The sequence below is a fragment of the Castor canadensis genome, chromosome 1, assembly GCF_047511655.1.
Source record: "Castor canadensis chromosome 1, mCasCan1.hap1v2, whole genome shotgun sequence".
NCBI classification, from domain to species: Eukaryota; Metazoa; Chordata; class Mammalia; order Rodentia; family Castoridae; genus Castor; species Castor canadensis.
Genome location: NC_133386.1, coordinates 22,892,329 through 22,964,417, shown reverse-complemented (window position 1 = coordinate 22,964,417; position 72,089 = coordinate 22,892,329). Strand labels below are relative to the sequence as shown.

The 72,089-nt window shown below is 35.0% G+C and overlaps 1 protein-coding gene and 1 pseudogene across 1 annotated transcript; one reads left to right on the top strand and one right to left on the bottom strand.

The window, feature by feature from the left end:
* Positions 1-47,735: 47,735 nt before the first annotated feature.
* Nmbr (neuromedin B receptor) lies at positions 47,736-62,647 on the bottom strand. Its single transcript, XM_074064973.1, has 3 exons — positions 61,789-62,647; positions 54,429-54,777; positions 47,736-52,257 (listed from the first exon to the last, which is right to left on the bottom strand). The coding sequence occupies exons 1-3, from the start codon at positions 62,232-62,234 to the stop codon at positions 51,856-51,858; spliced, it is 1,197 nt and encodes a 398-aa protein (XP_073921074.1). The 5' UTR covers positions 62,235-62,647; the 3' UTR covers positions 47,736-51,855.
* LOC109679612 (uncharacterized) lies at positions 62,273-70,287 on the top strand (annotated as a pseudogene).
* Positions 70,288-72,089: the final 1,802 nt, after the last annotated feature.

Below are 72,089 nucleotides of genomic sequence, written 5' to 3'. Positions count from 1 at the left end.
TACATATATATCCTAACAGAGCATTTCTGTACACTTTGTTTTGCATTTCACATAATTTCTCCTTTATTATAGACAGCTTCACATGTAGATGCTCATAGCTTTTATATCTTCATAGTAAATCGTAAGCTTTGGTATTGTTAGTGTCTTATCTACCTATTTTTCTAGTCATATTATTCTCCTTGGTACTCCTTTAACTCTATGTCCCTACCATATCAAATATCTTGCAGTTTCACTAAGGTGTCATACTTTGCATCTTCTTTGGTCTCCATGGAACACTCCTTCCCCTTATTTCATATGGCACTTCAACTTGTCCAGCAAGACTTTCTTCAGGGTCACTTCCATATCCTTTTCCTCTCAGTAGACCATATAACATCCATGTTTTAATATAAAAAGTATAGGGCCAACTAGTGCTTACCATTTTTTGTCCCTGTATTAGTCCATTTTCTGTTTCTATAGGAAATACTTAAGTCTGGACACTTTATAAAGAGGTTTATTTAACTTTAGTTCTGGAGGTTAAAGGTCATGCTGCTGATATTGGCTCATCTCCAATGAGGATCCCATAGCAGGTGGCATAGCAGGAACACATGCATGAGGAAAAGGACACATGGCCAAACAGAATGCCAGAGATTGCAGAGGGGCCAAGATCACTCTTCTTTTGGACCTATCCAGAGTCCCATAAGAACTACTTAATTCCTACAGTGGGAAGCACCCCTAATGACCCTACTACCTCTCACTAAGCCCTACCTCTTAAAGATTCCACACCACTTCCCACTTCCCAATACTGCCACATTAAGGACCAAGCTTCCAACACATGAAGTACTAAGGGATACATTCAAAGCATATCCATAGTCCTCCTCTGGACTGTGAGCATCTTAAAGATAATGACTCTATATGTTATGTATCTCTGTGTCCACAAGGTGCAAAGACTCAGTGAAGGTTCATGATTTTCATGGTGTGATGAGGTTATAGCTACAGGCAATAGTGAAAGCATAAGAAATTGCTTTAGTTACTATGAGGAGCAGAGTTCAAAATAAAGATCTGAGAAAAAAGTCATAACCACTGATCTTAAGGACACAGAATCAAAGCATATTACCTAATATAACGCATGAATTTCTTCATTAAGAAGAAAGGTAGCATCAATAAATCTGGTTTACAGTCAATCTCAGAACTGGAATCTAACTGGGTATAATAGGCAGAATTCTAGAATCCCAAGAACCCTACCAATAGCAAATACACTTTATTTTTTATTCATTCGATTTAAAAAATCTGAGTCGAATACAACCTCTTCTGTTAAGGGATTTTATAGATATAATTAGGTCCTACATCATTTAACTTTTTAAAAAGTTAATTTGTTGAACCTGACTTAATTATGTGAGCCCTTAAAAGGAACTAGGCTTTTCTGACAAAAGAGGTTAAAAGTGTAAGAGGAATTAAACATTAAGAGAAATTTTCCACTGCTGACTCTAAAAGTAAAGTGAAATATGTGACAAGAGACTGAGAATGGCCTTTTCCAACTGAAATAAACTTTGGTTGATAACCATCAAGTGAACGCTTCACAGTTTTACAACCATAAGGCACTGAATTCTCCAACACTTGAATAGGAGCATGGCCTCCAGATGTAAACAATCCTACAGAAACCTTGATCTCAGCCTTGTGACATCCTAAAAGGAGGGTCCAGTTACACCACATCCCATGCTTCTGACTTCAGAACTGTGAGATAATAAATAGGTATTGTTTTAAGTAGTACACTTAAGGCACATTAAACTTAAGGAATTGTTTCTAAGTTTTTGACAATACAGTGTGCAATGATGGAAAATCAAAACAACAAGTAATTAATTTGATACCCCATTCCTTCCTAGCCTAGTTAGGCAGGAATGTTGCCTAACAACAGCCTTTAGCTTAAAGATCTTTACAATCTACATATGGACTGTATGTAGACATATAGGACTAACTGTAGCAAACCCTTCAGAGACTAAGTCCTTCTTTTGAAACTTAGCTCCCATTACTGTAATCTAACTTCCTACTGTAGGAGATGGCTACCACCTCCTCTTGCCTGCAACTGGACCATCTATTGAGTTTTGAAACTACTCAAATTGCTTTTAAATCCCACCCTACCTTTCAGTTGCTGAATGATATTGAACAAGACATGTAGCCTAACTATGTTTTTATTTCTTCATCTGTAAAAAGGGGATTGGAATAATTGTTTCATAAAGTTATTATGAGGATTAAATGAGATGAAGCCTTTAAGCTTTTAGTGCATTTCTTAGAGTATAATATACACTCATAAGTATTAGCTAGTATTAATTCATTATTCCGTAGACATTTCTTTCCTTTTCTAATGTTCTTTCCTGGCTTAAAAACCACAAATGTGTGTAAAACAGCCAAGAGTAAATATCCATGTGTCCGGGATATAACACACAAAATTTTACAAATAATGTTGGTCTGTAAACGTTAGAATATAAATGCAAATAATTACTTATCTGGCTTCAACAGCAGATGGATTTACATAAGAAGAGCACAGTTAAATAGCTGGGACTGTGTCCATTCTACCAATACATTTTGTAATATGCTATCTATATTTTAATTGCAACACCTGCTCCTGATTTCTGAAAAGAATATTTTTGTTTATTTATGCTTTAATTTGGTTAGGCAAATAAATATTTCCATGTTGCTACCCATCATATATTTCACAGCTACTTAGTATGTAGAAAAATATTTTAAGTCCAATATCAAAAAATTAACTTGAAAATTCTATTGAGTACCCTATGTGAACATATTAAATTGAGAAGTAGAAATACTATAAGTCTATTTGAAATATAAAAATGAAAAGTCATGGTCCTACCCTGAAACTCAGGAGATATTACTGTAAGGGAGACTAATTATAAAACTATTACAATAATTACTAAAAAAATTATTGCTAAAGAAGTAAACTAAGGACACAAGATGGAAAAGAAAGGGAGATACTGGTAAGCAAATATTGCTAAATCACAGGAATTGGACACTGACTAGGTATGGAGGATGAGGAAGAACAAGGATGGCAATGTCTCTCTTTTATTTCCTGGCCCATGAACATTGAGTTAGCACACCTTCCATCTACTCCACAACTCCGAAATAAAGCATAAAAAAACATAATACCATGTATAAAAAATATATATAATGCTTTTAAGTTAGACAAACTTGAATTTTAGTCTCAGTTCTACCATTTATGGTCAGCATGACTGTGGCAAACCCTCTTTATTTCCTTATGATTTGATTTTGTTGACAGCAAAATGATTGTGTTTGTGTACCCCTACTCTTAATTCACTTGAAGCTCCAGTGAAAGTTTGCAAAAGAGTCACCTTTTTAAAAGTTGATGATGTCATTGACTGCAGCAGTTTTCAGAAGTGAGGAAGCAGATACTGGTCAGGCTGTGAGGAAGGAAGGGAGCTCAAAGCATTTTATAAAAGAACAGAATGATGTGCAGGTATAAATTTTTTCTTTAAATTCATTTTGAGATAACTCTGGAACTCAGGAATCCAATGATGGCTAATCAAAGAAACAAACAAAACTAGAAATCAAACAAACAAACAAAAAAAGACTTAAGTATCATCTACATAGCATGAATAGATGAAAATGTGGATCAGATGATCAAAGAAGTTTAAAGATTTTGCCATAAGTAGAAAGGGAAGAATAAAAAATTATTCTCCTTTTCCTCATTGAGTCTCTCATTCATTTATTAATTTAAAAAAAATATTGAATAGTTACTGTTCTGTCAAGTACAGAGTTGAGTCCTGCCTACACACAGATAACTAGGTCACAGGCTTTTCCTTTAGGAAGCTTGTGTTTTAAAGGCAGAACCACACTTGAAACAAATAATTTCAATTCAGTAGTGATAAAACATGAGAAGCTCTACTCCTAAAATTTCCTTAGAGTAAAGGCAGTCATCAGGGAAGTTTCACAGAGTTAAATTTATGCTTGGAAAAATTGAGAAATAATTCCATAGATAAGAAATAGAAGGCATTGATAATATATGATGTTCCTTTATACACACACTCACACAAAGACATTAAAGTTGTCTATCAAACAGCAAATCATGCACATGTTTAAAGACCAGGAGAAAAGATGCCAAGGGAGAAAACCAGAGAGATAAAGAGAGGGAAGATCATGGATGGTAGATTCTAAAGGAATTCAACTTCATGCTTTTGGTAGATGATGAGTGTCCATGAAAGAACAGAGATGGGAAAGATGCATATGGTTAAATTACCATCTATATTTTTCAACAAATAATTCATTTTACCAGAATTTACTATGATGAATACGCCATATCATCAAAGAGAAAATAAGGTGGTTGAAATGATTTTAGCAACTAATGTAAAATTTTTTAAAAATAAAAATCTTATTAGTCTGTGGGAGATTGCAAAAACGGCAACAGTGGCTCCCATCAAAAAGTCAAGTATAATCTCCACCTCTTGAATCTGTAATTACCTTGTTCCTTTTTCGTTAGCCAATGGGTTGTGTAGAAAATAATTTTGTGTGTATCCCAAGCCCGGTACTGAAGAATCTTTGCACATTCCATTGTCTCTTGGATTCCTGCCATTTTCAGTGAGCAAGACCAAGCTGTTGTGCTGGAGGACAAGATAGTTGGGGCAGACATGAACTAAAGCCATCTGAGGCCAACCAGCCTGCGGGTGACCTAGCAGCTGATTACAGTCATATAAAGAAGCCCAACCAAAACCAGACTCCCTTGCTGCACCTAGACCAAACTGCTGATCTATAAAATAATGGGCAAAATAAATGATGTTTTAAGCCACTAAATTTTGGAAAATTTTGTTATATAGCACTGTGGTTTTGATATGGTTTCAGCAAGACTCCAAAGGTTCATGTGGTGAAAGTTTGGTCCTTAATGTAACAATATTAAAATGTAAAGGATGTTTAAGAGGTAGGCCTAGTGGGAAGTGATTGGGTCATTCCTTCATCAAGGAATTAATACTGGCTTCTCCAAGTGGTTAGGTTTCACAGAAGTGGATGAGTTCTCATAAGAACAGATTATTATAAAAGAGAGAACATGACCTCTCTCTAGTCTCTTGCCTCCTCTTTCACCATGTGATCATTTTTGCCTATGTTCCCATTATATGTTGCCATCCACTGTGTTCCATGTTGTGACATAGCCAAGGTCTGAACAATCTTGGAGTTTCAGCCTCTAAAATTATAAGCTAAATAAACCTCCTTTCTTTAATACTTAGCCTGAAGTATTTTGTTGTAGCACAAAATGGACTAAAACAAAAAGCAAAGATGACTGAGACAGAGTCTGCCAATTACCCATCAGCAAATACAACAAAATTCCTCATTGATCGGTCTTTCTAAAATAAATGTGAATGCCACCATTTGGTGATCAATTATAAATGCTCCATTCAATATACACAGTGTAATAAAGTCATTCTTACATGCCAGTTATTTGAAATGGTACTGCATGGACTGTGAAATTTTGCCTTAGACAAAAAAGGCATTGTTACATTCAACAAAAATTATAAATAGGACTCAAAAAGAAGGATATACCCTACTTACTAAAATAGTTTTCAAGTACTTAGAACTTACATTAATATACAAATAACAGAAAAACTAATGAACAAAAATCAAATCATTCTTACCTTCACCCAAGTTCAATAGCTTAAAATTTTACAATTTGTATTATAAAACAGTAGAATTGCAGTTGAAAAGAAAATCCTGTTTCACACTTCATTGACTCAAATGGATTTTCCTTTTATTTGATATTAAATTAGTGAAATGTTTCTGATCCTTGCCAACTAATAATTCTCCCACTGAAGTACAACTAAGTACATTATGAATTATCTCTCTACATCCAAAAATTTTTAAGTCTGGGTCCTGATTTATGTCTTACCTTCTTTCATTTTTTAAACTAAATATTCCAATGATTATTCCCCAACATTGAGCTCATGATTTGTGCTCACCATTCTGTGACTACATTCTTTCATGTAATCTATTAGAAAGGAGAGCATTGTAGCTTATGGACTGTGAAATCCAGATAAAGAGGAAAAAATGATGGAGGAAAGATTTTTGTAATACTTGACTTCCTAACACAGCACTTTATAATACAGAGAGTGGTAGTTACTTCTTTAAAATTCATTCATATCCTCTTGTAGAATGCACTCCACCAGCAATAATACCCAAGAACTCTTATTTTGCTACACCCTCAACTATATCGCGAATCAGCATTGTAACACATTTGTACATGAAAGCAATGCTAGGAATCTCTCTGTATAGCTATCCTTAACTCATCCAGCAAAAACGCTTTGTCTTCCTTATTATGCTGTCTTTTCTTTAACAAAATTAGAGATAAGGGCAGAACAGGTTCTGCCTGGAAGTGAGGGGGGGAGGGGGGCAAGAGGTAGAAATGACCCAAAGCACATGTAAATAAATGAATTTAAAAAAAAAAAAAAAACTCAGACATTAAGGCTTTTATTATTCTCAAAAACAAAACAAAACAAAATGATGCCAAGGGCTGTGGGTATGGATCAAGGGTGTAGAGAACTTGCCTAGCAAGCAAGAGGCCCTGAATTTAATCCAGTACCACAAAAAATGATGCCAAATTCCTTAAGCAAAACCTGACGTTTACAATTCTTTAATTGCGTCTATTTTGCCAGTGAGGTTGAACAAATTATCATACATTTATTTGAATTTTCTCTTTTGTTATTTCCTAGTTGCATCTTTTGATTCTACTCCAAATAATTGGGTATTATTTTATCTATCATTATTTTACCTATAATCCTCCATTCTCTCAGTTTTTGTTCTCCCTCTCTCCCTCCTCCATCTTTCTTTCGGCATTTTTTTAAAATATTGGTTTGATAATAATAGAACCAATAATAAGCAAAAAAGCATATGCACAGAGAAGGTGGTAATAAGAGAAAACACAAACACAAACAGAAACATTTGAAACTTTCTTCAAACTAACTCTTCAGAAGACAAACGTAGTTTTGAGAAGCCCCCAAAATAAATCTCCTTGCTAAGGATGACTGAATTGAAGAATCTTCATTCTAGCAGAAAACAATGAGCAATGGCTCAAAACCAAAATTTTATTGGCATTAATTAGCTTATTTAAATGTTGTTATATTCTTGATGAATATATGATCTCTCAAACTGCAGCAGTCCTTTTCCAGGAACCATAGTTCTGAAGTGCATAAAAGTGCAGGGGAGATAGTTACTCAGTTTTCTAATAAAAATGCACAGAACACAGCATGGTAAAGCAACTGTTCTCAAAGTGGAGATACCTGAACCACCAGCAGCAGTGGCATCCTACAGATGATTCTGAAGCATGTTCAAGTGCTGTTAGTCTGAAGGACTGTGTGACACCTGCCTACCCCCACCATATTATTTCCAATTTGCTCCAGTTTTGTCTGCTTACCCTTAGTATGCAGTTACTTCATGCTCATCACCACCACTATGAAAGTTAATCTAAGGCTTAAAAGAGTGGAAGTAAAATAAAACAGGACTTTAAAGGCAGAAACGCTTATCTTCCTTGGGAGCACAATTAATTTTTAGATTTGACTTTCTGAGGGTGACCAGATCCTTCAATTTTAAAAGGGGAAGATTATTGTTTCCCACTAGATTATTATCTTGCATCCCTTCCAGAATGATTCTGAGGACCATTCATTCATTCATATATTTATTGATGCTTGTGCTTTGTGGCAAGCACACGATAGCTACTGAGTTATAAAAGTCAGTCAGAAGATCTCACAAAAATAATTGTGTATTATACTCTAGTCTCTTGAGAAAAATATTATGAATTTGAGAGTGGTGACAGTTCCGTTACACTGAGGGACAAATTTCTAGCACATGAATGTTTGTGGGTCAAACAATATTGAAACCATGGCACACTTCATTGCATCACATCAGAAGATAGTAGTTGATAACTAGTACCATATTAGAGAACATTTGGATTGTTTCCAATCCTTTTCTATTTTCAATCACAAGAAATTCTCCAATTAATAGTTTTGTCTATAAATTGCAAGTTTGGTATATATCACAGCAATAAACTCCATAAACCAAATTTCTATTTATCGTTGAGTCAGTTTCTATTTATCTTTGTTATTTTCAAAAACATTAGCAAATTGCAATTCATAGATTGTGCCAGCTTCTATCACCCAGAAATGCATGCCAAGGATCATGGTCCCAGAGCTTAGTCCAAGAATATATCAAACTTTTCAGTTTTTCTCACTTGATAGCTGAAAAGTGGACATACAACAAATTATTTGCTTACTTATTTACCTATTTTCTTTCTTAATTATTTGTGACAGAGTGTCACTATATAGTCCAGGCTGGCCTTAAACTCAACAGAGAATATTGTCATGTTAAATAGCCATCTGCATTATTTTTTGTGAACTGTCTGTCCATATTATTTTTCCTTTCCTCTGTTAAACTATTGGAAAGTTTGATATTCAAAATTTTTAACAATCAATTTGGCATAATCACCACCTAGTAGCAAAGAATGCCAGAACATTACAGTGGCTACTGCTAGATGTAAACACCTGGCACGTCATGACCTCATGCTCCTGTGGAAGATTAGGCTAAATTGTTTGCAATATACAAAAAGAGTTACAAGCACATCTCCAAATTTATTCTTTATATTTTGATTTTGTTTATACTATTTTGTAAGGAAATTCAAATATTTTTAATTTTAGATCATTATTACATCTACATTTTCAATTAGGGTTTTTCACTTGAAGAACTTTTAGCAAATTCTTTTATTTTTTGAATATATGTAATTTCAAATCTTCACATTTGAATTCTCAAGATATTTGAATGTCAACCTAATGTATATTGTGAAATATAAACATAAATCCATCACTATCTTTCTACATAGTTACTTAGGGGTCCAACTTCATTTAGTGACTATTCTATTTTCCCCATTGCCTTGAAAGTATTTCCCTTACGCAAAATCCCCAAATGAACTGATACTTATTTCTGTAATTCCTTTCCTGTTTCATTGATCTGTATCACACAAATTTAATTAGTAAGTCTTTATGTTTTAAATATTACAAATTTATGCTCAATGCTCTTCTTTTCCAATGTTTTCCTATTAATTCTTGCTTAGTTTCCTGCATTGCATTTAAAATCAGTTTGCATAGGCCTTCTCTCTTTCAAAAAAGACAAAGGTGTCATTTTTATATCTTACCAGTGGAAGAAAAAAAATCCAGAGGGAAAAAATAGATAATATCTAGCAAAATTGTATGCGTATTTACCTTGTAAACAAGTAATTTTAATTCCAAGTCTCTGCTCCAGAGATAAACAGCAAAATTGTTTCTAAAAATATACAAGATAATTTACAGCAACACTATTTGCAGTATCAAAAATCTGGAACAACCTAAACTGTTATCAATAGAAGGATGGTTGAATAAAATGTATAGACGTACTCCATGTGTAGTTGTAAAGGGATTAAGGTTATCTTTAAATGCTGTTATGGAATAACCTGAGTAAAACAGTATCTATTCAGGTTTTTTTACATCTTTTTTTTTTTTCTCTTTGGGTTTTTAAGCTCTTGTCATTTGTTTTTGATGTATTTCCTTTCTTTTTCTTTCTTCAATCGTGATTTGTTTAATTTTTTCTTAAAAACCAGCTTTCATATTTATTAATTCTACAGTTTTTTCTATTTTCAAATTCATTTTGTATTTATTCTATAACTTCTAGATTTATAATTATTTACTTTTAATTTTCTCTTGTTATATAAATGTTTAAACCTACGAATTTCTTTTTTTTTTTTTATTTTTCTTTTATTATTCAAATGTGCATACAAGGCTTGGTTCATTTCTCCCCCCTGCCCCTACCCCCTCCCTTACCACCCACTCCGCCCCCTCCTTCTCCCCCCCCCTCAATACCCAGCAGAAACTATTTTGCCCTTATTTCTAATTTTGTTGTAGAGAGAGTATAAGCAATAATAGGAAGGAACAAGGGTTTTTGCTGGTTGAGATAAGGATAGCTATACAGGGCATTGACTCACATTGATTTCCTGTGCATGGGTGTTACCTTCTAGGTTAATTCTTTTTGATCTAACCTTTTCTCTAGTTCCTGGTCCCCTTTTCCTATTGGCCTCAGTTGCTTTTAAGGTATCTGCTTTAGTTTCTCCGCGTTAAGGGCAACAAATGCTAGCTAGTTTTTTAGGTGTCTTACCTATCCTCACCCCTCCCTTGTGTGCTCTCGCTTTTATCATGTGCTCATAGTCCAATCCCCTTGTTGTGTTTGCCCTTGATCTAATGTCCACATATGAGGGAGAACATATGATTTTTGGTTTTTTGGGCCAGGCTAACCTCACTCAGAATGATGTTCTCCAATTCCATCCATTTACCAGCGAATGATAACATTTCATTCTTCTTCATGGCTGCATAAAATTCCATTGTGTATAGATACCACATTTTCTTAATCCATTTGTCAGTGCTGGGGCATCCTGGCTGTTTCCATAACTTGGCTATTGTGAATAGTGCCACAATAAACATGGATGTGCAGGTGCCTCTGGAGTAACAGTCTTTTGGGTATATCCCCAAGAGTGGTATTGCTGGATCAAATGGTAGATCGATGTCTAGCTTTTTAAGTAGCCTCCAAATTTTTTTCCAGAGTGGTTGTACTAGTCTACATTCCCACCAACAGTGTAAGAGGGTTCCTTTTTCCCTGCATCCTCACCAACACCTGTTGTTGGTGGTGTTGCTGATGATGGCTATTCTAACAGGGGTGAGGTGGAATCTTAGTGTGGTTTTAATTTGCATTTCCTTTATTGCTAGAGATGGTGAGCATTTTTTCATGTGTTTTCTGGCCATTTGAATTTCTTCTTTTGAGAAAGTTCTGTTTAGTTCACTTGCCCATTTCTTTATTGGTTCATTAGTTTTGGGAGAATTTAGTTTTTTAAGTTCCCTATATATTCTGGTTATCAGTCCTTTGTCTGATGTATAGTTGGCAAATATTTTCTCCCACTCTGTGGGTGTTCTCTTCAGTTTAGACACCATTTCTTTTGATGAACAGAAGCTTTTTAGTTTTATGAGGTCCCATTTATCTATGCTATCTCTTAGTTGCTGTGCTGCTGGGGTTTCATTGAGAAAGTTCTTACCTATACCTACTAACTCCAGAGTATTTCCTACTCTTTATTGTATCAACTTAAGAGTTTGGGGTCTGATAGTAAGATCCTTGATCCATTTTGAGTTAATCTTGGTATAGGGTGATATACATGGATCTAGTTTCAGTTTTTTGCAGACTGCTAACCAGTTTTCCCAGCAGTTTTTGTTGAAGAGGCTGCTATTTCTCCATCGTATATTTTTAGCTCCTTTGTCAAAGATAAGTTGCTTATAGTTGTGTGGCTTCATATCTGGATCCTCTATTCTGTTCCACTGGTCTTCATGTCTGTTTTTGTGCCAGTACCATGCTGTTTTTATTGTTATTGCTTTGTAATATAGTTTGAAGTCAGGTATTGTGATACCTCCTCCATTGTTCTTTTGACTGAGTATTGCCTTGGCTATTCGTGGCCTCTTGTGTTTCCATATGAATTTAATAGTAGATTTTTCAATCTCTTTAATGAATGTCATTGGAATTTTGATGGGAATTGCATTAAACATGTAGATTACTTTAGGGAGTATCGACATTTTTACTATGTTGATTCTACCAATCCATGAGCATGGGAGATCTCTCCACTTTCTATAGTCTTCCTCAATCTCTTTCTTCAGAAGTGCATAGTTTTCCTTGTAGAGGTCTTTCACATCTTTTGTTAGGTTTACACCTAGGTATTTGATTTTGTTTGAGGCTATTGTAAAGGGAATTGTTTTCATACATTCTTTTTCCGTTTGCTCATTGTTAGTGTATAGAAATGCTAATGATTTTTCTATGTTGATTTTATATCCTGCTACCTTGCTATAGCTATTGATGATGTCTAGAAGCTTCTGAGTAGAGTTTTTTGGGTCTTTAAGGTATAGGATCATGTCGTCTGCAAATAGGGATATTTTGACAGTTTCTTTACCTATTTGTATTCCTTTTATTCCTTCTTCTTGCCTAATTGCTCGGGCTAGGAATTCCAGTACTATGTTGAATAGGAGTGGAGATAGTGGGCATCCTTGTCTGGTTCCTGATTTTAGAGGGAACGGTTTTAATTTTTCTCCGTTAAGTATAATGCTGGCTGTAGGTTTGTCATATATAGCTTTTATAATGTTGAGGAACTTTCCTTCTATTCCTAGTTTTCTTAGAGCTTTTATCATGAAATGATGTTGGATCTTATCAAAGGCTTTTTCTGCATCTATTGAGATGATCAAGTGGTTTTTGTCTTTGCTTCTGTTAATGTGGTTTATTACGTTTATTGATTTTTGTATGTTGAACCACCCCTGCATCCCTGGGATGAAGCCTACTTGGTCATGATGAATAATCTTTTTGATGTGTTGCTTCGCAGCCTGTGAATTTTATCTTTCCAGTGAATCCCATAGTTATTATAAATGCTTTCTTTTTTTGTAACTTATTTATATAAATGTTTTCATTATTATTATTTTCTAGAAACTCTGTAATTTCACTTTATATTCTATTTTGATTCTTAAGATACTTAAGTTATTGTTTTTTGTGTGTGTGTTTTAGTTTACAAGTGGAAGCATTTTTTTTATTTTTAGATTTTGTTACTATTCTCTTTTTTTATATTTCAATTAGAGAAATTGTTTAACTTATTTACATTTTTGGAACTTATTGAAGTTGCTTAATGAAATTTTAAGTGGTCAAGTTGCACTTTTTAAATTATATTATTTAGATCACTGGTACTCTCACATTTTGTCCAGTTTGATGTGTCACAGCCTGGAGAGGTATATTAAATTCATTTATCTCTAATAAGTGGTATCTTTTTCCTTTGATCGTCTAACATTTTAAGCTTTTTAAAGTTGCTTTTATTTCAGGCTACTCATACTGTTTTTCCCTATTTTTTCTCATGTTAGCATTACAAAGATTTCTCTTTATCTTTGAATAGCTGTTAGCTTAATTTGCATTTCATTAATGTCTTAAGATCAAGATCTCAAGTTATTTTTATTTGCAATGACCTGAGCATACATTTCCCCATATTTTCCCCAAAATTTTCTGGATTATTTTACTCATTGATCTTTTTTCAATATAGAGTTAGGTTTTTTTTTTTATAATCCAGTCTGAAAATTAATTTCTTTTAATGAGTAGATCAAGTCCATTAATATTTATTGTCTTACAGATGTTAATAAACACTGCCTTACCAGAAACACCTTTCTGTTGTACCACCTGGATGCGCTCTTAAAGAGTATTCCTCTTAGGTTTGATGTTATCTGATCACCATCTCTTTTCTGAGTACCTCTGAGCCACTCTCTTCATAGTGCTCCATTACAGATCACATCCACTTTTCACAATAGCTCTATTTGAATATTTTTCAAGTCTATGTAAGCTTCATCAGTCAGTAACAGTGAATTTTTGTGTGACTTATGAAGTCATGCTCAATGCTACATGGGCCTTTTACTTCTCTTATTCTGGCCTCAATGATTCAGTCTTGGAGATACATTGAATATTCTCTTTTCCAACATAGACAATTTTGTAAAGTTTCTACAAAATCATTGTTCTTCAATCCAAACTTTCTATTATTCTCAAAAATCTACCCAACATATTGACAGATTTTTGCTCCTTTTCTTATTTCATTTTCTTGCTTAAAATGTTATCATGTATGGAGAGCTTATTCATCATTTAAGATCCATCTTCAATTTGAAACTTTTTCTTTTACTCTCCATAGATTCTCATCCTCTCCAGAGTAAAAACTATCTAGAATTTACCACTAAATTTTGCATTTATAAAATTCTTCCCTGTATTTTGAATTACTTCCCATGGTTAAATTGAAATTATCTTAGGAAAATAAATGGTTTATAGAATTTATAATTCTATAAACGTTGACAACATAGTTGTCAATACCATGAAACTGCAAAAAGTAGACTTCATTGAAAGTTTGTTTATAGTTATAAGTACTTTAGTGTAAATTGTTCAGTTTACTGGCTTAAAAGCAGTAAGAACATAAAAAAATTGGAGGAATGATAATTATGAAAGAAACCCTAATGAAGAAAATTAAGGATGAACAAAAAGCTTGGGTGCACCTGGAAGCAAAGTGAAGGTAGAAAGAAGAGAGTGAGGTAAATAAAAAAATAAATGATAGCAGAAAGACATATACTTTGTTTCACATTTGTATTAGGGCATTCCTCTTTCCGAAGGTCAAAACTGTAAATTAGAACACATTCGATCTGTGAATTTACATATTATCTTTCTAGAATTTTAAGCTTTTAAAAATGTAGCTCAGTCAAAAACTTTAAATACCAGTATATTCATTTCTAGACTCTACTATCAACTTTCTACCTATTTTTAACCCCATATCTACTCATCAATAAGTTCCTCTAATTTTTTATGCATTTTGAATAAATTACAGAATCTGTGCACTTCCACTTAAGTACTTAAGAATGCATATTATATAACAAAAAATTTCCCAAATCTCAAGAAAGTTTTCCCTATTCAGGTCCAGGAAGCCTCCAGGACACCAAACAGACTTGATCAAAATAGAACCTCCTCACTGCATATTATTAAAACAGTAAACACAGAGAACAGAGAAAGAATATTGAAGGCTATAAGAGAAAAAAAGCAAATGACATATAAAGGTAAACCCATAGAAATAACAGCAGATTTCTCAATGGAAACCTTAAAAGCAAGAAGGGCATGGAGTGAGGTATTTTGGGCACTAAATGAAAATAATTTCAGCCCTAGGATACTCTACCCAGCAAAACTGCCATTCAAAATTGACAAAGCAATAACAATCTTCCACAATAAACAGAAACTAAAACAATATATGACCACCAAGCCAACCCTACAGAAGATACTACAAGGAGTTGTCCACACAGAAGATGAAAGCAAATAAAACCAGAAGAGGACAGAAAGTATCAAACCATAGGAGATGAAAAGATAAGAAATCAGAGAGTAGCATTGATTCAGCTGCACACAATCAAATCCTTAAACAACAAAAACAACTAAATGACAGGAATCACCACATACCTATCAATATTAACACTGAATGTCATGGACTTAACTCCCCATCAGAAGACACAAACTAGATTGAAAAGGAAGCTCTGACAATCTGTTCTTTATAAGACATCCAGAGTATTGACAGAAATCCAGTGTTTACTGAATTATGGTGAAAGGCTGGAAAAAGATTTACCAAGTCAATGGGCCCCCAAAACAAGCAGGAGTAGCAATACTTATATCAGAGAAAGTTGACTTCAAACTTACATTGTCAAACCAGATAAAGAAGGATAATTCATACTAATAAAAGGGGAAATACATCAAAAGGAAATAACAATTATTAACATATATGTACCCTGTGTCAGTGTACCCAACTTAAACATACACTAGAGGACTTAAAAGCACATATAGATTCCAACACAGTGGTAGTGGGAGATCTTAATACCCCTCTATCACCAATAGATAGGTCATACAAACAAAAAAATCAACAAACAAATCCTAGAACTAAATGACACCATACATCAAATGGACCTAACTGATGTTTAGAGAATATTTCATCTGACAACAGCACAATATACATTCTCCTCAGCAGCCCATGGAACTTTCTTCATAATAGATCATATCTTAGGGCACAAAGCAAGCCTCAGCAAATTCAAGAAAACAAAAATAACCCCCTGCATTCTATCTGATCACAATGCAATAAAACTAGAACTCAACAGCAAAAACAACAGCAGAAAATACACAAATAATTGGAGTCTGAATAACACATTCCTCAACGATCAGTGCATCATAGAAGAAATAAGAAAGGAAATCAAAAGTTTGTTGGAAGTTAATGGAAATGAAAATGCCACCTACCAGAATGTATGGGACACAGAAAAGGCAGTCTGAAAAGGAAAACTTATAGCCATGAGTACATATATTAAAAGGACAGCAAGATCTCAAACAAAACACCTATACTCAAATGCCTAGAAAAACAAGAAAAGGCAAAACCCAAAGCGGGAAAAAGGGGAGAAATAATAAAAATAACTGCTGAAATTAGTGAAATAGAGATTTTAAAAAATACAAAGAATCAACAAAACACAAAGCTGTTTCTTTGAAAAAATAAATAAGATTAGCAAGCCTCTGGAAAAAATAAGGAGGGAAAAGACCCAAATCAGTAAAATCACAAAAAAAGAAAAGGGGAACATAACAACAAACACCAAGAAAATCCAGGGAATCATCAGATACTACTTTGAGAACCTATATTCCAATAAATTGGAAAATCTTGAAGAAATGGACAAATTTCTAAATACTCATGACCATCCAAGAGGATATTAACCACCTAAACAGATCTATAACATGTAATGAAATTGAAGCAGCAATAAAGAGTCTCCCAAAAAAGAAAAGTCTGAGACCTGATTGGTTCTCCACTGAATTCTACTAGACCTTAAAGAAGAACTAATATCAACACTCCTTAAACTTTTCCACAAAATAAGAAGGGAAGGTGCCCTGCCTAACTCATTCTGTGAAGCCAATATTACCTCATCCCCAAACAAGATAAGGACACATTCAAAAAGGAGAACTACAGGCCAATCTCCTTAATGAACATTGGTGAAGAAATCCTCAACAAAATAATGGCAAAGCAAATCCAACAATATATCAGAAAGATCATTAACCATGACCAAGTTGGCTTCATCTCAGGGATGCAGTTGTCTCTGGGGTATGGTAGGGATTCACTTGGGAACAGCTTGTAAGGAAATATTGTGGGGCATGTAATATTCTAGATCATGACAGGAATTTGGGTTATATACGTCTATCCATTTGTCAAAACTCAACAAATATATTTTAAACTTTATGTCTTTCATTGTATATAAATGTACCAATTTTACAGAACTGGATAATGGGATTGAATTTACAATACCTTTAGAGTATGCTCACATAAGGCTTTTATGGAGGAACAATGCTGGAGGTATTACAATACCCAACTTCAAACTATACTACAGACCCATATCAATAAAAACAGCATGGTATTGGCACAAAAACAGATATGAAGATTAGTGGAACAGAATAGGGGACAGAGCTATTCCCACCAAATTTTTGACAAAGTCTCCAGAAACATACAATGGAGAAAAGACAGCCCCTTCAACAAATATTGCTGAGAAAAGAGCTTATCTACCTGCAGAAAACTGAAACTAGATCCATGCCTATCACCCTGTACTAGTATCAACTCAAAGTGGATTAAGGACCTTAATATCAGTCCAGAAACCTTGCAGTTAGTACGGGAAAGAGCAGGGAATACTCTGGAAGCAATAGGCATAGGCAAGGACTTCCTCAATAGAACCCCAGCAGCCCAGCAACTAAGGAAAAGAGAATGGCACAGTCAGAGAGAGTGCAGGCAACCTGAGGGCCTGAGAGACTCCCAGGCACAGCTCCCCAGAATTTGTCTCAGTGTTACAGAACACACTTGGTCTATGTACTATGAGTCACCAATATGTGAACGAGCAATCTTGTTTTCAAAAGACAATGAGAAAAAATTTCCAGCAGTCTTTCATGACATATGATAGTTACATAGCTAACCCAAGGCAACCAATTATACCAAGGGTAGTGATCAATGAATAAATTAGTTCTAAGTGTAAAGTTTAACACTTAAAATGTTAATAAGCACATAATTAATATTCACTTTGCACACGTGGTATCCAGACAGAAGTACAGAACTGTCCTAGCATGTCAAGCAGATTCAAGATGACTAGTTGTGTTGCTTATTATTAACAGCACTTTAAATGTAGCCCTTCCTCTCCTGACTGCTTTTTCACTTTGGGAATGAAGCATTGGTAGAACCATTCCACAAGCAAGATGGCTATCACCCATGTTTTCTGATTATGTTGCCAGACTACGGGAAGATAATTTTTGGTGTCATCTTTGTAAGCACCTGGGTTCTTTGCTCTTTCCATTATGCCTAGTTTAATTGCATGCTCCCGAGCACGGCCACATGGGGCTTTCGTGATTTTGTCCTTCTATGTTGATGCACTGGTGTCATGTTCTGAACATATTTTACGAACATAGGTTCTATTGGGCATTTTCTTCAGAGGAGTCTGATTTTGTCTCAATTGAAGACTTGCTTCGGGTAGTATTCTTTCTCCTTAATCGACTTCAACTATACCAGAAAGGTAGCGGCAATTCCTTCATGCAATTCAAAATTCATCATTTTTTTATTTCTGGAATTTTCTACTTAGTATTTTTGGAACATGGCTGACCACAGACAACTAAAATACAGAAAACAGAACTATACAAAGTAAAATCATGACAAGGGGGTTCGCTACTGTCAGTTATATTTGCCTACTGCAGGACTTCAAAACATGCAGAATCATACAGCATGTAGTTTTATGAATAGTTTATTACACTTTGCATAATGTTTTAGAGATTCATTAATTTTTTTTAGTTTGGATTTTTGGGACAGGCTCTTGCTAAGTAGCCTAAAAAGTCCTTGAACTCACAATTATCCTGACCCAGCCTCCCAAGTGCTGGTATTACAGGTGTATGCCACTAGGTCTGGCTAGAGATTCATTCTTCTTGTATATATCAGTATATTGTTTCTTTTTATTGCTAAGTAATATTGTAAGTATATTGTTAATATAGCACAGATTGTTTATCCATTCTTCTATTGATTTATACCATGTTTATTTTCAGTTTAAAGCAATTCAGAAAAGATCTGAATAAACATAATTGTAAAAAACTTTTTGTTTTCATTTCTTTGTGTAAATACCAAACATGGAAAACGCTGGATCAGAAGCTAAGTATATGTTTGATATTATAAAAAAAACTACCAACACTTTCCATAGTGACTGCTGCATTTTAAATTCCCAGTAGTAACATTTGAAAGTTTTAGCTACTTTATATCCTTGACAAGATTTGATGTGTTTTAATTTTAGTCACTTGAAGATATATAATTTTTTTATAGTTTCCTTTTGTATTTTTCAATTACTAATAACACTGAGAAGTGTTATGTATGCTTAAAGGACATTTGTATACTTTTTTGTGAAGTATCATTTAAAACATTTTGCCTGTTTTCAATTGCAATATTTTTCATTTCATTATATACTTGTAGAACATCATTACATATTCTGGGTACCAGTCTTCTTTCAGTTATCTCTTTTGCAAATATTATTACCCAGTCTCAGCTTATCTACATTTCTCTTAATAATGATGCTTTTGGATGAATATAAATGTTCAAATATAAAAATCAATTTAACCTGCAGAAACCAGAAGAATAATAAATCAATGTTACTTTAAACCACAATATTTTAAGGTAGTTTTATATTCAATAATACATAATAATTATTTTCCTATCTACAAAGGGTAAAAATTTTTTTAATGAAGTTTAAGGGAGAAAAGACTTGAACGCTCTCTCTTAAGAAGACAGGACTAGTCAGTGAGCCTCTACTGTAAAGAGGAAGAATACTCAAATAGGCAAATAGATGGTGCACTAGAAGAACCAGGTACCATGGGACATAAAGGAAAGAGGATCACTTCTACCCAAGACTGTTAGCTGGGCAAGGTTTATTAGTACAGTGTATTGAATAATATCCCCCCAAATTCTTGTATACCTGGAATCTCAGGGTGTGAACTTATTTGGCAAAAGCAATTTTGCAAATGTAATTAGTTAAGATGAGGTTGTACTGAATTAGGGTAGACCGTAAATCCAATGACTGGAGATGTTTTATGAGAAAAAAAAAGCAAAATTGGACAGAAACACAAAGCAGAAAAGACTGTGCAGTGATAAGGACAGAGATTGCAGTGATGCGTGTACAAACCAAGGAATGCCAGGAATCACTGAAAGGCAAGAAAAGATTCTTCCTGAAAACCCAACAGTTTGTTATCAGACTTCTAGCCTCTGGAACTGTGAGGGAATGATTGCTTAAGCTACCCACTTATGGTCATTTTTTACAGCAGTCAGCTGTAGGAAGTGAATATCAGTTCACAGAGTAGAGAGCAGAGCTGAAGAACAAAGACTTGAGATGCACAGAAACTAGGCAGCTCTAAGGATTTCAGCAGCAGTATTTGTGGAGTCTCCTTTTAACCAATGCCCCTGTAACCTATGTCCCTTGCTTAAGAGCCTAACTCAGGAGAGAGACTCTGACCCAGCTTATCCTTTCCTTCATCAGTAGCCTAACTGAAACATGTGGAGTAGCGAATGGATGATTTCACAAAAGAAAAACTACTAGCCTTGTCTTTTGGGGAAAGAATTTATCTTGGGCTGGCCATCTGTACAATAATCACCATCTGTCTAGGATGTCAAAATTCTTTTGGAAGAACAAAACAAAAGAGTACTAGATCAGTATAAACAAACATTTTTAGAAAAATGTAAAACATTACTAAAAATGTAAAACATGACTTCCTTATACATTCCCCTATGTATGCATAAATACAAAATAACCCAAATCCTTCATGAATTATGCAAAGATTGACACAGAAACTCTTACACCTCTTCAATGTGGAAAAACAGTTTACTGAAATTATGTGAACCACAAAAATATTGAGACTAGAGTTATGTAGTTATGGTTGTTCTGGTTGTAATATAAAACAATTGAAAAAATGTAAGTGTCTTTTCTCATTCACACCAGGGGATAATACTTAATGATATGATATGCTCTTACTGAGGGTATTAACTAATGTCAACAAGGGTTGTGATTTTTTTTCCCCTGAGAAGACAATTACAAACTATAAAGCTGTGTACGACTCACTCATATTTTAATACAAAGAGATTAACATAATAAAAACATTTTTTAAAATTATATTATTTTGTGTTTTAAGGCTCCTTGCTTTTTAGAAAGAGAAGTAAAAAAACAAATGTAAGATTAGAATAACAATCTGAATCAGGGGGGAGAATTAAAAAGCATATTGTCTAGAATAATTTTTTTGCTTTCAACTTGCAATCACAAAAATACAGTCCACTAATAAAATTATTATATTATGATGAGAATAAGTTATTAAAATATTTCTTTATTCAGGCTAGATTGGATCTTTTAGGATTTGTTTTTTGAATCCTTAAAAATGTATCCTAGGATCTATGTCCATAAGTATTGATTAGATACAGACTCCATGCCAGGCATTGTTAAAAGCTCTACAAATACAAAAGTCAGCAAGAATAAACAGTTTCCTACTTTCAAACAAGACACATTGAAACACACTGAAAACTGTTGGACAATACAGGGTAGGGAAGGAAAGGGTAAGGAAGTGTAACAGAGGGGGTTAGACTGATTAAAGTACAATATATTTACAGGTAAAATTAGCAAGGCAAAACCCCACTGAACAAAGAACAGACAAACAATGAAGGACAGGAATGCAAAACAGCTCATGTTGGAAGGAGTAAAAACAGGAGGGGGAGGGTAAGTGAAAATGGTAAACAAGGGTGAATATGGTTGAGGTATTTTCTATAAATGTGTGAATATGGAACATTGAAACCTGCCAAGAGGGGAAGAGGGAGAATAATGAAGGGAATGAACCAAACCAAGATACAGTATATGCATCTATGGAAATGTTACAATGAAATCCCCTGTGTAGCTATCATATATATCATACATTATATAAAAACACTTTTTAAAAAGTAAACAAATAGTTCTCTACTTTCATGAAGTTCACTCTTTAATGGAAAAAGATAATTAACAACTAAATGTTATGTTTAGGACTGATAAATATATTTATAAAAATTGCTCTGGCAAGAAATAAATCAGGGTGAAAGGTAGCAAGTAGGAAAGGAAGAGCGTTTCTTGCTAGTGGTGGCCTGGGAAAGACCCATCTGTGAGAGGTGGTATAATACAGCAAGTCATTTAGCTTGCTGATGGAAAAAGCTACAATAAGAGGGGTAAAGACCTTGAGGCAGGATTATATATCTACCATCCAGAAATCCAATGAGGCTAGCGCAGAGATAGGCCATCATTAGAAATGCAGACTCATAATCCCCTTTTCCTAGATTGCATTTCTCCAGTAAAAGGTGATAATCCCAGTGAAGAGTCCACACTCAACTTCTGTCCATTTACCATCTATTCCACCTCTCAATTCTTTACCTGTCTCTCTCATTTATTTTTTAAAAAAGAACAGTATATCTGAGTATAAAAGGAGTAGCATGAAAAGAGAAATTTAAAAATATAGGGAGAAAATCCAGAAAGAAAATTACCCAAACTTCTGTCATTCAACATTTTGGATTCTTTTCTGTTATTATATAAATTGTTTTACAGATAAGAAACCATTTATAAAATTTCACTTAAAATTATATAACCACTGTTAGAAATAAATTAAGTGGTAGTTCACTTTCAAGGCATTTAACCCTAGCCACTTATTTGCATGTCAGCTTGTGGATGTTGGGGGAGGGGCAACTGGTACAGAAATTTAAACTGGGTGGGGTAAATCACCATAAAGTAAGGGAATGGGTTACTATGCTACAAAGTATATGACATGGAGACCTTCCCGCCACAAAGGCAGATAATCACCTAACGCCTGCCTCTAAGATTTGACCAATTCCAAGAGGTATATATCAAATAACTCAATAGGAATTAGGGGACATCCATGAAAAAAAGTACACCCCATAGTACTCAGCCAATGAGGAACTGGAGGAGGGACTTGCACACTAAAAGTGTTTTAGTATTTTAGTGTTTAGTGGAAATACAAATGCTTTAATGGTTTTATAGGTTTATATTGTTTCACTGTGTAGACACACCAGTTAAATTTTAAACATTTAGATAGTTATTGATTTTTGTCACTATAAAGAACACACAGTGAATTATTTTCTATAAACATTTATCTGTTCTTAGAAGTGTTTCTTGGGGCATAAATCCAGAAATAGAATTTCTAGGTCAAAGCTTGAACATAATTAGGCTCTGGATTGGTCATAGTAACAGTTTCCCTCTTGTTTTTCAATTCATACTTCCACCAGCACATTGTATGGGTAGTTGTTCATGGTTAATATCTTTGGTAATTGCTTAAAATATTTAAGGAATATTTTATTTACCTACTCATTGTTATTAAGATAATCTCTTTCAAATGTTAATCAGCCATTTGCCTTTGTGTTTTTTGTGAATAGTTTGTTTGCCTTGTCCAATTATCTGTGGCTTACTTCAGGGCATTTTTCTCTCTATGAATATAGATTAATGTCTTCAAAAATTAAGAAAACTAACAATCTGCCACATTTTATTTGAAGTACATTTCCATGGTGGTTTTTTAATTCAGGGTTTTTTTTGGCAGGGGTAAGGGAGTGGTTAATGAAAATGTTTATATATTATAAGCTGTATAGGACATTTTTAGGTATTTGGTTTTATTCAGATTTGAATAAATATAGCTTGTCTTCATTCACAAGTTAGATAAATGCCCACTTATATTTCTTGCTGTTTTTCAGTTTCATTTTCTATGTTTTACTCTTTCATTCTTTAATAATATATTTTGATGAAGTGTAAAGGTGAGGCAGGCTAGAAGTAGGAAACTTTGGGGCTCATGTAGGTTGCCTGGGGAATGGACCAGACCTCCCTCATCTGCCTGGGAACCAGCCATGCCCCTCTCCACTCCTTCATTACTGGGTGCGAACATCGTGGGCCTACCCTCCCCATGGGGTAGTGTAGGTTTTAAAGGCACCTGAAAAAGAAAAGCATGCTCTCTAGGTTTGCACTCCACCTGTACCGGCAATGGCCTCTGTTTCTTCTTCCCTTTCTTCACCTGGCAGAACAGGTGATTCCTCTTTTCTCAATAAAGCTAACCTACCTTACCCCATCCATGTGTTCCGCTTGAATTTTTCTTTTTGGAGCACAAAAACCAGGATCTTCTCATTACAGACTGCACCAGCACGGTAACATTTGTGCTGAAGCCAGCCAGGAGAAACTGAATGGTGAGATCCCAATATGATATCTCTGCCAATCTTTTTCTAATCCAACTTTCTCTGTCTTCTGGTACCACACCTGATGCTTCAGAACCAAACACTACTTACACTTGGGTGGTAGGAGACCCTCACACTGGGTCATTCACCAATACTCGGGCTCATTTGGACCCCCGTGTAGACAGACCACACCATGACTGGCAGGATGCAACATTTGCCAGCCCTACTCATGAGTTCCCGCAAGCGCCCCAAGTCACAGGGTTCATGTCTGGATCCCCTGGTCCTGCCCCAGGGGATGGACCACATTAAAAGATAGTTGCCCCTGACCCAACTCTACCTTCTCTAACCCTTAATTCCACCCTCCCTTTCCTTCCCTGCACTGTGGGAGACCCTACTCCAAGGTCTCTAACCTGCCATGTGGCTGGGGACAATTAAAAACCCCACTCACCATTTGGGCTGGGCCGAGCTTCTTTGCCCCCTCCCCCATCTTTCTATTCGCCTGTTCTTTTCTTTCTCCCCTAACTGGTGGTTTTAAAATGACAAATGGGAGCCACACTTCAGTCAGCCCATCCGGTGACAGATTTTTTTTTTTAAGACAAAAAAAGAAGCCTGCCCTGGGAAAGCAAAGCTGCTCAGACAGGAAACAAACTGCTACCTGTGAGGGCTTGCCTTCCCCTTGCAGTCACCCTCCTCCCCCCAGAGGACACAAACCTATAGGTTTTACACCTGTCAGGAAATGCAATAGTGGTAAAGGGAACACAGCCTGCTGCCCCATCCCAAGCGTAGCATCCCAGCTCCACTGGTGCTGAGGGAAGGGCATGCACACATGACTCCCTAGGACACCCCTTGGAGCAGGTACACACAGTGTGGCACAGTCGTATGGCTTCCCAGCTGGTCACTAGTGAAATCCACATCCACGGTTCACTACAATGCCCACACATGATTACTCAGTTGGTCACTGGAGGTAATGACTCCCAGGGTTCATGATGTCTGTGCATGGCTTCCCAGATGCCCTGTCCAGATATCTTGCACATTTTTCGCCATCTGTCCCTTGGGGCGAACAGAAGTCCCGCTCCGGGAGGCCATGCCTCTGGAGGGCTGGAGCAGCCTCAGCTGTCTCAGGCCCCAAAATACCTATAGCCGCTGGCGTAGAGCCCCTCCTCCTCCCTCGGACATGCAGCACCATTCCGCAGGTCCTCCAATCCCTCCCCTCAGGCCTACCCATGACACAGGCCCCACGCAGCTCCTCAGCGTGGGCTGGAAGCCCTCCCTAGCCAGCTATGGAGCACAACAGTGAAGCAAGCGACGTGCACGTATATGCTGGGCACTGCAGGGCCGGCAGCCTCTGTTCAGCAGCCTCCAGCTGAAAGGCTCTCAGTGCCTAAGCTGGTCGAGAAAGGAAAAGGAGAAGCAGGCAGCTCCACCGCCAGTGGGGAAGCCATGCCTGTCAACTCTAGCCACTTTATCTAAATTCTAACCTGTGCTCACTTTACCCCCATAGCCTACAGGGATCACAGAAACGCTCACACCAAGGTCACACTCCCTTGTCCCAGGGCTAACAAGAACTTGTCTGCCTATCTTAGTGAGATTCTAAATTCCGCTCAAAGATAAAATCTAAACTACCGTATGGGTTACATCTGTGTAGCTGTGGTGTTAATTATTGCTGTCCTTAAATGTTAAATGCATTTAAATTCTTTAAAGCATGTTTTCTAAAATTAGAAGTAGTGCCACTTAAGGATTTAACATTGGTCACCCATGAAGTATAACTATAATAAGAAAAAAGCATTGCAACTTATTTAAAATTCATTTACTATACAGGCAAAATAAGAAAAAAATTAATACAATGTCATCTTATTACAACAAACAATAGTGCTAATGCTGTCCATCATAATTATTATTCTAAAATGTGGTATACAATAAACTTTAAAAACATTCTAACATTAACTGTTCTCTGCTGATAAAATTAGGCTTATAGCCAAGAGGCTAAAGAAAATGGGTTTTTATATGTGGGCATTTTGAATAGATAATTTCTTTAGAGGTTTTATTCTTAATTAATTATTTTTGTTTTAAAATTAATAAAATTTTGTTCTGCATAGCTCAAAGTAGTATGTCAAATTCTAAACTTGTTTAAGGTCCTTTCCAAATTGTAGATCTATAAATGACTGTGCTCTATAGGGTTTAGATTCTTGGCTTTCTAGGTAACAACAAAGCCCATTTATAAGAAAATCCAGGATCTAATTATAAGCACGTAGAGTAAACTGGACAATAGCAAAACTTTTAAATCCTACCTTGGCTTGCTTCAATTTATTTGGTCTTTTCATTAGCATGCCTAACTCACGGACACTTGTCTTTCAGGGGGAAATGTCTTTTATTCCTATAACAGACCGCTATTTGAGCCTGCATGTTGCCTGTAACATGTTTTTGTGTTCCATTTGAGAGACCGTTTGGAGAGACCATGTGGTCTCAGGAAAAGCCACCATAAAGGAACCGCCAAGTGTCCAGCACCATCTTGCCACTACCTAGGAAGAGGAAACTCATGGGTGATGCCATCTTACCTTACTCAAGGAAAATTATAACTAACTTGTGGTTATAATTCTCTAGATTAACGTAATTTCTATACATATTGTTTTTACTGCATTAATCTGTTAAGGAATGGGCCAAAAAGAGAATATTTATGTTAAAGAGCTGTTAAAACTACTCAGGAATCTAGCTGACTAATCTAAAAATAATGACAAATAAATTGTTTAAGAGTGCACTTTAAATTAATGTGATTATTTTGTGTGTCATTGTGTGTGTTTTCTGTATGTCTTTATCTCCTACCAATTATGGCCACTTAATTTTTACTCTTTTGAGCTCATTATGTGCGCCTATATTTTTTGGCATGCCTAGGTCATAACATCTATGTGTCTGTGTGGGTTTAGATGTCTGTAGGATGGTTCTTAAGCTTCTTTTATAAAGTTAAGTTGCACAACTGTCTCAAAGGTTATCGAAAGTTCTAATCTGAGTCAGGCCTAATTATTCTCTGTCTTAGGACTAAAGAAAATTTATAAACAATAATCTCAACCTGCTCTATTCTACTAGGAGTGTAATTTATATTTAACTCTTTTATAATTAGGTTTATTGACCCATGTGTCCTCATAGAACGTGATTATTAAAACATGGTTTCATTTAATTTTCTTCCTAAGTTATTTAAGTTATATAAGGTTACTAAGATCTTTGTTTAGAACACTGTTATCTAAATTTGGGTTTTTTTCAAAGAGTATTTCAATATACAAATTAAGGTCTTAAAATTTATAAGTTTATCATTTAAAATTTGCCTAAAAGTTTTCTAAGGTTAAAATTTAAGTACCAATATGTATTTTAAAATGGGCTTCTGTGTTACCAAAATAATTATCCAGATCTCTTGGCACATTAGGCTAATACAAAATTTTATTATAGTAATATAGTAATATGCTTAACCCCTTATCTCTCTTTCTGTATGTAGTTATTTGAGACATTAATCTTAATTGGCTTATTTTAAAAAATTATACATGTTCTCCCATTTTTCTCATTTACAAGCTGACTACAACCATATGGCCTGATATAAAAACTAACCACAAGCAATGGGCTTATATCAACCAAGCTTACTTTGGTACAATTTGAATTCTGTACTGGTCAAAATAGCTCCGATGTTTTAATAGTTGGGTCAACATTCAGGATCAAAATACCATAAAAAAAAAAACCTCATGCTGCTCTAGATGAGGCTGGCTGGCCCTTAGGCGAATGGTTGACTTGGAAGCCAGGGTACCCTGCTACTCACTTGCTCTATAGACGTGTGATGGAAACAGGTCAAAGGGCCTGTTGATGCCTTCAGAAGATTCAAGAAGGATGCTTTGAGAATCTAGAAAGTTCTCATTTTTCTCTCCCTGAAAGGGCAACTATCCATCTCCTCTTCCTCTCCCTCTTTCTACCAGCCAGCATAGAGAAAGCCAACATATTCATTTGGCTATATCATTTGGAAGATGCTTTGATCCTGCTAACCAAAATAAGATGACTAGTTTTCTTCATAGACCATTTAAGATCACTTACTATTCTTTATATCCTGCTTAAATTAGTCTCATGCCACACAAAAACCTAAGGTATGTTTCCAATAACACTAAAGAAACTAAGTTTAAACTAAGTAAAATTCCTTAAATGGTTTAATATTCCTAGTGCATTTTATGTGTATCTAAATGTCATAAAATCATTTATAGAGTTAAAAGTATATACATGTAAGCAGCTATAGTTCTTTTTTCTAAGATACCTTCTAATAAGGTCTTTGACATTTCTGTTCTTTATGACAAATGCTAAAAGTTCCATCATTTAGACCTGATATCTGTTCATCAGCTAAACATTGGTTTATCTGATATGAACTAGATAAACATTGCTTTATATGTAATATATAATTGAACATCAAAACAGGGACTATTTAAAATTACTAACACTGCCTTCCCTTGGCCATTGAAAAATTTAGGGTTCTTAACTGTCAGTACTGTATTGGCAGTGCTGGCAATCACCAAGTTACTTTACCTAACCAAAATTCAAGGTTTAAATTGTAGTTAACCATGGTTACTTTGAGTTTTGTCATTACAATCCTGATCCTTCAAGAACATTTACAGGCAAGTCCATAAAAAATGACTCTAACAAGTGTAGGTTTTAAAGGCACCTGAAAAAGAAAAGCATGCTCTCTCTCTGCTGGTGGACTCTACCTACACCCACTGTGCCCTCTGCCTCTTCCCTTTCCTCATCTGAGAGAATGGTGACTCTCTTTTTCTCAATAAAGCTATCCTACCTCACCCCATCCATGTGCTCTTCTTGGATTTTTCCATCTGGAGCACAACAACCAGGATCTTCTGATCACAGACTGCACCAGTGCCAATAACAAAAGGATACAATCAAAGTGGGCTTAAAACTACTTCACCAACACTCTCAACACTACATTTAAATAATCCATCTCTTTACACCTGATTCATTAAGATTCATGTAGCATACAATACATTATAGACTCTGGTTCCATAATAACTATTCTGTTTCATTGATCTGCCAGTCTATTTTTCACCACTAATTACTTTAGTTTAATCATTTAAATCATTCACTTAATTACTTTCACATTGTATATAAAGTTTGATTATCTTGTAGAACTAATCCTTACATGTTATCATTCTTTTACAAATTTTTCAAAATGTTAGTCACCTGCTTGTTTTTTTCAATGGTGAACTCCGTTTTTGTTACAATTTTGTACAATGGATAAAGGTATAAACTGTAAATCCAGTGTGCATAGGTGCAAAATCCCAGGTCCATAATCTTGAACAATTAAATGTACTCTGTCCATCAGTTTTTATGACTATATAGTGTTAGAACCTACTCACAGAGCTGTCATAATAATAGAGTAAATGACTAAATATGATCTAAGCACTCAGAATGTTACCTAGAAACTTAGACTTTCTTAGAGAAGTCTTTCCCATTATTTTTTAGTCTCTTTGCTAAGCTTTATATGCCTCCTAGTACTCAATTTCTTTTTGGTTCTTATTTGTCCTTCTGATTTAATGATCTTCTGAGACTAAGTTAAAATAATTTCACATTTCCAGATATTTCTTTTCTGGGGGTATGGGATGAAGGAAATGTAAGATTTTAAAAGTTTTTTAAAGTATTACCTCACCTCAAGGCTGATTCTCTTGACTTCCTAACTAATGTGATGGGGAAAAAAGGAAAACATTCCCGTAAACATGTGTGTTAAAATAATTCCCAATTCATTTTTTTTGAAATGTTGCATTATTGGGTATCTTCTGTTGTGGTTTTATTCAACCTATAAAATAGAGTATTAGGAATGATTTTTTGCAGCTTATGGTTTGTAGACACATGTGTGTGCGCATGTGCTGTAGTCTAATCTGTTCTTTGTGATGTAGTTTGGAATCTCAGGTGCAACACATGCATGATTTACCAAGCGGTTAGAATAAACTTGTTACCAGAAAAATGGCATTGGTAATTACCTTGGCTCTTGCATCTGGCAGGAGAAGAATTCAAGCAAGACACAAAAGATGTAGTAAAAGTATTAGTAAAGTTTATTAGGAAAGAAATACACTTTCAGAGCAAGTTGTCTCTAGAGTGAGAACAATGGTTTAGGTTTTAAAGTCGGAAAATTTATTGAGAAACTCTTAGCTTTGGATCCTTTTGGCCTGTGGGGTGATTTCCTGGGTTTGGGTCATTGCCTTGTTAAGAGAGACACTGAGTAACTAATAGTTCTTGCTGCAATTGATAGAGAATTTTCATTTGAAATTTCTAATCTTTGTTCTATCTAGCTGTTTGGTTTGGGTTTTTGTTTTGTTAAATTTACTTGTGAAAACCTCTCTGCACCAGACTTAGTTGATATTTAGGATGTGGATGACTCGGGTAGAGTGAATAAAGCTTTAGGGTAGTGGCTAACTTCAAAGCATCCTGTGATAATCTGGAAGAAATCTGACTGATTTCTTCCTTTCTTCCTCTTGTGGCCACAGCTTATGTCTAACTGCTACCTATCAATATCAAATATTGTACAGATTCAACAGGTCTACACATTTAATAATCCCTTCCTTTCCCTGTGATAGAATACAAGTGGTCAAAAGAGTAGATTTTGAGAAATATTACCCAAAGAAGGGCTCTAATGGAAGCATGTGGCATTGAATTGTGGTGGTTGCCTCATGAAAAAAAGAAAGACACACTTCTTTGATTAAGACAGATGTTACCAGATATCAGCACAAAGCAGAAATCGGGGATGGAAAGAAAATACAGACATGGCTATATATGCTGATGGTGTGCCAATAGTAACTGCTTAAAATGGGTAGCTGATTTGTCAAGCAGGGTCTGGAAATCTTTCTTCATGGTATGAAACACCTGCTACAGGGGAAAGTCTTCTTCAGTGTTACCTCTCGTCTAGTTTTCATTTCCTCTCATATCCACAAACAAAAGCCTTGATAGACAATGGCCTATTAACAAAAGATCATATAAAACTATAAATTTTAAGGGAGGATTTCGACACATTCTCTATTTGAATCATGTCCTTCCCTAACAACTACAAAGTTATGGGTTGCAGCTTCCGGGTTTCTCCCTCCCATGACTGATCTTTCATACAAGTATGGTCAGTTCAACAGGTAGAAAGGAAAATATTAGATCATTGTATACTTAAACCTAAATATATGGACACTCTATATCAAAATGCCTTCAATACATATGCAAGATCACACAGTCAATGATTCTATAATACTTGAGATTTTTATCTCTAAAATATCATTACCAATATTTTATAAAATATGAATTAAACTGTCCACTTTTCCACTTGGTCAGCATACATATCCTTTCCTACATATGTTACCTCCCTCCCTCTGGTCTCTTCTCCTGCCATCAGCTCTATGCAGTAATAAATTCCACATGATAGAAAGCTCTTTTGCTTTTGAGAAACATTGTAGGGACTGATGTTTCAGACAGTTCAGAAAAAGCACAAAATCTGTCTAAGAATTATGAGACAATGTATTCCCAAAGAAGTGTTAATCATGGCTAACATGCAACAAATTAATAGTCCCACAGTTAAACATGCTTCAAGTATATGAGCTTTTATGGAAAGAAAAATCACACCAGGCTTCCCCCCCAAAAAAAATTGGACATTACTCATTGAATTTTCCTTAATGGTTTAATATTTGCTTAGAGTTTTATGATCCATTCACTGTGTTCTGTTAAAAACATTCATTCTTAAGTGGTGCTTAAGGATGGTAGATTTTCATATAATCAGTTATGTGGGAAGTAATAAAACAGTCTTAGGTAGGAATATTCATCATCCTCAACTCACTGAAGGAAGATAGTTTTAGTGAATGAGTTACAAGCACAATTTAGAAGAAATACAGAATGGGCAAAAGCATTACATGAAAAGACAATGAACCTACATCCAAGAGCAAAATAGTGATTCTGGGATTTTTGATTTTTGAATATTTGCATATATGTAATTAAATTTCATGAGGGTAGGACTCAAGTCTAAATATAAAATTTATTTATGTTTTATATACATCGTATACATATCCTCAGAGTAACTTTATTCAATATTTTAGTATACCTGTGTTTTGACTATACCTCTCCATATGAAATTGCATGCAGAATTATCCATTTGTGGCATCATATTAGTGCTCAAAAAGTTCCAGATTTTGAAGCATTTTGAATTTTAAATCTTTGGATTAGGGATGCTCAAACTGTAATAATAATTTACCCTCAGTGACTATAGCTTCACATCACCCACAGACCATTTTGATGCCCAGCAGAGACAATGAGCATGTAAGGTCACTTCCCTAGAACTTTAGAGCTGAAATGGAAAATGGGTTATCCTAGTAGCACCATTCTGTGGCAGGACTACAGCAAACCCACAGGGATTGAATCAAGTTCTTCTGTTCCCTCCATTTTCAATCTTCAGCAAATTACACCATCCAGTAAGTTTCTCATTGTGAAGCTCCAATGTTAACTCCTAACTCACAGGATTAAATATGATACTGTATGTAAAAATGTCTTGTTTGTCCAACACTTGGCATACAACAAATATTTAGAAATGTGGCTGAATCCAACTTTAAATGTTCAGGATATTCCAGAACCCTATACTTTATTTCTACTCTTACACACACCTGAGTGTTCACTTTCATGCCAGAATGCCTCTCCATGGCATATCCAGCTTCAGTAAATGTCTTATTTGTTACACATCAGGGGTCCAGGAAGCCCTGGCACAGATTTGATGTGCAGACCACTTAGTGGTAGGAGAAACAATTTAATAAATGTTACTAATTTGAATAAAAATAATACCAAACACTACATGCCAGACACTGTTATAAGTGTATTACCTGTATCCATTTATTTAATCCATACAATAGGATCACAAAAAAAAGAGTCAATTTATTTTTCTGTGCCCAAAACATAGGCAACAAAGATGGTAAAATTCCCTGTGTTTTAGAAAGGCTCCTAAAATAATAAGTAGCCTGATTTTGTGCAGCTGTTCTTTTTTGCATCTCCTTAGCTCTAATTTGTTTTAAGAATACAGGAAAGACTCCAAATCCAGGATACAGAATTCCATAGAAATGGTCCAGGTGGCTGGTTGTGTAAGAGAGGCACACAACAGCTAGAACTTTTGCAGCTAAAGGAGAGGACAGATCAACCTAACTCAATCATAGTACTATTAATCACAACAACTTTTCTATAAATCACGGGGAATTGTAAATGATAAAGGAAATTTTCTTCCTTTTACTTTTTACTCTTTCTTGATTCTGTGTGGACTCCAAATCAAGGGCTTTTTTTTTTTTCTTACATTGCCAGCCATATAGTCTTTACTCAAATTCTATCAGATGGCTGAAAGTATTAAAGATCTCATTCTAAGATGTCAAAGAAAGAGGCAGAATAAAGACGGGCTTATGTTGAGAGCATTAGGTAGCATTTGCTGACATTTTCACCTTTGAAATAACTGTATTTCATTTTGTTCTTTTTCTTTCCCACTAAACTTGCAGCTGGTATATGTTTTCTGGGTTTCAAAATTTTTTCCTTTAAAGTATAAAGTCTTTAAAAATATTATTGAGTTATCTTTCAGCAGTATAGCCACATTTATTGTATCTATGCATATTGAAGCATAACAAAACTCGTACTTCAAAATAGAAATAAGACATCCACCAGAATACATAATGATTGAAGAAATTTAAAATTTTTGCAAGGCCTACACATATTAAATTTTCCACTATGATAAGGAGACAATGCTTCTTTTTCTCTTACAATACCTCTTATTTCTTCAGAAAAAACTATTCAGCACATGATTATTCTATTTTCAAAAGTATGAAGCTCTTTCTAAAATGTTTTCTTTGTAATTGTAATATCTTAATACAAATCCAAGACCTATGTGACTCTGTTGCCAATGCCTACACTTCCACATAAATTGGATTCTTTCATTACATAATTAATTTTTAAAAGGAAAATTGTGTTCCTACATTTTTAAACTTAACTATTATGGTTAAAATAATTGATAAGAAAACTTATCTATTATTGTTAAAGATGTTTTGCCCTCACATAGTTTCAAATCATTCTAGTGGAATATTTCTATGTTAAGAATGAAGTGGTTTTAATTACTTAAATTACTCTGTATCAATATGATAGATAAGGCTATAGACATAATTTATTTGAGACATAAAATTAAGAGTTTAGGCTGGGTGCCAGTGGCTCATACCTGTAATCCTAACTACTCAGGAGATCAGGAGGATTGTGGTTTGAAGCCAGCCCCGGCAAATAGTTCACAAAACCCTATCTCAAAAAAACCCATCACAAAAACAGGGCTGGTGGCTCAGGGTAAAGGCCCTGACTTCAAGCCCCAGTACCTCAAAAAAAAAAAAAAAACTTTTAAGGACTATGCTAAATAAGATAAAAACAGGTCATCTTCTACCTTGCTATATTTGGACAGTAAATCGTCTTTAAATTCCTGACTTATAGCAATTATTAAACATTAGTCTGATAAAGAAATGAGGAACACTGAATATTGAAGGAAATATGCTTAGGTGGGGGAAGAGGTAAGGAAAGAGGAAACATGTTTAGGTAGGGATAGAGACCTAGTTATTGTTGTATGCAAAGGGCCATTGACAAAAGAGAGCCTCTGTAAAGAAATGATGTTTTAAACAGAGGAACAGGAAGAGCTTCTATATTGCAAAAGAGTTCAAGTTGGAGAGAGATAAAGATAGCCATTTAATGACTTTGAACTTCATCCTAAGTGGAGGTTCTCATACTTGAGTCCTTTGGAATCACCCAAAGATTTGTTAAAACAACATGCTGGGTCCCACCTCCTAATATACTAGGTCTTGGGTGGGGACTAAGAGTTTGCATGTGTTGCAGATTCTCAGGAATTGCTGATGCTGCTTCCATGGGTCACATTTTGAGAACTTCTGTGTAAAGCAGAGCCTCTAAAAAACTTCCAACAGGAGAGAGACTTCTCTTTAAAGAACTAAATTTTGACACAGTGGTGGAAAATGGATTTGAGAGGAGGAAATATAAGAGGACATCTGTCAAGAAGTGGTTACCACAGTACAGACAAAGCACTGAAAAAGAAAGAAGACAGTCAAGAGCTTTTGACAGCTCAAGTGAAATTTGAACACCTGGGTGGAAGGTTATGACATTTTATGCAATAACAGTGGAGAAGAGACCACGTTCAGGGAAAGAATGGTGTGGGGCAAGTGAAGATTAAGAGGTAGTCATGTTCTGGTAAGTGTTAATTAGCCTGCTTTCTGTGGGACTGGACATGGTGGTGCTATTTTACCTGCCCAATTTTGGGCTACCAGTGTAATGTCACAGAAGAGGAAAGGGATGTGCAGTAATGTCCCATTATGTAGTATTTCCACCCTATAGGCAGAATGGCAATTTTTGGACCTGGGAGTCCTGCATCGGCATTGTAAGCAGACTTAGGAGTAGGTTAAGTTACAAGCATCGCTGAAGGTTTCAGTCAGACAAACCATAAGCCAGGACCTATAGGTGACAGTGGATAACAGTCTAGGTGAGTCCTGGCCAACAAACACAGTAGCGACAGGGGTCTCAAAAGATGGGGAATGAGGGGTGTGGAAGGGTGTAGTCCTGGGTATAGATAGCCAAGGCCAGTCATTAGATTGCTGGTTTCTAGCAGCCCAGTTGCATTTGAGTTAAGGCTAGAGTCCTTGCCTCTCAAGAAAAGCAATAGCTATCTATAATAAAGCAGTGACTTAGTATTAAGGGACAGAGAGGTTAGATGTTCTAAACAAAGGTTTATGTGGCAGGAATCTAAGTGATGTAACAAGGCACTTGAGGGGAAAGGTTTTCAGGAAAGAGGAAAAACTTTCAACTAGCTGTTCAGGCTTGTTTCCAAGGTCAAAAATACACCTTGGAGAAGAGACCATGATCTAGGAGAGAGCAACTGCTAATGCTAATGCAAAAATTCTGGGGTAAGTAAGACCTTAGATTATGACCAACTCTAGGATCTCAGACAGCGGAAGGTTATGCATTCCAAATGAAGTAAAGTAAAAGCTGGAACCAAGCAGGGAGTAATAGGCTATACAGCTCCTTCGCACTAGTCACTTTCAATTATTCTGCTTAAATTGTTGCTTTTCATTCAAATTTTACTCCCAGATAGAGAAGAAAAACTTTCTTAAAGTTTAGTATGTATTTCTTATGCTCATTAGTTAAAAGATTTCACATTGAATTAAAGTGTAGTGGAACACAGGTGCCGTCAACACCTAAATACAAAGGGAAAACTTTAGTGTCCTGATGTTAACTGTGCTTTTTGAAACTATTGATTAGAGTGGCCAGAAATGACCAATCTAACTCAATGCATGGTGATTCATGCCTAGGATCCCAGCACTTGGGAAACTGAGGCAGCAAGACGGTGAGATCAAGGCCACCTGGACCACATAGTGTGAACCTGTCTAAAGCAATAGTAATAGTAATAATAAGTATGACAATAATAATAGCTACCTTGTGGTCACATAGTAACTAAATTAAATGAAAACAATTGCAAAATTATCTGAACTTATAAGATTTTTCTGAAAAAGGAAACACAACAGCTTTATTTTCTTAATCCTGATATGTCTTCATTTATTTCTTGTAATGAAATCATTTCAGTTTTCTGCTTATAGATTTATTGCACTTACATCAATACAAATTAATTTATTTAATAGCAATAAGAGATTTCAAAAGCCAATGTTAATATATTTCTAAGAAAGAAAAAGAAAAGAAACTATCCCAAAGAAATTATAAGGCCTAAGGATATTGTATGCTACCATAAAGAAAAAAAATTAAATTTTTGTTTTCTGTACCATTTTTCCCTAGCATTCTTTGTTATTTTTACCTAATTTTTGAGACTGTTTCTTTAAAAAGAAAAGAGGAAAGAAAAAAAAAAAGATCAGACCACTACATTTGGTTTCTATGGTAACAAAAACTAATTTCTGGTTTTGTTCATGAGCTATGATCATATTGAAACCAAAGAGGACTCATGGGTCTTGCAAAATTCATAAAGTCCTGAACAAATAGGACTGCCATCTTCTGGAATTTGTTTGAAATGACAGATAATTGTAACAAGTCTACATTCCAACCACAGGACTTCCCCCAACACAAACTCATATTTCTACCTGCTGTTACTATCTGATACTGCATAAGGACATGTCACATGCTCAGACAGTTCTTGGGTGACATCATCAGGTTGCAAATAAGCCACTCCTCCCAAAGGAAACAAAAAGAAGTTAGAATATCTTAATATAAATGTTTGTTCTAGAAAGTTGGAAGATAAATACACTGGGTACTGTAATTTTTCTGCTTCTTTCAAGAGGTTATTAAATCATTTTAGAATCAAAACTATTTAAAGCATAAGCCACGTGCCTCAAGAGGAAATTTCACCAGTGATTACTATGGCATAGTTTTTCTTTCCTAGGAAAGAATGGAAAAGGACTAATGAAAGAGGGCACAGAGGATCTGGAGACTTGCTCCCACCCTCTCAGCTGACAACTGTGAGTTATGAGGTTTTACAGAGTAAAACAGTCTTACCGTAAGAGCTGTCCAAATAACTTATGGTGCTGAATCACAACACCATCTTCAGGAGATAATTCATGTCACCAGTGAATGTTCAGTAATATGGATTTCCTCCAAAACACCATATTTAACAGGCAACACCATTGAAAGGTGAACATAATGGCAAAGTGAATTATTTAATAGAATTGAACTGTACTCCAACATGGAATAAGAACTGATTAAATTGTATGCATAGAAGATAAAGTCATTCAAATTAAGTATGGATGTGCTTAGAAAATAATAATCATTCCAAAATGTTAAGATGCCAGCAAATTGAAGATTAGAGAGAAACAAAGAATAATATAATCAAGATTTGTATATACTTCGACACTGCCCCTTTATCATTATAGACATAAGAGTAAATTCAATTTTAACTGGATAAGGCAGATATTTATTCTACCAGAATATTGTTACAATATCTCTTTATAAAATTAGACACATAATTACTTGAATAAATGAAAGATTCTAGGAAACCTTTAATCTATGAATTAAAAGACTATCTGTAGGCTGTCTCCAAACGTAAGCTAGAATTTTCTCATCAATAATTGATTAACTGAAAAAGCTATGGAACATTATACTCTGCCATGAAAGCAGTAGCATATCATTACTGATTTCATTTGAATATTACTGGCATTTGCCTCAATTTGGAAAAGACCAAAATGGGACATTAAAGTCCTTCATGCCTCTGTGGGAAAGTAGGAAGATTATAATTAGCCCTTGGCCTTGGCTCTATTATCAGCCTGACATTCTGTCCTAGTATGAATCCCCCAGCTCTGATCAATTTCTCTGCAATTGGTAAAGCTAATATGTTTCTCCGCACTCTATTGACTTCAAGATCCTCTTTGTGAAATTTGAGAATTGGTCAGAGTGCCCTTGCTCTTTCTAGATGTAATTTTCCACTCCACAGATTTTCTAAATGAAAGAGCTAATTATTCCAGCCAGAAGTTTTATATACAGACAAGTACGAAAGTAAAGAATAAGTAGCTAGTAAAATTTTATATACTCTATTGAAAACCTTGTGTTCTCAACTTACCTCTAAAATTATCTTTTGCACTCTTTTCTTTCAATTCCTACTCCTATGCCTTAGTTCAACTCCTCACAGCTTTGCATCTGCACTGTTCAAGGTAATAATCATCAATTTGTTTACTTAACAACTTCTTCCGTATACAAACCATCCTACATGATGTTTCATATTTGTCACTTGCAGGAAGAGCTCCAAGGAAGTCATACCTTTGCTCAAATTTACCAATTGCCCTTAACTTGCAACACAGAATCATTTTAGCATACCTTTCAAACAGCACACTGTCTCACACCAACTCGTTTTCCTAACTCTTGCTTTGGCAATTCCATTTGAGAATGGTACACATCAGTCAAAATAGACCCATTATCATTCCTGAGATTTGCCTATTATACAATATTCCTTTGCCTGATATTACCTCATCCCAGATCTCCACTTATAAAATCCTAACTATCCTTCCAGACCCTGGTTAAGGCCACCAGCTCTTTGAGCATCTTCTGACGACCCAGTATCAGGGAACCTTCAATCCCTGAACGCCCATTGTATGTATATTTCTTATGGTTTTTATGCATTTGTCAAAATACAATTATCTGAATTACTTACAAATCAATTACAAATAGACTAATTTGCACAAGTCAGCAATAAATAAATTTAATTCACCTTTTTAGTCACAAAGTCAATAAGCATTTATTGTCTACTAAATGCCAATCCCCATCGCAGGCACTGGGATAGAGCAGAGCACATGGCAATAAAGATTCCAGCCATTTTCAGATTCTCATTCCAGGGAGAAAACAGACTATATAACTGGGAGTGTAGCTCAGTATAGAGCATGTGATTAGCTTGTCTGAGGACCTGACTTCGGTCCTCAGTACCAGTAAATCAATCAATCAATCAATCAATATCATACACAAAATAATGGATAAATAAAAAAGAAGCCTCAATATTGAGATAAATTCTATAAAGGAAATACATGTGGGGATATAAATGTGAGAGATAATTTTACTTGAGTTAGCAGAGACTATTAAGCTGGTGCTCAAAGAATTAGGAATTAACCTGGCTCTGGATAGGATGCAATCAGCAAAGGAAGGTTATTCTGTAATTATTTAATTGATAAAGAAGCAGCAATTCTTTTTTTCTTTTTTTATTATTGTGCTGGAGATACACTGTGACATTTACAATATATCATAGTTGAATTCACTCCCTCATCATTCTCCTTTATCCTCCCTCCTCCCACTCCTGGAAAAGTTTCAACAGGTCTCATTTTCCATTTACGTACATGTGTACAGAATATTTACGCCATATTCAACCTCCTACACCCTTTCCGTATATTTTTCTCCCTTCCATTGGGGGTACCAACCCCCAGATATGAACTGTTTTCCCTTCCTGTTCTCTGTTTTTGTAAAAAAAAATGATATTTTTGTTTGTTTAAGATAGCTATAAAGGTAGTTTCCTTATGACACTTCCATGTGTATATGTACTATAACCCAAATTGGTTTATCTCCTCTATTTTTCTCCTTTCTACCTTAGTCCCCATTTTATGGTGATTTCAACAGGATTAAAAATGCAATATTCATTCTTGTATAGGAAGTACATCAACCATATTCACCTTCTTAACTTCCTTCTTTCACTCTCTTTCTCTTGTATGTGACCCCCCCTTAGTATAACCTGATTTTATTAATATTGCTTGTATTTGTATTAGGTCTATATTCCACATATGAGAGAAAACATGTAGCCTTTAGCTTTCTGAACCTAGCTAATTTCACTTAAGAGGATGTGCTCTAGTTCCAACCATTTGCCTGCAAACAACAAAATTTCTTTCTTCTTTATGACTAAATAAAATTCCATTGTATATAAATAGCATATTTTCTTTACCCATTCATCAGTAGTGGGCATCTTGGCTGTTTTTATAGCTTAGCTATTGTGAATAGTGCAAAGCAGCATCTATTAATCTTAACCAGGACAGGAGGTCTTAGGTAAACTCTGTGATTTAGACAATATGCACATGACTACCCAATGGTGTTGCTTTTCCTCAATCTGTGAAGTTTATAGCACAGCCTTGTCTGTCTGATATTAATATTTAGCAAAATTGTTTATGTTGAGTAGAAGAACACCAAGGTCTAGCTTGAGTCCAGTCAATTCCTGAGCATGAGGGACTATTTTTTGCCTTTCTCATGGGTCATTCTGTATCTTACAGGTATTGCCATGACTTTGCTTGTTTGCTTGCTGGCTTCTTTTGGCACGCATGAGTTTTCTCCTCTTCCACTGTTAGGATAATAGCTGCTGCTCTCTGGAGGTAGGCAGATACAGCATGCCTTAGACAAAATGCTTGGTCACTGTTGCACATTGACATCCAGGAGAGTTCTGGGTCCTTCTCCTAGACTCTGCTTGCTTAAAACACTATAAAACTGCCAAATTCAACTCAAATAAATTCTAGTATCTAGCATGAATGTACCTACCATAGCCTAATCCCAAACTTTATCTCATGGTACCATCCACCTCACCCATTCTCTTTCAGCCACACTGGTCTTCTTTACATCCACTATAAGTATTTATTTCTCTTTTTCTGCCATCAAGATGTGCTGTTTTCTCTTCAGGCAACATTCCTCTGATTACCACTGCTCTCCATCCCTGTCCCTAACTTGCTCAGTGTCAGTTAAATCATTCAGGTACAAGTAATATAACAGAACAACATCGATAATGAAACATTTAAAAAATATTAGGAGGCTTTGTTTCATCTTATTCTGCTTAAACATCAAGGATCCCATTCCAGCTCTGCTCACACATTGTTATTCTTTTCCTCAACAATGTTTCTTTAATAGAACCAGAATTACATTATCATTACAAGTGATTATTTTTGTTTTCTCAGTTATTTTATGTCTCTGACAATTGTTTATAAGACCTATGAGGCCTGAGTACTTTAGATATTGGAATATTCTGCGTAACTATTGGACCCTGTTCATGTTTTTGGCCCAGCTCTCAGTTCTATTTAGTCCAGGAATTTTCAATCTACTACCCCAATATTTTTCTTTTGCTTGGGTTAGTTGGAAATTTCTGACAAATGAGAATTTTCTCACCACATCTGTCTTTTACACTATATATTCAGAACATAATAGAGCATCCATTACATCCTTGTTTCATAAATATTTATTAAAATGAATGTTTATGCTTTTTCATGTAGAAAGCATAAATCTAAGAACTGTTGCTATAATACTTCATTGAAACCTAGAGAAGTAATTAAATTGACACAGTTAATTTAATTAACTCTGCTCAATTTCAGACAAAGAAGCCCATTATAAGGCAAAAGAAGAGTGAGATATTAAGAAAAATGTTCTTAGTAGTGGTCTTGGGGGCCCCCAATAGACACATATAATACTTAAAAATCATATTGTATGCATCATTTTGTGATCTACATTTTCACTTAGAATACATAGTAAATAAAGTCCCACTCAAATAATACACATCTATAATAATATCATAGATTATAGCATAGCATTATAATGATTATTAGGCTTTTAAATTCTTTTACATTCTACTACTCTGTGACTTGACAAGAAAAAAAGAAGAAAGAAAACTGTTCTGACATTGAACTTGCATACTACGTTACCAAGAAAGCTGCCCAGTTGTTTGTCATGGAAGCTCTGAAGATGTGCTGTATGGTTCTCTTACGTGAGGTCATGTTAGGACTGGTCAAATCTTTGACACAGATTACAACTCTAGTGAACTATGGTTGTTGAGAAGCTAATGCAATGATATGTAAGAAACTAACATACCTAAAATTGCTCAGCAAATCTACAGTTTAAGTGTCATCTTACCACACAAGACCTAGGAATAGGGTGTGGACCTACTTTAGGCTCACATGAAACACTCCTTGTTTGTCCTGACATGCTATACATCATCTTTATCCCGAAGTTGACTATTTTTCCCCTTACGTTTATTTTAACAATGTCTATACCTGGACAATGTAGTTTTGTGTTTTTCTAAGCTAATACCCCAAACTTTAATTTTAAGATGTCATTACAAGAGAAAAACATAATTCATGATACACAAAGATTTTTTATTTGTTAAACCAAGGAAGGAATTTAAAAAGTAATCACACATGCTTTAAGTTGATAGAATTATTGGAATCAATAACCTCTGACTGTTCTTTCAGGGAATATTCACTCACTGAAAGGAACAACATTCAAAATAAATTCAAGAATATTTATTCCATAGATTGATGGAAAGGAAAACAAAGCTTCATGTTGGAACCAATTCTAATTTTGTTTGAATTAAACTCATTACCCCTTTGGGTAATGAGAATTATATTCTGCATATTCCTAAAATTTGTATGCTACCAATTTATCATTCAAAGATTTAAAGAAAATTGCCATTAAATCCCTTCTCATGACATCTGATTATTTAAAGCCTCAAAGAGAATAAATAGAAGATTAATTAAAAACCAAAACAATTTTAAGCAGGTTAGTTTTTTAAATTGTAGTGACTGAAACATGGGTATGATTGTTATTTATGGCATTATTATAAATACTCCCAAGTTGGCATTCATCTACAACCATCAAACACACACACACACACACACACACACACACACACACACACACACACAAAGAAAGCCCATAGAAGAGATTCCATCTTAGAACCAAAAGCTCTGTCATAGGTACATTGTTCTGATATGCATCTTAGAAATCTAATTGGCAGAATCTGATTGGCACTAATTTGCTAAAAATTGTAGGATAGAATTACATACCAATAAACTGAAATATATGCTATTAAAGTTTTCATTGTCTGTAATAAAAGAAAAACGTTCTGAGTGTGTCCCTCCAAGACTCAGGATAATGGTTTCCTTCTGATCTTTGCAGAGACAGGTTTGATGTCCTGACCTTTAAGAACCTTCACAACAAAGGGAATTCTGGTTGGAGTAGCACAAAGAGTTTTGTGATTTCTTTTTATAATAAAGGGGGGGAAAACTGTCAAAATACCCATTTCAAGGTACTAGAAATTCACAGACAGGATAAAAACAAATGGAAGCATTTATCCTTTTTTATAATTTATTTTTATTATTGTTGTACTGGAGTACATTGTGACATTTACGATATGTCATAGTTGAATTCACAACCCCCCTCCGTCATTCTCCGTTATCCCCCTAGCCCCCATTCCTGGGATCATTTCAACAGGTCTCATTTTTCCATTTTCATATACGTGTACAGAATATTTCTACCATACTCACCTTCCTACCCTCTTTCTTTAGATCCTACACCCACCCACTAGTATCCACCTCCCAGACAGGCCCGGTTTTGCCTTCCTGTTCTTTTTTTTTTTTTTGACATTTTTGTTGGTTAAGATAGCTATACAGGTAGTTTCCTTGTGACATTTCCACCAACAGTGCATGAGGGTTCCTTTTTCCCAACATCCTCACCAACATTTGTTGTTCATGTTCTTGATGATAGCCATTCTAACAGGAGTGAACTGAAATCTTAAAGTGGTTTCGATTTGCATTATCTTTATGGCCAGGGATGTTGAGCATTCCTTCATGTGTTTTTGGCCATTTGGACTTCTTCCTTTGAAAAAGCTCTGTTCAGTTCCTTGACCCATTTCTCACTGGGTCATTGATTTGGGGGGAGTTTAGTTTTTTGAGCTCCCTGCATTTTCTGGTTATTAATCTCTTGTCAGCTATATAGTTGGCAAAGATTTTCTCCCATTCTGTGGGCTCCCTCTTTAATCTGGTGACCATTTCTTTTGTTGTACAGAAGCTTTTTAATTCCCAATTGCCAATAATTTCTCTTAGTTGCTGAGCTTTTTGTGTTCTATTTAAAAAGTCATTGCCTATGCCTATTCATTCCAGTGTATACACTACTCTTTCCTGCCCTAGTTTCAAGTCTTATATTAAAGTCCTTAATCTACTTTGAGTTGGTAGCATTTATTCTTTAAAAAACAAACAAAGAACAGGCAAGATTCTGGCCCAGGACAGTCCTGTGGAGGGCTCCTTCAGGTACAGAGTTTGCAAGACAATACTGGCCAAAAAGTCAAGGCCAGCAAAAGCTTTGCTGTCAGGTGTGATGAAATCCTTTGGGACTGGAGACAAAAATTCTGTAGACTTTGACCTAAGTGAGAAATGACCCAATCACCAACTACTGAATTGAAAAAAAGAAAAGAAAAAGAAAAATGTTCTATGTATTTGAAGTTAAGAAAGAAAGCAGTAGACTTAAGGGTAGTGAAATTGAGTCATCTCTAACTATATCATTAGTTTGATAGTTTGAATCATTCAGAGGGGAAATAAAATGTTCTTTACAAGCACTTAGCATGACTCTAGTTCTGACTAAAACATTATATAATTACCTTAACAGAATATTATGTTTATTAGATTGTAAATTATCTAAGGAAATGTTAGTAAGGAAACAAATATAATTAAGAGATAATTTAAGTAGAAAATTCTCCACTTGATAATAGCAGAGTGTTGTAAGGAGACTACAGAACTCACCTGCAGAACGTCGTGGTTGTCGTCTTCAAGTACATAACTTTTCTACCCTCATTTTATAAAGTAAAATTTTATTAATTAGAAATAAGCAACCATAATATTCTAAAGCTGGGATTAATATACAATAAAAGACAAAAATCACTAAAAAACCCTAGAAGTGTTTAAGCATTTATCTTTGTTTTTATTTCTTTGTTCTCTGGTCATAAATTCTCCTGAAATAAAAATGTACACATTTGTCCTGTGCAATGAGATATTCCAAGCTTTTTTATTCAAACAGTGCTTCATTTCATTCACATATTTCTTGGCCAGCTGCCAGAGAATACAAACAAGTTCTAATTTTTAAATACTCTTGAAAGCTTATAATAGTTTAGGTTGAATACAGAAGTAAAATAGAACAAACACACCTGAGTTCCAGTGTGCACTTTTCTATGGTCCTTTATAATTCCCAAAGATGTATTTGATTAAACATAAAAGCAGAAATAATAATGCTGTCAGAACTATATTATTGGGATAAATTTGTTTTTAAAGTGAGAAGAGCACACTAAATTCAATTTGCCATTAAAGTTTATTAAGTACAAGGTATCATATAGCTGTTTGACCAAGCTCTTCCTGCTTTGCCATGGAGAAACTGTACCCAGAAAAACCCATGAATTTATGAGGATAAGTCTAGTGAAGACAATAGGGTGATATTAAAGTGATTTAGTGTTTTTTTAAAGGAATTTTCCTCCGATTTCTTCACTCTCATAGGTACATGCCCTGAGAAAGAAAGGAGTGTACGTTCTTTCATATATAACCATAAGTAAACGTGCAAAATAGTAAAGGTTGATCATGCTAAGCTAAGGCATGATGGCCTACTCCTGTAATCCCAGCACTCAGGAGGCAGAAGCAATAGGATCGCAAGTTCCAGGACAGCTTGGACTACATAGAAAGATTCCTGTCTCAAAAAAAAAAGAAGAAAATATTTTTAAATGGTGGATCATGCTACATACTTTTTAGTTAGAAGGATACAGCAGAATATTACACACCAGAAGTAAATAGATTCCTAACATTCAGCAGAAAATTTAAGAATAGACTCATGCTTCCTAATAAATTTTTCCAATGTATGAAAACAGCAATTGAGCATTCTACTACTTGATTTTCAGATTTGATATCTACAATGAAAGATTCCTCAAATGATTATAGGCTCCCCATTTCAAACAGTTCTATTGACTATCATTGAATAGTTCATATTTTTTATGTTTCTAAGGAGAATTTAATTTAATTTATTCTTCCACCATAAGGAATAATGAGTAATTATTATTTACTTATTGCCTAAGTGGAGAGTTAGTTTCTAGAAATGAAATCTTGGTTAAGGTTAGCCATACACCACTTCAAACACAAATTGCCTACTATACATTAAGACTTGGTTTACACTTTTCAAAAGTGTAGTAACATGCAACATATGGGGAAAAATTAAGTACTTGGAATAATTTGGCAAAATAGAGAGCGAAATGCTGTAATATGCTATAATGTAAGTAACATGTAAGTAATGTTTCCTCTAATGATCATTGGCAATGAGTTATAATCACACTTTATTTCTATAACTTTAGGAAAATGGTTTTCTGCACCAAAGCTGACCATATTTTCTCATGTCTTCTCCCCTCGTTTTGGAAGAGTCTTAGGAAAACATACACACAGATTAATTTATCTGAGGTTGAAATACATATGCTTATTCTACTTTAAGAAAAGTCTAGTGGTTGAAATGTTTTATTACCTAGGAACTTAGTGGAAACACTTTATGAGCAAGCAACAAAGTCAGTAACAAAATATTAGTAAATGGGACTGGCAAAGTGGCCAGAGTGGTAGAATGTCTGCCTAGCAAGCATGATGCCCTGAGTTCAAACCCCAGTTCCTCCCAAAAAAATTTAGTAAATGGAAAAATTATACTTGTTCAAAATCTATTAACTATTTTATAGCCATATAGAACTTCAGAAACATTTAATATATGTTCTAATAAGCAAATAGTCAAATGAAATATGTTTTGGCATCAAAAATATTCCGTCCGTTTTATTTTTCTCTCTGCTTTTTTACTTAGCCTGCACAAAATTGTGAAAAAATACAGGCCAAATTAGTCTCAAATTTTTATATGTCAAATTTATTTTTGTAAATGTATTCACATAAGTAACCCATAATTTAAGCTTTTTTCCTTACTATAGGCATGATGAAATAAAACTCAGAGAGCCATTTTCTTTGTGCTCTATCAATTATCAATCAAGTAAACTACATTTCTGGGAGGAAATTGTTGACATACTTCAATCTTTCAGTCAATTATCTGAATTGTAGATTCCTAGAAGTCTTGACTATAAACAAAGTACATTCATGTGTTATTTCACCATGATGATATGTTGTGAGAAATGTGTCATCAGGTGACTTAGTCACTGAGTATTTACACAAACTAAGAGGACTACAACTGCTGTTAGGTGAGATAATCTTACAGAACACCATTGTATATACAGTCCATCATTGACCAAAATGTCATTCCACAGTGCATAACTGTAAATTACTTTATAGATAGATCAGAATTTAACAATAAGTTCCTCTTTCCATATCTTATCTGCTTATTAAACCTCAGTTTCTTCAATGACAGGATAGGAGTTAGAATAATATCTGCCTTAAAAGCTGATGCAATAGTTCTTATGAAGGATATAGTACTAGATCTGGTGCACAGCAAGTGTTTAATCAATGTTGTTATATGACAAAAGATAATTTAAAAATATTTTAATAGAAGACTTCTTCACTAAACAGTGAATATTGTGTGTATAGTTTGCATGCATCATATAATTTAGCACTTACAATGTTATTCACCCATTTTTAAAATGAGACAATTGAGTGGAACAGTCTGTGGGCCCAAGAATTCAAAGGATTCTATCTTTTATCTTTTGTACAACTCCTGGTTTAAAGAAGAGATCACATAAAAGGACATATCCTGTAACTACATTAAAATTAGGTGACATTTCTCTCCATTGTGGTAGATGTTACCACATTAGATATAATTTTTTCAGAAATATTTCCTTGAACTATGTCACTACTAAATCAGTAATTGATTAACTTTTGTAGGCCCATTTCCATTTGTATATGTTTAACAGATTTGTAACTTGGTAATTTTGCTCTACTTGAAGTGGATATCATTCAATTGATCTACTTCTGTAGTGTACATTTCATAGATAAATGTGGGGGTAATTTTATTTTAACACTGTTGTGTTGTCTTAGTCTGTTTTCTGCTGCTGTAACTCAATACTGCAGACTGAGTGATTAACAAACAGTAGAATTTCATTCAGCTCACAGTTACAAAGGTCAGAGAATTCAAGATTAAGGGACTGCATCTGACAAGAGACTTCCTGGTACTTCATACTATGGTGGAAGACATCACAAGGCTAGGGAGTGCACATGAGAGAGAGGAAAGGAAGCTGAACTCATTTTGTATAAGGATGCCATTCCTGTGACAATTAACTCACTCTTGTGGTTATAGCCTTAATCAATTTTTGAAGGCAGAACCCTCATGTCTTAATCATCTCTTAGAGGTTACAACTCTCAGCACTGTTCCATTAGAGATTAAAAATCTCCAACACATGAACTTTGGGAGACACAGTTAGTGACAGCAAGCACAATAAAACTCTTCAAATGCCAGAGACAAATACAGATGTTCCTAAACCTACAGTAGGGTTCTGTTCCAATAAACCCTTTGTAAAGTGAAAATACCATAAGACAAAAATGTATTTAAATACCTAACCTACCCAACATAATAACCTTGTCTGGCCTACCTTAAACATACTCATAACACTGACATTAGCCTAAATCTAGGCAAAATCATTTGATACAAGGCTAATTTTGTAATAAAGTGTTGACTAGGTTATATACGTTGTTCAGAACAGTGCATGGTAGAGTGGAGAATTGGCTGTTTTTTCTTGTGATCACATGGTTGATTAGAACCTGTGGCTCATTGCCACCATCCAACATCATCAGAGTATTGTACCACATATCACCAGCTCAGGAAAAGATCAAAATTCTAAATTCAAAGCAGTGTTCCTACTGAATGCATGTCACTTTTGCACAATTGTAAAGTGGGCACACAATATGCCTGATCATTGTGTATAAAGATTTCTAAAACTAAACATATAAAACAATTATATTTAAACTAAACATATATAAAAGTCAATAAATGCCAAAGTTGAAACTAATTTTATTATGAGTTCAATCTCATATGTGTGAGTGTGGGCATGATGCTTTGTTTGGCTTGGAAAATATGTGATAAATGCAATTATTAAATACTTATTTTTATCACATCATATACAGTATACTCTAAATCATAATCATAAAATGTATCCAATGTACTAACTCTTGGATACCTATTTCAAAGACTTTTTATTTTTTTTGGTGGTAACGGGTTTGAACTCAGGGCCTAACACTTGCTAGGCAGGTGCTCTACCACTTGAGCCGTTCCACTAGCCCTTGGGTACCTATTTCAAAGAAAGGGAATATTTGAGAAAATGAGGCAATTCACAGCCTTCTTGCAAACAAGAAATTGTGTAGCTAGTGAGTGGATTAAGAGTATAGCACAGCAATAGAGTGCAGTGGCCAAATTAAAAATATGGTTTTCATGGACAATCTTTAACCTGCTTAATTCGTAAACAGTGCTATAAGTATTGATTAAGTTTCTAAAAGGCAATTCTAAAAGGAATTCTGACTTTCAATGTTAATATAAAACAACCAGAAGGACAATTTTAACCACAGCCAAAAGTTTGGTACTATTATATGTTCAGATATGTGAATATTATTAGGAAACTTGCTTTTTAAAAGGAAAACAGGAAAGTTTGGTGTCATTATTACTCAGTTGTCATTACAGAAAAAGGTCTTTAATAAAATATGTAGAAGTAAACTTTTTCTAAAATACTTCATAAGTAAACATTTTTATTCTTGTAAAACAAATTTGATTTCCATCTATACGATAACATTATTCCCTTAAGTCTAAGTAATCAGGAACTTAGAGTTAATATATGCACAAATCCCTTTAGTTTCCTATATAAATACATAGTTTCATATACCCATGTCTTACAAAATATATATGCATCTATATTGGAATGTTTCATATATATATATATATAAGATATACATGTATATCTGAAACTAACAGGTTCACGTAAGATACATGTGCACACAATTATTTACCATCTTCTTAATATCTTCAAGGAGAAAGTTTCTGCATTGACCAAGGATTCTGTAGCCATCGCTCATTAGGTTTCAAAAGATGAGCCTTAAAAGACTTCAAAAATCCTCAAAATTAATATAAAACTTGTGCAAATTATTTGTGTGATTTTATGCTGACTGGATCTGCAGTTTGAGGGTTAAGGATAGGTATTTAAGGAAAACGGAAAGCCACAATTAAGTGGCAGAGGAGTAGTGAAGTGCACACATCGTAATATTGTCACTGGCCTTATAGCCCAATTCTTTTACGTGGTTGAAGAGTTTTTAAGTTATTTAATATCTCTAAACCTCAGCTTCTTAGTTTATAAAGTAAAGATAATAACAGGACCTATATGAAAGGTGAATTTTACTATGAAGTTTACAAAGACTAACTCTGGGGCCTTGGCAATGTGTTCGCCTGACCAGAGATTTTCATTTAATTTGCAAAATTATGTAAGCTTTTGAATAAATATCCTACCAAATTTGGTAACTTCATATCCAACCAAAACTGCATTCTTCCTTTGCTTACTTTAGTGGTTCTGTTGAGCATTAAGTTTAAAAATACATGGACAGCTTTAGGACAATGTCTAACACACCAAAATCACTGAATTAGTGTTCACTATTATTATCAAATATCATAGGCAATGTGCTTGTGTTTATTTTTTCAATGGCTATATATAATCAAATACTCTATAACTTAAATTGTACAGGTTACGGGTTTTTAGGAAAGCACTTAATATACCACAGAGTTGTCTGAGAAAATTTAAGAAGAGACATAGTACAAAATATTGATGCAAATATTAGACTTACTGATGCATATTTAAGAGATGGGTAGCTTTAAGATTTAATCAAGATCGTGTTTGCATTTTGATGAAAAATTCAAACATTTATTCAGAGAAAACTGTGCTATCATGCAGAGAAAAATTGCCCAAGATCCCGCACACTTGTCAGTTAGCTATTGTAAGCAAAGCTTATTGAACTGAAAAGAATTACACAAATCTTATCCTACCTATACAAAAGCATCCTAATATAAAGTCATCCCAATCATCAAGAATTTAGCAATATGTACAAAGAAAGTCATGCAAATTTCTGAGTCATAGTTTTGTAATTTGGGACACATGATATCTGTGTAAGGTAAAAATCACATTTGTATGATATCCACTTATAAGTCATAATACAAATATCATCCTACCTTTTAATCACATACCTAAAAGTTACAGACGTGAGTTATTTCTATAAATCATGATTAATTTTACACAAAGAATCACAACGCATGTTACAGACTTATGATTAAGTTTGACCTTTTGTATTTTCTACCAAAGAATGATATATACACATGTATATATAGATATATATTAGTTATGAATAAAATTCACTTACCAGGAAGATATGATTTGTATTTCAAATAATAGGAGTTTAAATATTGCCCTCTCATTGAATCATTTAGTCATAGGAATTTATTTTATGCTTCAAGAGAAAACAAATTCAAGGTAAATATGCTGGACTTATTTGTGCATATATAGAGAATATATGTGTATGTAATGAAATTTAGTCCTTTCAGGGAAAAGTGCTTCTTTTCTGAGTCAATCATGAAATCATCTAATGAATTAGCTGAGCAACAGTAAGCATGGGGAAATTATTTACTTCTGCTCTGCTCAATAGGAACAGAAAAGTTAGTAAGTTCTTTCCAAGTAGCGAAATAAATGGCCCCAATCACAGTGCCAATTCCTGTTTCAGGCTGTGCCCATTTAATAAAACAGAATTGGTTACCAGGTTCTTAGCATTACTTTTCAGAGATGTTACTCGCACTGCTGAAGAACTGAGTAGGTAGCTGGTTGATCTCTCTTGATAGGACTTCTTCCCACAACAAAGCTGGCTGTTGAAATGCTTCCTGAAGCTTTCACTGAGTAAATAGAGAGCAAATGGATTGACACAAGAATTGCAAAAGCTCAGAACCCTGGCAACTAAGGTGACAATCATGTGGCCTAGAGATGGGTCAATCTCCTTGTAATTGAAAGACCGATACATGTAGAGAATGTGATTTGGAAACCAACAGAAAACAAAGCAGCCCACGAAGACAAGCACTATTTTAGCCAGGCGTTTACGTGTTTCCATCTGTAAGTAGAAGAAAACAGACCAATTGGTTAAAATAAAAATAGAGTCAGCCACAACCAAATTTATAATGGTACAAAAGGAGGATAACATGACAATATATCCAAGATACAAAGACTGTTTATTTTCTTCATCAAAGTGCTTATTTTGACAGTTTAGGTCACTAAACTACTTTAATTAAAAAACATTTAACAAGTTATGCACGAGTAGATGGCAAATTTTTAATAAATGACTATGTCTTCATGTTAAAACTGTGGTCTCTTACTTTTAAACTCTTCTTTTGCCTTAAATCTCATTGTGTTCAGTATAAATAAATAATATTTCTGTTTTATTAAATACACCAAATTAATAAACTATAGAATATATTTAAGCTTAGGTACTTTTTTCAAATATCATAGTGTTTTAAATAAGAAAAATAGTCTATTGAAGTAAGACTGGACTTTTTAAACTCTTCTACACACACACACACACACACACACCAAGAACTTAAGATTTAAACCACCTGACTCACATCAATCAACCCCTGCAAATTCTGTAAACATGACCACATTAGCTGATCTTTACAAATAAAAATTAATTTTCTATTTTTCATGAAATTTATGTACTGCATTTACTGTTTTAGAAGAAGATCTTTAGGAATCTGATAGTCAAAATTCAAATATCAAGCATTAATATTTTTCACCTAAGAATGACTTTCTAACATCTAGCTATAAGATTTGGCTCATATTTACTCAATTTGCTTAAATATTTAAATAAGGCAACACAAATGTGAAAACACAAATTTTCAGAAGTCACTGATACTAGACAGCATGATATTTTCTGGGGCAGAACTTTTGGTGATCATCTAGAATATTCCAAAGAATAGCAGTGTTTAGGATGGGAACAGAGCTGACATTGGGGAGCAAAATGTGATGGTCCACATGCATTCCAGTGGCATAAGTTAGATAATCCAACATTAAGGAAGTAAATGTGAAATTTTGGTTACTCAGTGGAGTCCATCCTAGCAGGTGGAGCATGAATGTGAGAGTTTCATGATTATATGTACCTGGAGATTTGAGTGCACAGGCAGGCTGGTAGCTGAGATAACTTCTTGGCAGACTCCATTACCCAGCCAGAGTTTATAGATCCCAGTAGGGAAATCCGCAAAAACAAGGCAGAACCAAAGCCATTTAAAAAAAAAAAAGTGGTGAGGGAGCTATGCGTGAGGGAAAAATTCAACTTTAGAAACCAAAATCCAAAAGTCAAATATCCAAACTAAGATACATATTGGATTACAGGTGTCTGAATAAAAGAACTGGAAATGCATAAAGTAACATGTCCAGACATTTTGCTTCAGTGCTGCTGGATATTAGGTAATGAAGCCCACTTTGGGATCACACTCATTTCTGCTGCTCTGCTGTTCCCAGACCCTTCTAATCTGGTATCCCACCCAAGCCCCATTCCTAAATCCATCATTTCTTGATCCAGTCACATTCCCTATCATCCTTAGTAGACTAACACATAAAGAAACAATAAATAAATGTTTGCAGGCTGGATGTGGCGACTGGTGCATGTAATCCCTGTTTCTCAGGAGGCAGAGATCAGGAAGATCATGGTTAGTCAGCCTGGCCAAAAAGTTAGCAAAATCACATCTCAACCAATAAGCTGGAATGGTGACTATGTGGGAGGACCACACTCCAGGCTGGCTAGACAAAATACAAGACCCTATGTGAAAAATAACTAAAGCAAAAAGAGAATGGGGGAAGAGTTCAAGTGACAGAGAGCCTGCCTAGCAAGCATGAGACCCTGAGTTCAAATGCCAGTATCTCCCTCCCCCCAAATTAATAAATACAATTTTCACTTAATATGTGAATTTTCTGGTTATGGTATCAATCTTTGTATAACATTAGCATGTAAACAAAGGCCTTCAAAAACATTAATTTCTAATGTTGGAATTCCAACATTAGAATTCTGGTCACAGGCCCAGAAGGTATATAAACTGGATCTGAGGAGAGGTTTGCAAGCTATTACAGGACCACATATTAGAGATCCCCCAATATCCCTTCTACCTAATGTTGGCACAGACCCAAAGATTAGTATCTTCATCATTCACAGGATGGAATGAAATTCAACACCAAATATCAGTCACTGGTTCTGACTATCATTCTCCCAGCACTCACACCTACCAAGCTTACCTGCTTTTTGGTATGTTCATTGTATTCTCCAGGAAGATTATGCGCACTCTTAATTAAGGTCTTTGCAATATGATAATAATAAATGCTAATAATAGCAAGTGGGATGAGGAAATAGACCAAAAAAATCAGCACCGAATGGATCTTGGGATGTAATTCATCTGTCTGAGGGTAGGGTATACATGCTGTAAAGCTGCTATTATCCAAGGTGCCAATTCGTGCCACTTCCGAAAATACAGCTTCTGGAACAGCCAACAACATGGACACCACCCAGATACCCACGGCCTTCACACAGGTCCACAGCACCGCCCCTGATGTCTGCATGTCCATGGGGTTTACGATGGCCCTGTACCTAGGAAGACAAAATGTCTCAAGTTATTCTCTTAAAAAGAAAGAGAAGTCTCACTCGGTAAGAAAATACTAACACTTCTTAATTCCCTAGTTTCTTCGTGGTGTGTGGAAGACTAAGATCTCTGGTCTCACTCTGTCCACAGTCATTCTACTGCTTATTATCACAGAAGACAGGAAGTGAGAGAAAAGTATTTCACATTGGCATTTCCCAAATTGTGGTTTTGCTTACTTCTTTCACAATGCTTTTTTGAATCTGGTATCATCTTTTATTAAATATCATTTATTGGACTTCTTAATAAATCATTTTATTTCCTCAAACTTTATTATTACTGTAATTACTATAAACAGATAATAACCATAAAATATTAAGTGTCCACAAAATAATACAATTAAATTCTACCTTGCAATTCTTCTATAGCTTCTGAAGCCTGAGACCTCTTACTTTTTTTTCTAAAGGCATTAATAAATCTTAGATACTAATCCAGATTGAGATTTTATTCAAAATCCAATCACAAGAACTGAAATGGAGCAATATCCTGTCATTATAGTTCAAATTTATTTCATTTCAAGATCCCATAAAAATCTCTCCTTCCACATTTAGTAGACTATTGTCAATTCATCTGTAAGAACTAGTAATAAAGGACTTAGAGGACCCAATGACTTAATCAAAAACTTTCTATAGCTAATTCAGTCACACAATTAAGTAAGGGAAAGATAATACAAAAAAATATGTAAGCCTCAAATTATTTATACTTGTCCTCAAAGGTATTTTAGATTATAATATACTAAGAAATAACAATACACAGTAAACATTTATTTGAATCAGACAAATCAGACAAATAAGAGTTATTACTCTTATCCTTGGAAAATCACTTAAGGCCTGGCTTTTTCTTCAATTGTAAGTGGGGATAAAAACATTTTATTGAAATATTTTGTGATTAGAAAAAAAATTATAAAGTGCTTATGGCAGTGCCTGGCAATTAGCAGTTCCTAACCACGCCAAGACACCATACCTTCTTCATATTCACACTAGAATTAATCTAATATAATAAAAGTTCAGAAGAGATTAAGCCACATGACAACCAGTTAAGGTCTCCTATGGTTCTGTTAAGGTGTCTCCTGTTTCCCACCAGAGATGAGCTACTCACAGTCTCAGCCTCACTCTGAGGGCCACCTCTCTCTCTCCTAAGTTGTTCCAAGTATTATTTACAGACCCTCCATGGGGAAAGGCAATCCATGTTTTGACCTAGAGGGACTTCCCATATGAAACAGGAAATACATAGAAATTAAAGAACCACAGCCAAGGGCCTCAACACTAACTTAAATAACAGGTACAATGCATTTTACCCAGGTTTCCTACATGCTAGGATTTAATTGGAAGCAGTTTTCTTCCTATTCTTCCTAATTGTATAGTCATAATAAAATGAAAGATGAGTTGGAATTAGTAACTAGAAGGACCTGCTTTGTTTCTGTTTTTAAAAATTGGATTAATACTTTCAAAGAGTTTTTTTAATCTGAAAGCACTAAGAATGCTGTAAATAAAAATAGAAGCGTCTGTTTCAACTCATGTCCCATTCACAAATTAAAAGAAATTCCATATCATTATCTCCCTATTTCTAGGAAATGTACTTCTACCACTGTTTCTTGAACTAAATATAGCTCTTGATATTTTATTACAGTAGTTAAAGATTTTTCTCTCTTATGCTACCTCTAATCCCCCCATCCCCATTGTCTTGATCTAGTCATTTATATTGCATTTATTCAATATAGCTAATACATAATTATAACAACTAAAATATTGTTTTCTACAGAGCTAAATCACATATTATGATGATATACAGACGATGTTCTTTATTATAAACGTTCCTGATTTTCTTAGAAGTAATACTTGCTCATTTTTTCATTTGCATAGTGTTCCATGTACCATGTATCTGGATTTTTTTTTTGTTTTTAAATGCTTCTTTACCACCTTCTTGGATAATTGGAGAGCCAGTTCTTGAATTCATTGCTGCTTCTTTCTTATATTCACATTAATAAAAAACACCTGCACTTTCCCCTTGGCTTTATTTTCTAGGATATTCTAGTACATCTTAGCTTTCATTCTTTTTTTCTGATCATTTTATTTCTGTTCCAATGTTTTGGTTTTTCTAGAATTTCTTTCTTATTTCAAATTATTCCTTTTCACAGTATCCTAATTGCTGTTTTATACATATATATTCCTTTGGTATTATCTATAAAACTAATACAGAAAAATATAATCTTTCTAACATAGGTCCAGGCTTTGTATGTTGTCCTCTTTATGCTGAAATGTCTCCCCAAATTTAGATAATTATTGTCTAATAACTAATATTTAAGAACAAAGTACCAAAAAGCTAATTGTAAATTATTTTTTATGTGGAGGAGGGTAAATAAAGGGTAGAGAGGTGGTCACAACAAATACCCTCTTTTTAAATTATCAGAAACTGCAAAAGGCATTCTGAACATCTTTCATACATTTAAAAAGGAGGAGAAGGTACCACTTCTCCATGGCCTATCTATACACATACTATTGTAAAGATAATGTCTTAGTTGGGTCTACTGTAATAAAATGCCCAATAGGAGATGGCTTAAGAACATCATACATTTATTTTCACAATCTTAGAGACTGAGAAGTCCAAGATCAAGGCCTTGTCAGATTCAGTGCCTAGTGTCCTCCTAGATGGCACACACATGGCACCTTCTCACTGGTTTTTTTCACATAATGGAAGGAGCAAGAAACTTTTTTTAAGGGCACTAATCTCATTCATGAGGCCTCTACTCTCACAACCTAATCATTTCCCAAAGACCTTATGATCTAATACCATCACTTTGTGGGGGTGGGTAAAATTTCAACCCATGAATTCTGGGAGGACCCAGACATTCAGCCCATAATAGGCACTATAACCATAAAAGATATTGAGAATTTCAAATAAGAATTAAAATTATAAATCTTTCATTCTGATGATTTTTAGAAACAGATACAAAATTCTTGGCTTTGGAAGAGCAAGAAACCTAGCAGAAGAGTAAAGCCTGGACAGGGGAGACCTCCCAACAAGAATGACTCCATGAACCTTCCTCCAAAAACGGAAGGCTAGACATAAGAAGAGTGTCTATATGATACACAACTTGAGTGAAATGGCAGTACTGCATATTCTAGAAATTGTTGTTGAAAGTTACAAGTTACCACTGTGCCATTAGTAATGAAACATAGCTTACAACTGTCAAAGAATATGTTATTCACAAGTTAATGCTGTATGTGCATCTTTGGAAGGATATAAAACAAAAGGTAAAGTCATGTAGTGCATGTTAAAGTGGGCATGTTTTATCATGCTTTCTTCAAATATTTACATAAAATGTGGGGGAATACATCCCTTAGAATAAAAACTCTTTTACTGAATACTCTAGCATACTTTTCACACAGGCATGTGTGTGAGAAGTTGAATTTTCCCTTACAAATAGTCTCAGGAAGGTATCCCTAATTAAAAATTGAATGGTAGGAAATTATCAATGAAAAAGCTGATAAAAAGAAGGATAGTCACTATTCATGTATTGAGGATCAACAAATATAGTGCAAATGCTGTGTACACATGTATGTAAATGGAAAAATGTTACCTGTTGAAACTGTTCTAGGAATGGGGAGAGAAAGAGGATAAAGAAGAATGATGGAGACAGTGAATTCAAGTATGATATATTTGATATATTGTAAGAAATTTTGTAATGTCACGATGTACCCCTACCCAGCCCAATAAAATTTTTTAATTTAAAAAATTTTTAAAAATAATTGTGTTTCTTTATCCATTCCTCTTTTGTATCTTACTTAAGATATCTGTGTACAGTCCAAATTTAATGTAAAGAGATAACTAAATTTAATAATAATACAAAATTAGATCCCTTTTTAGTTCTTACAAAGTCACATTGACATCTCAAAATCTCCACATTTCCATAAGATTTTCTAGCTAGAGTACGGCAGTGTCTTTTTTCTTATCAAACTACATCATTCAGGTATTAGGCTGACAAAGGGTCTAAGTGTAAACTGTAGGAGAATAGAGGCAGAAGTCTCTCTCACAACTGCATTTCTAGCATATAGCATAATGCCCAGCCCACTGTAAGTTCTCAATAAATGGCTGCTGAGCTAATAAGGAAAATCTGGGCTGAGTAAGAAGGAGATCATGGGATAGGAGTTGTTAGATTTTAGGTTGCAGTGGGAACGGTGGTGAGAAATGAGGCAGAGTCTAGTGATGCTGAATATGCACCAATCCTGAGACTCACAACTGGAAAAACTTTAAAGATAAAGAGCATTCTTTAAGTGATCACCACACTCAATGGTACAGAGTATCCAGAATGGAGGTGTAACATGCTGAGGTTTGTAAGTGATTCTGAATGTCAGCCAGGTTTAGGAAAATGTTTCAAGAGGACTGAGTGCCACGGTAGGTATCTTTGTCACAGGCTTTCTGAAAGTTGTCCGGTACAATAGACGGACATTTGATAGCTGCATGGAGAGATTGTGGAATCCAGCAGAAGTTCAGTATTTGAAGAATCAGACGCCTGCCGTTGTGATATGTCACATCATGTTGAAAACGCTATTCGCATTTTGCAAATGAGGAAATCTCTGCCTTATGATCATGAGTTTTGTGCTGTGTTATCACCTTTCTCCAGGAAAAACATTTAGATATAGCAGATTCAGGTTAGAACTCAGTTGCCATAAACTCCAGCCTGGTGCACTCCCTCCTTCCTTACAGTGTGTCCCACAGGTTTCAAATCAAGGTAGATGAATAATCTTCAAAATCATAAAGCAACATTTAAATTATGGCAATACTATAAATATTATGCCTTTCTAAGGTAAGTGGTGCTCTTTCTAAGGAAAAAGGAAATAAGTGAGAAGTGATTGAGATTAAGGAGTGAAAGTCATCCATATTATTGGAGTGAATGTAACAATTCTTATTTAATAAAGCAATAAATTAGGTGCACAAATTACAATTCATTCTGCTACTATGGTTATATGAAATAACACTTGAGCACTTACTATGGAAGATAGAATTTCTTTTTTTGACCTAAAAACTAAAAAGCTTTCAGGAAAATTAATTGCATCCTGTGAAAGTATGGTCATCCTATATTTTTCAATTTTATGAGTTCTACCACCAGTTTCCTCTCTTTTTGTTCCTGTTATTATGTTGTTTGCCTTTTTATTTTTAAGCTACCTCAGTTGAAACAAGTTGAAAATAGGCAATGGTAGCAAGTGCTCCAAGAAGGGGCAACCCAACTTTCTTTATCATTGTGATTAAAGTATCCATGCTATATTCACAAAGTATATGATGTGCATAAGAAGATCAGCAGTTTTCTAACTTTGGTCAGGGCAAATTTACCTGAGCATGTCCATGACAACAGATTGAGAAAACTTATATGAAATAAATTCAAGCTCTTGATCTTCCTATCAATGTCATGTTTTAAACATGAAAGTGTAATGATGGCAATTTCAACTATTGTGATAGCTAGTCATTAAATTTTATTCTAATCATTTAGATTTTGAAACTTTTTACTTAAAATGGGCCCCCTAAAAAGGGACAGCTAAGATCAAAAGTCACATTTTTGTTTTGGAATGCAAAGAAAACCTTGGAAATGTAATAGAAATAGTGCCATATAAACAAAATTAGGTGCATAACGTACACAAAAGTTACCCAATTTTCTAGAAGTGTATTTTCAGAGAGTCTATTACATAAACTAAATTGAATAGTTTCCAGTTTCAAACAATAATGAGTCTCAACTCTCCACCCTGTATTCTCTTCCCCTCAGCAAACATTAACTCTTCAATGCCAGATTAATATAAGAGCATCACTGCAAATACCAGGAAATTCAGATTCAGCCCCATTTTTCATTAATAATTTAATATGCAAATTAAAAAGGAGAGTGCACACCACCTTCAACAACCAAGTTAAATAGCTTAGGTCAGTCCACCACTCCCAGGGGAACCATCCACAGTTCCATCTAATAATACCTAATTATTCATTTTGCCCCTCTCCTACCCAGATACCCTACCTGATAAAAAGCATGATTATAAACAGCCTGGATTTGTGGCATTGGACCTGGAAGGAGGAGGAGACTGGATTTTCCTCCCAGTTCTTCCAGGAGGACTTACATTCCCTGACCTTCAATATCCACCCCTAGAAAATGACAGGGTTGACTCAATTGATCCACCAGGTGAATAATGGACACTTCACACTATTATAATATATGCAAAGCAGAATTGCTATCAAAGCCACTTATAGCACTGTTTTAAGGTATAAAATTTAGTAGCTGTGAAAAAATATCACTCTACTTCAGAAATTAAATAAAGAGGATGTGAAAAGTCATGTGTTCAAAGAACATTTATTATTCTAACTGTTTTCACTTCAATAAATAATATTTACTTAAATGTGTAAGTTATGCACATTGAGAAAATCTAAATCAAACATCTTCCTAATGTTACCATTAGGAAACATTCTTAACTCCAAAGGTATACCATGTTGAATAAGCAAAATATACCTTTAATGTTTTAGACACACACAGGTATATTCCACTTTTGCATGTGAATTCTATCGCTTTTCTATGAAACACATAACAAAGATTTCCAAAGTGTGTATAGGAATGGATGAATTAGGAAAAGCAAGTTTAAAGTTAAGGCGATTTTAAGTGTTTTTAATAGTAATAATTTTTTTTCAAGCCTCACATCTCACACTGCTTTAACTCCATTTACTCTCTTTGCCACCTACACACCCACTCCTCTCTCTCTCTCTCTCTCTCTCTCTCTCTCTCTCTCTCTCTCTCTCTCTCTCTCTCTCTCTCTCTCTCTCCCTCTCTGTCTCTCTCTCTCTCTCTGTTTCTCTCCCTCTCTCCTTTCTCCCTCTCCATCCCCAGCGTTTCCTAGCACCTTTCCCTTGGCTGGTGCACTCCTGGTGCATCCTTCCTTTCAGCCTCTATCCACTACTTTTCTAAGCTACTCCACTTACTGTGCTCGTACCTGTCAGCGCTGAGGGCAGTGAGAGTGAACACAGAAACCCCAACGGAGGTGAGCTGGATGGCCGGGATCAGTTTGCAGCCCACCTTGCCGAACACCCACTCATCAAAAAAGTAACGCGAGGCGTCCACCGGGACGCAGGTGAGCAGCAGCAGCAAGTCCCCGGCTGCCAGGTTAGAGATGAAGATGTTGGGAACGTTCCTCATGGCGCTGTTGGTGATGAAGATCTTCACCAGCATGATGTTGCCCAGCAAACCCACCGTGATGATGAGCAGGTAGAGCGACGGGATCACACAGCGGATCACCAACTCCGCTGTGGTCCCGTCGGAGCCAGCCAGGACCTCCTTGTCCCACACCTCGGCAACTAAACCAGTCTCGTTCTCCTGGATCACCAGGGAGAGATTGGGAGGCATGGTCTCCTTTCCCCGAGGGTCCGCTGGAGTTTTCATGCGCCCAGGTACTGGGAAAAGTGCAATACGCACGACGTATGCGTATTGGATTTCCCTCAGGCCCTGGCAAGTTCACTGCTTCCCGGGACCGCGTCACCCCGGTGCGTGCTGGAGAGGACTGGCCTGGTGCACTCGCTTGAATGCTTCACTCCACGAGAGGTTACACTGGCTACTGCTAGCTCAGAATTTAAGTTTTGCCAAAAAGCAAAGCAGTTGCGTCTTTGTTCCGTCTTCAATGGCTTGATCTCGCTTTCTTGCAAGCAAAGAACAAAGATCTGCCCTCTGGGATAATTAGAAATACCTGCCTGACACTTCCAGTCCAGTGGAAGTCATCCTGGCGCTGTCCAGCCAGCCGCGCTGAGGCACTGGGAGCAAGGGTCTGACAGCCAGGCGGGCTTTCAGCCTTGCGCTAGTTTCTGCAGACCCCGTGTGGTATCGAGAAGAGTGGAATCCTTTCTCACGCACTATATACTTTCTCAGCCTATATACTGTCATCCTTACCCGCCTCCAAGCGGGAGGAGCCCTAGGCAAGAAGTTTGTGAACCTCTGAGGATTTAGGAGGTGAGCTGGCAAGTCACCAATGCAAAAGAGTGACAAAAAATAAAGTCAACATATGGATCTCTCTGCCCACTCTTCTTCTATCATCCTCTTTTCTTGCCCCACATTTGGAAACTCTTCTTTTTAAACTTGCATTTCCATGAATAAAGTACACATTTCTTAAAAGCAGTGCTCCATCTCACCACCATTCAGAAAGAGCAATTTAACCAGAGACCTTTATTCTGCCTGTTTTCATCTTAAGTTAGGTTGCCTGCTCTTGAATATCATATAAATGTAATCATTCACACGACTTTCCAGTCTAGCTTCTTTCACTCAACATTATATCTGTGCCACCCATTGCTGTTCATGTAGCAGTTTTTCATTTCTGCATAGTATTTCCTTTTTATAAATATGCTACCGCTTCTTATCCATTCTCATGTTGATTGACATTTGCATACTTCACAATTATAGGTGTTTTTATTTATAAACTTAAGGTCTTGCACTACACCATTTGATCCACAGCCCCCCCTCCTTTTTTTTGCTTTTTAATTATTTTTTTCAGATAAAGTGTCCCATTTGTCCTAGGGCCACCCTGGGACTGCGATCCTCTTACCTATGCCCGCCATGTAACTAGTGTCACAGGCACTGCCAGCATGCCTTGCTTATTGGTTGAGATAGGGGTCTTGTCCCAGCTGGCCTTGAACTGCAATTCTCCAGATCACTGCCCCCTCAGTAGCTGGGATTATAGGTTTGAGCCATCATGCCCACCCCAATTGAAGTAAAGTTTCTGTAACATTCTTATACATGTCTTCTGATGCACATTTGAATTAATCCCATGTGTGATTTTATTAGTTGCAGTGCTTATGTTCATATGTAGTAGAACTGACAATCTTTCAAAGCCAATTATTGACTCTTTTTTCCCTTTGGAACCTAGTTTGATAGTATCCATTGAGGCTGAACATGTGTATGCATACAATTGAGGAATACTAATCCTAGGTATATACTCAATAAAGAAACGATACAGTTTCTTTTCTGAGGCAAGGTCTCACATGTTGCCTATGCTGGCCTTAAACTCTCCTGGACTCAAATTATCTCCTACTTCAACCTCCGAAGTAGCTGGGACTACAAGAGTGAACCACTGTACTCTGCTTGATAGTTATTTTAAACAGGGATGTTCCTATGAGTAAAATAATTTCCCAAATCACCACCATCCAAGTCTAAAATAAACTGCTCAGACATGGTGGCTCCATTTCTGGACGTAGATAGATAACACTCTTGTCATTGGGAAAAATATTTGTCCTTGGTTATTAAAAGATAAGATTGTGCAGCAACAAGGAAGCTAGCCAAGAACCAACTGCATCTACACATAAGCTGATAAAGTGTGTACATGTGCAAATTTTTCAGACATCATCACCAAGAGCAGTGGTTCATTGTCAGAGTTGAATTAGACAAAGTAAATGTTTGCATTGTAAACAATTTTCTTGTTTTCCAACTCAATTGCAATTCTTTATTATACTCTTCTCAAATTTAACTACTTTAAAATGACCCATTATAAAGTTAAAATAGCTAAATAGAATTTTCATTGACATTTATATGAAATATGAAACATTTTATTTGTATATCTTAAATATATAGCTAGGTAATTAATATTATATATATTGAGATATGCCTCTATAAATTTTGTTTTCAAGGTTAAGTTTTCTCTTTTAACATCCAATTTCAGTATACAAAAAAGATTTCTAAAACAATCTACTAAATTATGAAAGTCAAGTTTTCACAATGCAACTTACATGAAAAGATACTAAAATCTAAATTATTATATAAATGTCTATATCCTCCTCTGATTGTATCTATGTAACAATAAGATTTATTTAAGAAAAAATGTTTGATCCAAAAACAGTATGAATATCCAATTGCCTTGTATTGTAGAAATAAGGATTTTATATTGAATTTTTTCTATTTCAAGTAAATCTGTATTTATTTACTTAAAGGTTAGGGTTTATGGTAGTGAAGAATATAGTGAATATTTTAATGATATTAATATGTTATGAAATATGTAATAAATCTATCATAATTATTTAACCATTATTTATATGTATCACAAAAATCACATATAAGAGTGTGAGTATTGTCTCATTTTTTATACATATCAAAAGTAAGCATTCACAAAATATAAACTTTTTAAAGTTTACTCAATTTGCTATACACAATCTTAGGTTCATGTTTCCCTTAATATTTATAAGTATTCCTTGAGATAGGTATTCTGGTCTTCATTTTACAAATAACAGAATTAAGATTCATTGATAAACTAAAAATAAGATGCCTAATTTCAAAAAGACATAAATAAAATTGTATTTTGAAACTTATCTTATGTGAATTCACATAAATTTTATGTTGTATCTCATTGTTCCCAGAGAAAAAAATTGCATAAATAAAAGAAATTTCTATATGACTGAAGGCTGTACATTTGATTCTGAGGTATTTGGTGTTCATAAAATATGCATTATACATTTTATTGTCCTTATATTAAAATTGTTTGGAACTATATCCTGACCATTTAAAATTCATTGATATGAGTATTATAAGCAAATTTGAGCAATTTGAAATTTAAACTGATCTCATAATCCTCTACCCACCCCATTGGATTTTCCTTCAGGGTATTATGAAGGAAACATCAAATATTATGCTTATGAAAACATTGTATAGATTTCCCTTTAGATCATGAACAAGACAGGGATAACTACCATTATCATTGCGATTTAACACAATAGAGGATATTCCAACTAATGGCATAACAACAGAAAAGGAAATGCGAAGCACAAAATTTGAAAGAAAGGGGACAACAATACACAGTCATGATACCAACAGTGAAAATGGCACAATAACAGAAAAAAAGTAAGAGAATAGAAAGTCCAAAGACAGTTACATGCAGATAAGGAAATGTATTTAAATATGTCCTGCTTCAGATGAACACAGAAAAATATGGACTACATAATAGACAATATTGAGAAAAACAACTCACATTGCAGGGAATAAAACTATTTAGAACTTCATATAGAGCTAGAATTCCACTGCATTAAAGGTCACAGTTTGAAAAGTAGTCTAGAAAAAATAATAGGACCAAGAGGATAGGATAGAGAGTAACTTCTACTTCAAGATGAAACAGAAAGTATTAAACAATTTTTAATACAAAAAAACTATAAGACACAATGGTTTTCAGACTTTGAACAAGAGACAACACAACACATTGATCCCTGAGATAGGGAAAACCAATTAAGGGAGCACTATAATTAAATATACTGCCTGGAGGAAGAGATTCTAGGCCATGGACAAGTATCAGGAACCCAAACTGAGCTTGGAAGTTCTCTAATTTATGAAGATGAAGTTGGAATTTCAAGGAGACCAAAAGTACTAGAGAAAAAAGAGTTGCATAGAGAGATAATTTTGGAGATTCACAAATGGTTCTGTGTTGAGTTTTCAGCTAAAAGCTTGTTTACATGTGCATGTGAGGAAATTAACCAAACCTTCTGAAAGAACTACTCAAAAGTGCAGGAAAACAAGATCAATAGATCAATCAGTGTTTTAAAGAAATTGCCAGAAAGTAAAAAATATTCAAAATACAGGGCATCAGATAGGTTTCTCAGAAAGTTATTGTGTCCATAGTCAAAAACAATGTACTAAAGTCTTTTCTGATCTTGCCTTCCAAGTAGAAAACTACAACTAGTAATAAGGAAAAAAATCAGTTATTTGAAATCAAACCAATAATAATAGTACATATTATATAATAAATAGATGAGGACATTAAAATGGTAATAAAACTATGTGTTTGAGATGGAAGAGGAAATCACTAGCATATAGAAAATATAAAAAGATATGTATATTTAATTTCTACAGAAGAAAAGCAATATGATAAAAAATAAACTTTATACAACTAACAGAAGGAAAATATTGCAGAAGAAACCTTAGTGAACTTAAATGTAATAACATATACTCTCCAAAATGAAATACAGAGAGGAAAATGTCTTAAAATTTTAAAGAGTACCAGTATACTATGGAAAATTTTAAGTAGCCCAATGTAACATTAACTGGGTCACTGAAAGATAGTAGAAAAGGAACACAGAAAAAGAATTTTGAAAATACAGTGGCCCCAAATTTTCCATACTTATTAAAAACTAAGAACTCCCATATCCAAGAAGCTAAACAAACTTCAGGCAGAAGATACATGAAGAAAAATTTACCAGAGTTTACCAAAAATTTACCAAAGCTTCATGAGACTCTTTCTCATGAAGATCAGGAACAAGGAAATATGTCCCCCCTCACCATTCCTCTTTAACATTGTACTAGAAGTTGTAGACAAGGCAATAAGACACGAATAGGAAATGAGATACACTAATTGGGAAGGAAGAAATAAAATTGCTTGTATTAACAGATGACATAATTGTCTATGTAGAAAATCTAAAAGAATCAACAGCATCCAAAACACCTCCTGCAACTAATAAGCAATTATAACAATGTTGTAAGATACAAAGTTAATTTACAGAAGTCAACTGTTTTCCTATTGTCAATGAATAAGTAGAATTTTAAATTAAGAACACTCAAACACCTATACTAGCCCCCAAAATGAAAACTTAGGAAAAAAAATCTATCAAAGTATGTATAAGAGCTATATGAAGAAAACTACGAAACACTGGTGAATGAAATAAAAAGTTAAATAGATGAGGCAATTTTCCACATTCATGGATGGGAAGCATCAAGAGGACCATGTTGTACACTGTGGTTGATAGACTGAAAGGAATTCCAACTAAAATTCAAAATCCCAACAGATAATTCTTGAGCATCTATAAACTGACAATAAAATTTACAAAGAGATGCAGGAGCTCCAGAACAACTAAAACAATAAGATAGTTAAACTGCATTGGATAACTGAGCCTTCCTGATTTTAAGATGCACTGCAAAGCTATTGTAATCAAGGTCAGATTATGCTGGTAAAAGAAGAGAAAAAATATGTCAATGAACAGACTAAAGATCCTGATAAATCTCCACATAAATATAGACAACTAATCTTTGATAAAAGAATAAAGGCAATGCAAGAAAGTAAAGATAATTTTTCAATAAATGGTGCTGAAACAACTGGATATGCAAATGTAAAATGATTGTCATCATTGTTGTCATCACCATCATTGTCATGGTCATCATCATCTGCCATAGATCTTTCACCTTACATAAAAATTAACTTGAAATGAATCATAGACTTAAATGCAAAATGTAAAACTAGAAAACAGAGGAGAAAATCTAGAATACCTTAGCTATGGTAATACATTTTTTTGTGGGGGATTGTACTGGCCTTTGAACTCAAGTTCTTGAATTTGTTTTGCAGACACTCCACAATTTGGACCACACCCACCACAGCACTTTTTAGCTGTAGTTATTTTTCAGATAGGGTCTCATGATTTTTGCTTAGCCATCTCACATCTCCCTCGTAACTGGATCATATTGAACACCACACATGCTTGTTTGTTCAGACGTGGTTTTCACTAACTTTTTGCCAGGGCTGCCCTTAAACCATGATCCTCCCTATGTCCATCTCCTGAATAGCTGGGGTTATAGATACAAAACACATTGCCTGGACCAATGACTTCTTAAATTTAATACCACAAGCATAATCTTTGGAAAAGTAATCAGTAAGTTATATTTAATCAAAATGTAAAGTTTTTGCTCTGCAAAAGCTACTTTAAGAGAATGCAGAGACAGGCCACCAGTGGGATCTATTATCCAAAATATACAAACTATCACAAGTAGTTCTTACAAATCAAGATATACAAAAAATAAAATTAAAAGAATTGCTAAAACTCAGCAATATGAAAACAAATGACCTAGTGAAAAAAAAAGTAAAAGACCTTACAGACACCTGAAGACTGGCAGATGAAAATATATGAAAAAAGTCCCACATCGTATGTCACTAGGGAATTGCAAATTAAAACAATGAGCTCCCCCTGTACACGTATTCGAATTGCTAAATTCCAAAACACTAATAGGACCTAAGGCAAATGAGAGTATGAAACAACAGAAACTCTCATTCATTGGCGGTGGAAATATAAAATTTAGAAGATAGTTTGGTAATTTTTTACAAAGCTAACTATGTTCTTCTCAGCAATTACAACTAAAAGGAGTTGAAAGCTTATGTTTTATGGATTCCTCTTGACGCAGCCATAGCTGTGTTAGGTTGTAATCACCACAATGACCCCAGAATGACTAGAGCAATTGCATAGCTTCCCAAAAAACTTTAAATGGACAACGCCAATTACAGTTAGTATGTGGACATTTACAACACAGATTCTGACTCTAAAGCAGTGCCTTACCCTTTGATACCAGCATAAGATAAACCACATACCTTTGAGGTAGGATGAAGTCACTTTTATCTTAAGCCATTCATATGTCCCTCTTTCTGAGCCAAATTGTGGTGATCTTGCTAAATTGTGGGACTTGATAATGTCCCACATGCTTCCATCAAAAGCTCCCCAATACATTTCACTCTTATGCAATCCTAGATCTGTCTGCCTCTCTTTCTTCAGTCTCATAGCACCTTGAGGTTGGTTCTCATACACTAAGAACAGGTTGTTCCAGAACATATATCCACATAATTTCCTAACGTGGATGGTTATAGCAGCCTTATTTCTAACGGTCAAAATGTGGAAATAATCAAGATATCTTTATACAGGGAAGTGGATAAATAAACTGAGGTAGATCAGAATATTATTCAAAAATAAAATTAAATAAACTGAGGTCCAGGGAAAGTAAAATGGAGAGCATCCTGGAGATAAATCCCTGGCTATTAGAACTAATCAGGACAGCAGAACTGCATTGCATTGGGCATGTTTAGTCAGGCATACATAAATGTTGAATTCTTGCTGCAACTTGGAGTGCCAGTGAATGATAAAGATGATGTAAAGGTCTTCATATTTTTACTTCTGCCAGCCGAGATGAGATTGTAAAAGCCCTTCTGGGAAAAGGTGTGCAAGTGAATACTGTCAACCAAAACTACTGTACTCTCCAAAAATTATACAACTTCAAAAAACAGGCATGAGATTGCTGTCATGTTATTAGAAGGTGGGGCTAATCAAGCTGCTAAGGACCATTGTGAGCCTACAGTCTTGCACCAGGCAGCACCCAAGGACTCTTAGCTTGTGACAAGGAGAGATAGGAAGAAGCAAATCAGCTGTTATTCCAAGGAGCAAATATTTATATTGAAAACAAAGAAGAAAAGACACACCTGCAAGTGGCCAAGGGTGGACTGGGTTTAATAATCAAGAGATTGGTGGAAAGTGAAGAAATTTGGATTTATTCTTACTTTGTATGTTTTGTTGTCCCCAGTGTCCTGGAAGCTGACAAACTGGTGCATAAGGTATCACATATGAATGCTGAAGTTTTGTCATCTTCAAAATCTTATAAACATGTTGTATTGTTCCTACCGAGGTATTGTTCTAAGCTTACAATCTGCTTTCCAAGTACTGAATAACCGTTGCAATTGTTTTACCAGTGTGATTGTCATATATTATTCTATATTGAATTTTTAGTTCACTTTGAGTGAGTGAATTTTGTGGCATGTGAGCACCCTCACATGCACCTTCTCTTTCCACCCACCCCTCCATGAAACAGAACACCCCCAAGAGCAATCAGCCGTTGTTCTGTCAAATGATTCTAGGTAGATTCCCTATGCTCCTCCATATTGTTAAAACATCCTAACTTGTTTTCCAAGCTTACTTAAAGGTTTATGCCAAATATTTCTGTTTTTCCAACTATGAAATTTAATTTACTTTTGTTCTAGGAGGAATACTTGCAAATTTTAGTGGACCAAATTTTAAGTTAACAGATATACTCTAAAATAATGATGGACAATAGCCTGTGTACCCATGTATCATTTTGATGAGCTGGTTTCCCCAAAAGCAAGATGTATCATTTTAAAGAAGGAAATTTAAAGAGTATTTATGTTTACTCACCTCGTATTGAAAAGAGTGTCAAGTTTGTTAAAGTGATATGTAACAAAAATCTACTTTGACTTGTATTTTAAAAACCAGAAAAAATAAAATGTTGGAAGAAAAAACAGAAATAAGCTACATGAACCAAACTAATCTGAATAATGCAGAATTTCATATTAATGAAAGGCCAAAACTATAGAGACAATAAAAAGATCATTGCGGCAAAGAACTGAATAAGTTTAGTAAAATTACCCTATATTATGATACTGTGAATAAATATAAATTTTCCAAATGCATAGACCAACAACACCAAGAGCTAATCGTAATATAGAATATAGGCTTTAGTAATTGTGATATGTAAACATATGTTCATTAATTGTAGCAGATATATCATTCGGATGGCAATATCAATAATGGGGGATTTATAGGTCATGGAGTATATGCAAAATCACTATACATTTTAAGTTTTACTGGGTCAAGAATGTCTTATTGTCTTACTCCATTTGGGGTGCTATAACAAAACGCCATAGACTTAGTAATTCATAAACAATAGAAATTCATTTTCATAGTCCTAAAGAGAGGCAAGTCTAAGATCAAAGTACCGGCAAACTTGTCAATGAAAGACAGTGTCTTTCTCTGAATCGCCACATAGTACAAGAGGCCAACAAGCTCTCTTTGGCCTCTTTTAGGAGGGCATTAATCCCCTTACCCTTGTGAGCGAATCACCTCCAGGTCCTACCTGTTAGTACCATCACATTGGGGATTAGGTTTCAACATGAATTTGAAGGGTATCAAACATTCACACTATAGCACATTTTATTTTTCTTTTTAGAGAATGTACTGTGTGCAGAGGTAACTGAGGCAGACAAATGGGGATCACAAACTGGCTCAAGTACTGAGGTCACAGCACCTGTAATCCAGGTGGTCTATGGGAAACCCACCAGCACACTTGGATAAAGGTACATTTAAGGATAGCTACTACCACATGACTTTGTCTTGGGAAACACATTTTTTTGTGTGTGTGTAAATATGTTTCCTAATTGAACCAAGAAGTTGCCACACAATTGATACAACATATATTGTAGATAAATCAATACTATACTAGCAGATCAAAGTGACCCTTAGGGGACATAGGAGAATTAGGAGAAACAGAATTTACCTTTAATGCAAAGATACATTCATAGGAAAGAGTTCTTGTGAGAATATGACATCCCATGGTTATGCTATTCTTATGAGAAGGCAAATGATGGCAAGCTTCTTGGTCTGATAAATGTGCCTTCCGAATGGAAGAAATGTCAAGGCAGTGTCACTTAGCAAAACAGTCAAAAGGCACTGGTCTTCT

Excerpts from the sequence above, each read along its gene's own strand:
- Nmbr (XM_074064973.1), bottom strand. The coding sequence starts at position 62,234 with ATGAAAACTCCAGCGGACCCTCGGGGAAAGGAGACCATGCCTCCCAAT. Across the intron at positions 54,778-61,788 it reads ACTGCCCTCAGCGCTGACAG|GTACAGGGCCATCGTAAACC; the intron begins GTACGAGCACAG and ends TTGTCTTCCTAG. Across the intron at positions 52,258-54,428 it reads ATGAACATACCAAAAAGCAG|ATGGAAACACGTAAACGCCT; the intron begins GTAAGCTTGGTA and ends TTCTACTTACAG.